Below are 72,089 nucleotides of genomic sequence, written 5' to 3' on the forward strand. Positions count from 1 at the left end.
GTAAACTGTGGCTGAAAATATATTGCCTTGTGCGTTATTGTAGTCGTAAACTGTGGCTGAAAATATATTGGCTTGTGAGTTATTGTAGTCGTAAACTGTGGCTTAAAATATATTGGCTTGTGAGTTATTGTAGTCGTAAACTGTGGCTAAAAATAACTTGACTTGTGAATTATTGTAATCGTAAACTGTGGCTGAAAATATATTGGCTTGTGAGTTATTGTAATCGTAAACTGTGGCTGAAAATATATTGCCTTGTGAGTTATTGTAGTCGTAAACTGTGGCTGAAAATATATTGGCTTGTGAGTTATTGTAGTCGTAAACTGTGGCTGAAAATATATTGGCTTGTGAGTTATTGTAGTCGTAAACTGTGGCTGAAAATATATTGGCTTGTGAGTTATTGTAGTCGTAAACTGTGGCTGAAAATATATTGGCTTGTGAGTTATTGTAGTCGTAAACTGTGGCTGAAAATATATTGCCTTGTGCGTTATTGTAGTCGTAAACTGTGGCTGAAAATATATTGGCTTGTGAGTTATTGTAGTCGTAAACTGTGGCTTAAAATATATTGGCTTGTGAGTTATTGTAATCGTAAACTGTGGCTTAAAATATATTGGCTTGTGAGTTATTGTAGTCGTAAACTGTGGCTGAAAATATATTGGCTTGTGAGTTATTGTAGTCGTAAACTGTGGCTGAAAATATATTGGCTTATGCGTTATTGTAGTCGTAAACTGTAGCTGAAAATGTATTGGCTTGTGAGTTATATTAGTCGTAAACTGTGGCTGAAAATATATTGGCTTGTGAGTTATATTAGTCGTAAACTGTGGCTAAATATATATTGGCTTGTGAGTTATTGTAGTCGTAAACTGTGGCTGAAAATATATTGGCTTGTGAGTTATTGTAGTCGTAAACTGTGGCTGAAAATATATTGGCTTGTGCGTTATTGTAGTCGTAAACTGTGGCTGAAAATATATTGCCTTGTGCGTTATTGTAGTCGTAAACTGTGGCTGAAAATATATTGCCTTGTGCGTTATTGTAGTCGTAAACTGTGGCTGAAAATATATTGGCTTGTGCGTCATTGTAGTCGTAAACTGTGGCTGAAAATATATTGGCTTGTGAGTTATTGTAGTCGTAAACTGTGGCTGAAAATATATTGGCTTGTGAGTTATTGTAGTCGTAAACTGTGGCTGAAAATATATTGCCTTGTGCGTTATTGTAGTCGTAAACTGTGGCTAAAAATATATTGGCTTGTGAGTTATTGTAGTCGTAAACTGTGACTGAAAATATATTGCCTTGTGCGTTATTGTAGTCGTAAACTGTGGCTAAAAATATATTGGCTTGTGAGTCATTGTAGTCGTAAACTGTGGCTGAAAATATATTGCCTTGTGCGTTATTGTAGTCGTAAACTGTGGCTGAAAATATATTGCCTTGTGCGTTATTGTAGTCGTAAACTGTGGCTGAAAATATATTGCCTTGTGCGTTATTGTAGTCGTAAACTGTGGCTGAAAATATATTGCCTTGTGCGTTATTGTAGTCGTAAACTGTGGCTACTAACATATTGCCTTGTCCATTATAAGAAAAGCTGGTAAGAAATAGTTTCATTTGTGCTTCATTTTTTATATACGATAAGCTTATGCAAGAAATTTATTGCTTGATAAACAGAGTGCAAGAGTTTCGATTGACGACCTTAGCCTGCGCTATGTCTACAAAATAATTCGCAAGCTACTTTGCAAGCATTAAATATTTGATGAAAACCAGTCGTAAAAAAATGAAAAGGTCAATTATTCTGGTAATCAAGCAATAGATTTTTTTGCATAATCATGACTGAGATGTGACGTCACAAACCACGTGGTTTGTCCACACTGTAAAATGCTGACATAAATTGTCCTTTATTCGACGAGAAACAAACACCAGACTAAGGCGCTAACTAGACTCACGGCTTATAAATTTATAAATTGATTTCAAAAGAAAACATTTTGTCATTTTCCATTTGTTCACACTGACAGAAGCCCCTTGTGTTGCATTGTTTTTATTGGAGACAGATTCTCCTCATAGGAGAAATTCAGATATGGAAGGAAAAAGCAGTTAGATACTTGGGGCTGCAGAAGAAGAGATAGCATTCAAAGAGACACTGCTGTTGAGGACTGAGCTGAACGGAACACTAGCAATGGTCAGTGAAACTTTGCTTATTGATTTTAAGGGCTTTAAAAGTGAATTGTTGGAAGTAATGTCAAAGTTATCAGTTGGAAAAAGATCAATTAAATCAATTACACGCTTGATTATTATAAGTATATTATAAGTATTTTAAAGATGCATTCTTACTCCCAAATAAGCAGTACCAAAATTAATGAAATTGTTTTGATTTATCGAAAAGGATGAATAAATACCAAAAACAATGTTCTTATGAAGGATATCGTGAATAATGTGAAAGAAAGGTGCAGACAACATGGTATTTCTTGTTTATGAGACAAAAGTTGATCACTGTAAATATTTAAGGACCCACCATACATTTAAAAATTGTTCAGCTATTAAATACACGGTTACACTCTTGTTAGCAGTATATAATATTTTCCATAAATGCATTATTTATAAAGGAGTTAAAGGCTTATCACTCAAAAAATATATTTGTTATACATGTGTATGTATTGATTTTAAATACGTGTATTACTTTAATCATGTGCTATAAGTACGAAATTCATCGAAAGAAGTATAAAGAATTAATCATTAAAAGTAGAATACAATTGCAGTTCAAATATCATTAAATTATTCAATGAAATTATCAAACACTTCAGTGAAAATTATAGCTGTGTATACATTTAGTTAAGAAAAACATGACTGAATTTTTGTTTCTAACTATCTACACTAGTTTCTTTTTTATTTTATTTTCTAGACGAACAATTTTAGTGTTTTTTTTTATTTTCAATGAAACAGTTCAAAGTGTTTTATTTCAAAGTTTCAACAGAACAGACCATTTATTAACTAGAAATTTATAACAGTTTGGCCGAATATTGTACAAAATGGAGACAAAATTCAAACATATTTATAATGCGAAATTACAAACAAAATATACAAAATAAAGAAGTACATATTTCAAGTTACCCGAAAGTTTTTTATGTCAGATATTAAAGTATGTCGATATGTTTCTGTGTATGCAGTTTTAACAACCACCATACTAGCAAGCCTGAATCGTAAATTTTAAGTCACGAATACGTTGTGTTTTTTAATCAAAACAGTTTAAATCCTGTAGAATGTTCACTAACATAGCGTGTAGTTGCGTACGGTATAATAGATGGTCTGATACAGTGATTTACACTTAATTCTGTTTATTACCTTTAGTTACTTCAAATTTACCTAGGTACGGCTGTTATCTTTTATATCAAATTCATAAGTAATACATCTGATTTGATTTTTTTGCACATAATAATTCCTTAATTTATCATTGATTTTAAAAGACAGTGATTAAATTTTTCTTCATAAACAACGCGATTTGGTAAATGACGTTTCATGTGTAAAACAGGATCAAATCGTCGAGATGTGTGTATACCACGTGGTAAATTACGTCATATTTGCTATTTCGGAAGGCAACATTTTGCTTAAATTGAAGTCTTAAATCAAAGATAACTTTTCTTTTACAACATCATTTTAACTGGAACAAAGGGCAGTCTTTGCCGCTTAAGGAGCCTCGCATTTGTTTTTTTTACCGTAGTTTGATAAGTTGATTAGTTTCATCAAACACTTCGAGAAACCTGTTTCCAAAATAATGTTTTGACAGTGCTCCGTCAGACGGCCGTATTGCGAAAAGATTTGTCGAAGTGTTTAAAGAAACTAAACTCTCAATCAAAATCTGGTAAACGATCGAAGGCAGGGCTCCGTAAGCTGCGTAAACTGCGCTATGTTTCATTTAAAATGGTAAAGAAATAGTGAAGATAACTTTGTTTAAAGTCTTTTTTCAAATGAAAATATTGCCTTCCGACGTAGTATTTATGACGCAATTTATCACGTTGTATGCACACACTGATCAATGGACGGTTGATAAGTTGGCACTGTACTTTGTCATTGCCTGGAGCGGCAGATTGACATGAATCCTTTCACTACAGGACTGGGTAATACCCACACAGCTACATGGCTGGTTTAATACAATATCAAACTAAACGTTTGAACTGCCACACATTTCGAAAAATATGTATACCACTGAAGACTTTTTGGCGTTTTCAAAACCAATTTTGATAAGATAACATTTTAACACGATAATGGCTTATCACTACTGTATTCTGACGAAAAACTAGTCTAAGAATAGATGATCATTTAAGCGTTTCAGGCGTTTCACAAAAACTCTCCGAATAAATATTCCATAAAGTGTTTATCGTCCTAAAGATCATTAGATATATATTACTTATGGAAATAAGACTCAGCTATTGAAATCTCAAAAATCGACCATGTTATCAGACGTTTCAATGTCAGTGGGGGACTTTTGTTAAAGCCCCATTTCATCATACATTTGATATATGCTGTATATTTATATGTCGTATTTAATTTATCATTGAAAAAGAAAATAAAGAAACAAGTCCTGGCCCCAATTTCTCGAAACTTCTTAAGCTTAACAGGCTTAAGTCGCTTATTTCAATTAGCCAAAACACATACTGAAAATGGATTTTGAAAAACGAAAAATGGTTTATTCTGATAATTATACAGATTATTCCAACAAATGTTCTAAAAATTCTTGAAGAAGTAAATATAACACATTTTATAGAACAACAAAAATGGTGAGGTTAGCCTAATCCTGTTATAAGGGACTTAAGAAGTTTCGAGAAATTGTGTCCAGGTTACAAATATATAAACAGGCGTCAAGCTTATTTTCTACCATGTCTCTCATATAATAATATAATATTTTTGTATGTAATATTTGTGTGCAGGTTTTGTGGAATTCGTGAAATATGGTAACGTCAGGTTAAAGGAGGTTGTTTTAACATCGCGTGTCACGTCATAATAAATAACTTTTAATTAGATTAAATTTAACTGCTCGGTTTGTGTCGTATTTAAGCCCGTTATTTGTTGTTGATGAGTAGAGTCACGAAATGTGGCTTGATTTTAAAGACTTTATTTCTCCCTGTTGGAGCAGACTTCGTATGGTACGATAGTGTAATGAAGAGTTTATAGAAATGTATCAGATTGAAATAGAAAAAAGAACTTATCTGTCGAGCAACTTCCAAGTCATCAACGTGACGTTTGGCATGACTGGAAATAAAGTACTGCCCGAACTAATGAAACTAAATATACGTTTTCCCATGGGTGACAAAAGCAACTTGAATATTGCCTTAAATAATAAGTTTTATGCGACGTTATGATCCCTGACGAACTGACGAAGACGGCAGAGTTAGTATGATGGAAACTGTTCATTAGCCAGTAATGGTTATATTCTATAGGGCATACCCAAGGATTGCAAAAGATCAGTATACAGATAATTGCACCGAGCATGAACTTCGGAACCGCACGCTAGAGGTGCATAGTAAAACGGAGTGTTTTACTGAAAGAGGGATTGTTTGAATGATAAAAAAGAATATCAACAGATTGAAACGAGCATGGTTTGATGGAAACTGTTCATTTTCAGTTACGATACGTGCAACACTGTCCACAAGCCACTGGCTGAAATGGTGGACATGGTTTCCGTTCTCGTTAATTAGGCATGTACAATGTCCCAGAAGGACTTGAAATAGAACAATACTTATTGTTCTTCTATGCTTTCAGAGAACCCAACTGATTGTCTTGGTAATAGTCGTCATTATGACGCCGGCACGAGCCTTCAAACTGTCTGGTAACACCCTGTATGAGATGGGCTGCATGAAGCAGTGTGGCTCATATTTCAGGTGAGTGCAGGTATTAGAGTGAATGTATGAAGCAGTGTGGCTCATATTTCAGGTGAGTGCAGGTATAAGAGTGAATGTATGAAGCAGTGTGGCTCATATTTCAGGTGAGTGCAGGTATTAGAGTTGAATGTATGAAGCAGCGTGGCTCATATTTCGGGTGAGTGCAGGTATTAGAGTGAATGTATGAAGCAGCGTGGCTCATATTTTAGGTAGGTGCAGGTATAAGAGTGAATGCATGAAGCAGCGTGGCTCATATTTTAGGTGGGTGCAGGTATAAGAGTGAATGCATGAAGCAGTGTGGCTCATATTTTAGGTAGGTGCGGGTATTAGAGTGAATATATGAAGCAGAGTGGCTCATATTTTAAGTGAGTGCAGGTATAAGAGTGAATATATGAAGCGGCTTGGCTCATATTTTAGGTAAGTGCAGATATAAGAATGAATGCATGAAGCAGTTGGCTCATATTTTAGGTGAGTGCAGGTATTAGAGTGAATGTATGAAGCAGTGTGGCTCATATTTCAGGTGAGTGCAGGTATAAGAGTGAATGTATGAAGCAGTGTGGCTCATATTTTAGGTAGGTGCAGGTATAAGAGTGAATATATGAAGCAGTGTGGCTCATATTTCAGGTGAGTGCAGGTATTAGAGTGAATGCATGAAGCAGTGTGGCTCATATTTCAGGTAAGTGCAGATATAAGAGTGAATATATGAAGCAGAGTGGCTCATATTTTAGGTAAGTGCAGGTATTAGAGTGAATGCATGAAGCAGCATGGCTCATATTTCAGGTAAGTGCAGATATAAGAGTGAATATATGAAGCAGCGTGGCTCATATTTCAGGTAAGTGCAAGTATAAGAGTGAATATATGAAGCAGCGTGGCTCATATTTTAGGTAAGTGCAGGTATTAGAGTGAATGCATGAAGCAGCGTGGCTCATATTTTAGGTAAGTGCAGGTATAAGAGTGAATATATGAAGCAGCGTGGCTCATATTTCAGGTAAGTGCAGGTATTAGAGTGAATGCATGAAGCAGCGTGGCTCATATTTCAGGTAAGTGCAGGTATTAGAGTGAATGCATGAAGCAGCGTGGCTCATATTTCAGGTAAGTGCAGGTATTAGAGTGAATATATGAAGCAGCGTGGCTCATATTTTAGGTAGGTGCAGGTATAAGAGTGAATGTATGAAGCAGTGTGGCTCATATTTCAGGTGAGTGCAGGTATTAGAGTGAATGTATGAAGCAGCGTGGCTCATATTTCAGGTGAGTGCAGGTATTAGAGTGAATGCATGAAGCAGCGTGGCTCATATTTCAGGTGAGTGCAGGTATTAGAGTGAATGCATGAAGCAGCGTGGCTCATATTTTAGGTGAGTGCAGGTATTAGAGTGAATGCATGAAGCAGCGTGGCTCATATTTTAGGTGAGTGCAGGTATTAGAGTGAATGCATGAAGCAGCGTGGCTCATATTTTAGGTAAGTGCAGGTATAAGAAAGAATATATGAAGCAGCGTGGCTCATATTTCAGGTAAGTGAAGGTATTAGAGTGAATGCATGAAGCAGCGTGGCTCATATTTTAGGTAAGTGCAGGTATTAGAGTGAATGCATGAAACAGCGTGGCTCATATTTCAGGTGAGTGCAGGTATTAGAGTGAATGCATGAAGCAGTGTGGCTCATATTTTAGGTGAGTGCAGGTATTAGAGTGAATGTATGAAGCAGTGTGGCTCATATTTTAGGTGGGTGCAGGTATAAGAGTGAATGTATGAAGCAGCGTGGCTCATATTTTAGGTAGGTGCAGATATAAGAGTGAATGCATGAAGCAGCGTGGCTCATATTTCAGGTGAGTGCAGGTATTAGAGTGAATGCATGAAGCAGCGTGGCTCATATTTTAGGTAGGTGTAGGTATTAGAGTGAATGCATGAAGCAGCGTGGCTCATATTTTAGATGAGTGCAGGTATTAGAGTGAATGTATGAAGCAGTGTGGCTCATATTTCAGGTGAGTGCAGGTATTAGAGTGAATGTATGAAGCAGCGTGGCTCATATTTTAGGTGAGTGCAGGTATTAGAGTGAATGTATGAAGCAGTGTGGCTCATATTTTAGGTAGGTGCAGGTATAAGAGTGAATGTATGAAGCAGCGTGGCTCATATTTTAGGTGGGTGCGGGTATTAGAGTGAATATATGAAGCAGCGTGGCTCATATTTTAGGTGAGTGCAGGTATTAGAGTGAATGTATGAAGCAGTGTGGCTCATATTTTAGGTGAGTGCAGGTATTAGAGTGAATGTATGAAGCAGTGTGGCTCATATTTTAGGTGAGTGCAGGTATTAGAGTGAATGTATGAAGCAGTGTGGCTCATATTTTAGGTGAGTGCAGGTATTAGAGTGAATGTATGAAGCAGTGTGGCTCATATTTAGGTGAGTGCAGGTATTAGAGTGAATGTATGAAGCAGCGTGGCTCATATTTTAGGTGAGTGCAGGTATTAGAGTGAATGCATGAAGCAGCGTGGCTCATATTTTAGGTGAGTGCAGGTATTAGAGTGAATGTATGAAGCAGTGTGGCTCATATTTTAGGTGAGTGCAGGTATAAGAGTGAATGTATGAAGCAGTGTGGCTCATATTTTAGGTGAGTGCAGGTATTAGAGTGAATGCATGAAGCAGCGTGGCTCATATTTTAGGTGGGTGCAGGTATAAGAGTGAATGTATGAAGCAGTGTGGCTCATATTTTAGGTGAGTGCAGGTATTAGAGTGAATGTATGAAGCAGTGTGGCTCATATTTTAGGTGAGTGCAGGTATTAGAGTGAATGTATGAAGCAGTGTGGCTCATATTTTAGGTGAGTGCAGGTATTAGAGTGAATGTATGAAGCAGTGTGGCTCATATTTTAGGTGAGTGCAGGTATTAGAGTGAATGTATGAAGCAGTGTGGCTCATATTTCAGGTGAGTGCAGGTATTAGAGTGAATGTATGAAGCAGCGTGGCTCATATTTCAGGTGAGTGCAGGTATTAGAGTGAATGCATGAAGCAGCGTGGCTCATATTTTAGGTAAAAGCAGGTATTAGAGTGAATGCATGAAGCAGCGTGGCTCATATTTTAGGTAAGTGCAGGTATTAGAGTGAATGTATGAAGCAGTGTGGCTCATATTTCGGGTGAGTGCAGGTATTAGAGTGAATGCATGAAGCAGCGTGGCTCATATTTTAGGTGAGTGCAGGTATTAGAGTGAATGTATGAAGCAGTGTGGCTCATATTTTAGGTAGGTGCAGATATAAGAGTGAATGCATGAAGCAGTGTGGCTCATATTTCAGGTGAGTGCAGGTATTAGAGTGAATATATGAAGCAGTGTGGCTCATATTTTAGGTGAGTGCAGGTATTAGAGTGAATATATGAAGCAGCGTGGCTCATATTTTAGGTGAATGCGGGTATTAGAGTGAATATATGAAGCAGCGTGGCTCATATTTTAGGTGAGTGCAGGTATTAGAGTGAATGCATGAAGCAGCGTGGCTCATATTTTAGGTGGGTGCAGGTATAAGTGTGAATGCATGAAGCAGTGTGGCTCATATTTTAGGTAGGTGCGGGTATTAGAGTGAATATATGAAGCAGCGTGGCTCATATTTTAAGTGAGTGTAGGTATAAGAGTGAATATATGAAGTGGCTTGGCTCATATTTTAGGTAAGTGCAGATATAAGAATGAATGCATGAAGCAGTTGGCTCATATTTCAGGTAAGTGCAGGTATTAGAGTTGAATGTATGAAGCAGCGTGGCTCATATTTCAGGTGAGTGCAGGTATTAGAGTGAATGCATGAAGCAGTGTGGCTCATATTTCAGGTGAGTGCAGGTATTAGAGTTGAATGTATGAAGCAGCGTGGCTCATATTTCAGGTGAGTGCAGGTATTAGAGTGAATGTATGAAGCAGTGTGGCTCATATTTCGGGTGAGTGCAGGTATAAGAGTGAATGTATGAAGCAGTGTGGCTCATATTTTAGGTAGGTGCAGATATAAGAGTGAATATATGAAGCAGCGTGGCTCATATTTCAGGTGAGTGCAGGTATTATAGTGAATGCATGAAGCAGTGTGGCTCATATTTCAGGTAAGTGCAGATATAAGAGTGAATATATGAAGCAGCGTGGCTCATATTTTAGGTAAGTGCAGGTATTAGAGTGAATGCATGAAGCAGTGTGGCTCATATTTCAGGTAAGTGCAGGTATAAGAGTGAATATATGAAGCAGCGTGGCTCATATTTCAGGTAAGTGCAGGTATAAGAGTGAATATATGAAGCAGCGTGGCTCATATTTTAGGTAAGTGCAGGTATTAGAGTGAATGCATGAAGCAGCGTGGCTCATATTTTAGGTAAGTGCAGGTATAAGAGTGAATATATGAAGCAGCGTGGCTCATATTTCAGGTAAGTGCAGGTATTAGAGTGAATGCATGAAGCAGCGTGGCTCATATTTTAGGTAAGTGCAGGTATTAGAGTGAATGCATGAAGCAGCGTGGCTCATATTTCAGGTAAGTGCAGGTATTAGAGTGAATATATGAAGCAGTGTGGCTCATATTTCAGGTGAGTGCAGGTATAAGAGTGAATGTATGAAGCAGTGTGGCTCATATTTCAGGTGAGTGCAGGTATTAGAGTGAATGTATGAAGCAGCGTGGCTCATATTTCAGGTGAGTGCAGGTATTAGAGTGAATGCATGAAGCAGCGTGGCTCATATTTCAGGTAAGTGCAGGTATTAGAGTGAATGCATGAAGCAGCGTGGCTCATATTTTAGGTAAGTGCAGGTATAAGAGTTGAATGTATGAAGCAGTGTGGCTCATATTTCAGGAAAGTGCAGGTATTAGAGTGAATGCATGAAGCAGTGTGGCTCATATTTCAGGTGAGTGCAGGTATTAGAGTTGAATGTATGAAGCAGCGTGGCTCATATTTTAGGTAAGTGCAGGTATTAGAGTTGAATGTATGAAGCAGCGTGGCTCATATTTCAGGTGAGTGCAGGTATTAGAGTGAATGCATGAAGCAGTGTGGCTCATATTTCAGGTGAGTGCAGGTATTAGAGTTGAATGTATGAAGCAGTGTGGCTCATATTAGGTGAGTGCAGGTATTAGAGTGAATGTATGAAGCAGTGTGGCTCATATTTCAGGTGAGTGCAGGTATAAGAGTGAATGTATGAAGCAGTGTGGCTCATATTTTAGGTAGGTGCAGGTATAAGAGTGAATATATGAAGCAGTGTGGCTCATATTTCAGGTGAGTGCAGGTATTAGAGTGAATGCATGAAGCAGTGTGGCTCATATTTCAGGTAAGTGCATATATAAGAGTGAATATATGAAGCAGCGTGGCTCATATTTTAGGTAAGTGCAGGTATTAGAGTGAATGCATGAAGCAGTGTGGCTCATATTTCAGGTAAGTGCAGGTATAAGAGTGAATATATGAAGCAGCGTGGCTCATATTTTAGATAAGTGCAGATATAAGAGTGAATATATGAAGCAGCGTGGCTCATATTTCAGGTAAGTGCAGGTATTAGAGTGAATGCATGAAGCAGCGTGGCTCATATTTTAGGTAAGTGCAGGTATTAGAGTGAATGCATGAAGCAGCGTGGCTCATATTTCAGGTAAGTGCAGGTATTAGAGTGAATATATGAAGCAGCGTGGCTCATATTTTAGGTAAGTGCAGGTATAAGAGTGAATGCATGAAGCAGCGTGGCTCATATTTTAGGTAAGTGCAGGTATTAAAGTGAATATATGAAGCAGCGTGGCTCATATTTTAGGTAAGTGCAGGTATAAGAGTGAATGCATGAAGCAGCGTGGCTCATATTTTAGGTAAGTGCAGGTATAAGAGTGAATATATGAAGCAGCGTGGCTCATATTTTAGGTGAGTGCAGGTATAAGAGTGAATATATGAAGCATCGTGGCTCATATTTTAGGCAAGTGCAGGTATTAGAGTGAATATATGAAGCAGCGTGGCTCATATTTTAGGTAAGTGCAGGTATTAGAGTGAATATATGAAGCAGCGTGGCTCATATTTTAGGTAAGTGCAGGTATAAGAGTGAATGCATGAAGCAGCGTGGCTCATATTTTAGGTAAGTGCAGGTATAAGAGTGAATATATGAAGCAGCGTGGCTCATATTTTAGGTAGGTACAGGTATAAGAGTGAATATATTAAGCAGCGTGGCTCATATTTTAGGTAGGTACAGGTATAAGAGTGAATATATGAAGCAGCGGGCTCATATTGTAGGTGAGTGCAGGTATTAGAGTGAATGTATGAAGCAGTGTGGCTCATATTTTAGGTGAGTGCGGGTATTAGAGTGAATGCATGAAGCAGTGTGGCTCATATTTTAGGTGAGTGCAGGTATTAGAGTGAATGTATGAAGCAGTGTGGCTCATATTTCAGGTGAGTGCGGGTATTAGAGTGAATGTATGAAGCAGTGTGGCTCATATTTTAGGTGAGTGCGGGTATTAGAGTGAATGCATGAAGCAGCGTGGCTCATATTTTAGATGAGTGCGGGTATTAGAGTGAATGCATGAAGCAGCGTGGCTCATATTTTAGGTGGGTGCGGGTATAAGAGTGAATGTATGAAGCAGTGTGGCTCATATTTTAGGTGAATGCGGGTATTAGAGTGAATATATGAAGCAGCGTGGCTCATATTTTAGGTGAATGCGGGTATTAGAGTGAATATATGAAGCAGCGTTGCTCATATTTTAGGTGGGTGCAGGTATTAGAGTGAATACATGAAGCAGCGTGGCTCATATTTTAGGTGAGTGCAGGTATTAGAGTGAATATATGAAGCAGCGTGGCTCATATTTTAGGTGAATGCGGGTATTAGAGTGAATACATGAAGCAGCGTGGCTCATATTTTAGGTGAATGCGGGTATTAGAGTGAATACATGAAGAAGCGTGGCTCATATTTTAGATGAGTGCAGGTATAAGAGTGAATATATGAAGCAGCGTGGCTCATATTTTAGGTGAGTGCAGGTATTAGAGTGAATATATGAAGCAGCGTGGCTCATATTTTAGGTGAATGCGGGTATTAGAGTGAATATATGAAGCAGCGTTGCTCATATTTTAGATGAGTGCAGGTATTAGAGTGAATACATGAAGCAGCGTGGCTCATATTTTAGGTGAGTGCGGGTATTAGAGTGAATATATGAAGCAGCGTGGCTCATATTTTAGGTGAATGCGGGTATAAGAGTGAATACATGAAGCTGCGTGGCTCATATTTTAGGTGAATGCGGGTATTAGAGTGAATACATGAAGCAGCGTGGCTCATATTTTAGGTGAATGCGGGTATTAGAGTGAATATATGAAGCAGCGTGGCTCATATTTTAGGTGGGTGCAGGTATTAGAGTGAATATATGAAGCAGCGTGGCTCATATTTTAGGTGCGTGCAGGTATTAGAGTGAATATATGAAGCAGCGTTGCTCATATTTTAGGTGGGTGCAGGTATGAGAGTGAATATATGAAGCAGCGTTGCTCATATTTTAGGTAGGTGCAGGTATAAGAGTTGAATGCATGAAGCAGCGTGGCTCATATTTTAGGTAAGTGCAGGTATTAGAGTGAATGCATGAAGCAGCGTGGCTCATATTTTAGGTGAGTGCAGGTATAAGAGTGAATGCATGAAGCAGTGTGGCTCATATTTTAGGTAAGTGCAGGTATTAGAGTGAATGCATGAAGCAGTGTGGCTCATATTTTAGGTAAGTGCAGGTATAAGAGTGAATGTATGAAGCAGCGTGGCTCATATTTCAGGTGAGTGCAGGTATTAGAGTGAATGCATGAAGCAGTGTGGCACATATTTTAGGTGAATGCGGGTATAAGAGTGAATATATGAAGCAGTGTGGCTCATATTTTAGGTGAATGCGGGTATTAGAGTGAATGCATGAAGCAGCGTGGCTCATATTTTAGGTGAGTGCAGGTATAAGAGTGAATGTATGAAGCAGTGTGGCTCATATTTTAGATGAGTGCGGGTATTAGAGTGAATGCATGAAGCAGCGTGGCTCATATTTTAGGTGAATGCGGGTATTAGAGTGAATATATGAAGCAGAGTGGCTCATATTTTAGGTGAATGCGGGTATTAGAGTGAATATATGAAGCAGAGTGGCTCATATTTTAGGTGAATGCGGGTATTAGAGTGAATATATGAAGCAGCGTGGCTCATATTTTAGGTAAATGCGGGTATTAGAGTGAATATATGAAGCAGCGTGGCTCATAGTTTAGGTGAATGCGGGTATTAGAGTGAATATATGAAGCAGCGTGGCTCATATTTTAGGTGAATGCGGGTATTAGAGTGAATATATGAAGCAGCGTGGCTCATATTTTAGGTGAGTGCAGGTATTAGAGTGAATATATGAAGCAGCGTTGCTCATATTTTAGGTGAATGCGGGTATTAGAGTGAATATATGAAGCAGCGTGGCTCATATTTTAGGTGAATGCGGGTATTAGAGTGAATATATGAAGCAGTGTGGCTCATATTTTAGGTGGGTGCAGGTATTAGAGTTAATATATGAAGCAGCGTGGCTCATATTTTAGGTGAATGCGGGTATTAGAGTGAATATATGAAGCAGCGTGGCTCATATTTTAGGTGAGTGCAGGTATTAGAGTTGAATGTATGAAGCAGTGTGGCTCATATTTTAGGTGAGTGCAGGTATTAGAGTTGAATGTATGAAGCAGTGTGGCTCATATTTTAGGTGAGTGCAGGTATTAGAGTGAATGTATGAAGCAGTGTGGCTCATATTTTAGGTGAGTGCAGGTATAAGAGTGAATGTATGAAGCAGTGTGGCTCATATTTTAGGTGAGTGCAGGTATAAGAGTGAATGTATGAAGCAGTGTGGCTCATATTTTAGGTGAGTGCAGGTATTAGAGTGAATGTATGAAGCAGTGTGGCTCATATTTTAGGTGAGTGCGGGTATAAGAGTGAATATATGAAGCAGCGTGGCTCATATTTTAGGTAAGTGCAGGTATAAGAGTGAATGTATGAAGCAGTGTGGCTCATATTTTAGGTGAGTGCGGGTATTAGAGTGAATGTATGAAGCAGTGTGGCTCATATTTTAGGTGGGTGCAGGTATTAGAGTGAATATATGAAGCAGTGTGGCATATTAGGTGAGTGCGGGTATTAGAGTGAATATATGTAGCAGCGTGGCTCATATTTTAGGTTAGTGCGGGTATAAGAGTGAATGTATGAAGCAGTGTGGCATATTAGGTGAGTGCGGGTATTAGAGTGAATGCATGAAGCAGCGTGGCTCATATTTTAGGTGGGTGCGGGTATAAGAGTGAATATATGAAGCAGCGTGGCTCATATTTTAGGTGGGTGCAGGTATAAGAGTGAATATATGAAGCAGCGTGGCTCATATTTTAGGTGAATGCGGGTATTAGAGTGAATATATGAAGCAGCGTGGCTCATATTTTAGGTGAGTGCAGGTATTAGAGTGAATATATGAAGCAGCGTAGCTCATGTTTAAGGTAAGTGCAGGTATTAGAGTTGAATGCATGAAACAGCGTGGCTTATATTTCAGGTGAGTGCAGGTATTAGAGTTGAATGTATGACGCAGTGTGGCTCATATTTCGGGTGAGTGCAGGTATTAGAGTGAATGTATGAAGCAGTGTGGCTCATATTTCAGGTGAGTGCAGGTATTAGAGTGAATGTATGACGCAGTGTGGCTCATATTTCAGGTGAGTGCAGGTATTAGAGTGAATGTATGAAGCAGTGTAGCACATATTTCAGGTGAGTGCAGGTATTCGAGTGAATGCGTGAAACAGTGATGATATTACTTTAGGCGTGAGTAGGTATAATTAGAACAAAATGTTTGAAGCAGCCTTGTTCTTATTTCAGGTGAGTATTGATATACGAGCAGTATGGCTCTAACTTCAGTGTGGGTAGCTATGTGATGTGATTGTAGTAAGTGAGTGGTTTCTAACTCAAGTTGAGTATAGGTATTACAGTGATTACAGGATGTTATGGAGATCTTACTTTAATTGAGTGAAAATATTACAGTGATTGCACGATATTGTGAAGATCTTACTTTAATTGAGTGAAGATATTACAGTGATTGCACGAATCAGTAGGAATCTTACTTTTATTGAGTGTACGTATTACAGTGATTGCACGAATCAGTAGGAATCTTACTTTTATTGAGTGTACGTATTACAGTGATTGCACGAATCAGCAGGAAACGATGTTGTGGAGAGCTTACTTTAATTGAGTGTACGTGTTACAGTGATGACACGAATCAGTGGTACCCTTACTTGAATTGAGTGTACGTATTACGGTGATTGCATGAATCAGTTGTGCCTTTACTTTAATTGAGTGTATGTATTACAGTGGTTGCACGAATCAGTAGGGATCTTAATTTAATAGAGTGTACGTACTACACTGATTGCACGAATCAGAGGTGCCTTAATTTAATTGAGTGTACGTATTACAGTGATTGCACGAATCAGTAGGGATCTTACTTAAATTGAGTGTAGGTATTACACTGATTACACGAATCAGAAGTAATCTAACTTTAATTGAGTGTATGTATAACAGTGGTTGTGCGAATCAGAGGTGCCCTTACTTTAACTGAGTGTAGGTATTATAGTTATTACACGAATCAGTAGGAATCTTACTTTAATTGGGTGTAGGTATTACAGTGATTGGACAAATTAGTAGGAATTACAATAATTACACGAAACAGGGGGGATCTTGCTTTAATTGAGTGTAGGTATTACATTAATTACACGAATCAGTAGGAATCTTACTTTAATTGAGTGTAGGTATTACAGTTATTACACAAATCAGTAGGAATCTTACTTTAATTGAGTGTAGGTATTACAGTGATTACACGAATCAGTAGGAATCTTACTTTAATTGAGTGTAGGTATTACATTAATTACACGAAACAGGAGGGATCTTACTTTAATTGAGTGTAGGTATTAAATTAATTACACGAATCAGTAGGAATCTTACTTTAATTGAGTGTAGGTATTACAGTGATTTCACAAATCAGTAGGAATCTTACTTTAATTTAGTGTAGGTATTACAGTTATTACACAAATCAGTAGGAATCTTACTTTAATTTAGTGTAGGTATTACAGTTATTACACGAATCAGAATGGATCCTACTTAAATTGAGTGTAGGTATTACAATAATTACACGAAACAGGAGGGATCTTGCTTTAATTGAGTGTAGGTATTACATTAATTACACGAATCAGTAGGAATCTTACTTTAATTGAGTGTAGGTATTACATTAATTACACGAAACAGTAGGAATCTTACTTTAATTGAGTGTAGGTATTACATTAATTACACGAAACAGTAGGAATCTTACTTTAATTGAGTGTAGGTATTACAGTGATTTCATGATGTTGTGGAGATCTTACTTTAATTGAGTGTAGGTATTACATTAATTAGACGAAACAGGAGGGATCTTACTTTAATTGAGTGTAGGTATTACAGTGATTACACGAATCAGTAGGAATCTTACTTTAATTGAGTGTAGGTATAACAGTGATTGCACGAATCAGTAGGGATCTTACTTTAATTGAGTGTAGGTATTACAGTGATTTCACAAATCAGTAGGAATCTTACTTTAATTGAGTGTAGGTATTACATTAATTACACGAAACAGGAGGGATCTTACTTTAATTGAGTGTAGGTATTACATTAATTAGACGAAACAGGAGGGATCTTACTTTAATTGAGTGTAGGTATTACAGTGATTTCACAAATCAGTAGGAATCTTACTTTAATTGAGTGTAGGTATTACATTAATTACACGAAACAGGAGGGATCTTACTTTAATTGAGTGTAGGTATTACAGTGATTTCACAAATCAGTAGGAATCTTACTTTAATTGAGTGTAGGTATTACATTAATTACACGAAACAGGAGGGATCTTACTTTAATTGAGTGTAGGTATAACATTAATTACACGAATCAGGAGGGATCTTACTTTAATTGAGTGTAGGTATTACAGTGATTACACAAATCAGTAGGAATCTTACTTTAATTTAGTGTACGTATTACAGTGATTACACAAATCAGTAGGAATCTTACTTTAATTTAGTGTACGTATTACAGTTATTACACAAATCAGTAGGAATCTTACTTTAATTTAGTGTACGTATTACAGTGATTACACGATGTTGTTGAGTTCTTACTTTAATTGAGTGTAGGTATTACAGTGATTACACGAATCAGTAGGGATCTTAATTTAGTTAAGTGTAGGTATTACAGTGATTACACGAATCAGTAGGGATCTTAATTTAGTTAAGTGTAGGTATTACAGTGATTACACGAATCAGTAGGGATCTTAATTTAGTTAAGTGTAGGTATTACAGTGATTACACGAATCAGTAGGGATCTTAATTTAGTTAAGTGTAGGTATTACAGTGATTACACGAATCAGTAGGGATCTTAATTTAGTTAAGTGTAGGTATTACAGTGATCGCACGAATCAATGATCTTACGTAGGAACGAAGGAACAATTTATGCAAACATAGGAGGTACTCGTTTATGTTGCGGTTGACGGAAATTTATTGTTTTAGTGAAATGAAACAATGAAATGATCTTACGTAGGAACGAAGGAACAATTTATGCAAACATAGGAGGTACTCGTTAATGTTGCGGTTGACAGAAATTCATTGTTTTAGTGAAATGAAACAATGAAATGATTATACCTCACGTTATTAATTTTCCTTGTGGAAAAATATTTATATTCATAAAAAGTAATAAAAAAATCTCTCTAATACACATTCATGGTGGATGTGGCTGTTCGTTTCGTATTTATTACCTAAAATTAGTAAAAGATATGATACACTTTTATAATAATTTGCATTTAAGTTACATTTACCACAATTGTTTTATATAAAAAAATAACGAAATGTTTGTTCATAGTTAAACATGGTGTGAAAACGGTCTAGTGATGTAAATGTCTGTCTCCCATCAAGGAGCACATCTTGGCCTCTCAAAATGGACAGCGTATGGTAATTAGTTTCTTTGGCGAGGAAGAGGACTCCAGAGTAATTAGTTTGTCTTCATAATATACCTAAATGAATTTGAATGTATAAACTAACATACATGTACATTTGCGTGTGTTTCAGCAAGTGCTACAAGTACTGCTATACGAGTGAGGAGGAGAGGGCCGCGGAGGGCGACCTGTTTTTGGAGAAGAGAAACCAGGCTTGTCTGGACGAATGTATTGTCAAACTGGCCACCTGTCACCACTACTGTGCCAGAAAATAATTAAACAAATATGCATTGGGGACATAACGACATCAACAACAACAACAACAACAACACGGAAATATAAATATACAAGAGTTTTGAGCAGAAAACTGTGTGTTTGTTGAATTCAAAATGAGATTACGTGGAAATGAAACACGCGAGACAGCGTGTTAAAAGATGGGCAAAACATATTTTTTATTCAACACCATACGATAAAAGTATGGCGTACTCAAGCTGGCCATATTATAAAGTAAACAAATATTTATATTATTCATTGTATTTAAATGTTCGTTCCTATTGAAGGCAGCATCAAACAATACAATAAAATATAGAACTTTCGTTGATTTTCCGTTCGATTTTGATTATATATTTAACCAAGCATTTATCACTGGACATTTGCTGTATATAATGGCTGTGTTGGTGAGCTATGCGAGGGGCAGACAATTACACGAACGAATGACATTGCCATTTTCTCCTCTTTTCTCGCCTTGAAAAAAGGAAAAACTAAGACACAAAGCTTTTTTATTTAACCTTCCGATTGACATCCCAGACGCGGACATTTGTTTTTGGCACAGAGCTATCCAATAAAGCTATGCCCATCGGAGGTAGACCTTTCGTAGAAATGTAACGAACGCCAAAGTAAAATTGAATTATTAATGAGATATTTTCTTACAAAGATGAATGATTTCTGCCAACTCGTTCTCAGGGCGCCAACATGTCAGACCGACACATACTGTGACTATCTTATTTATAATAATAATAAAATATTAATAATAATAATAAAAATAATAATAATATTATTAACAACAACAACAGCAACTACTACTACTACTACCACCACCACCACCACCACCACCACTACCACTACCACTACTACTACTACTACTACTACTACTACTACTACTACCACTACTACTTCTACTACTACTACTACCACTACTACTACTACTACTACTACTACTACTACTACTACTACTACTACTACCACTACCACTACTACTACTACTACTACTACTACTACTACTACTACTACTACTACTAAAATCGCTTGAATTGATTTCAATGTTTGAAATTTTAGGCTGTTCTCATGTCCAAATCAAACATCAGCACGCGCAGGGCCGGGACATAATTTCAAAAACGTCATTTCAGAAATGACGTTACGTTCGCATACAATTTGGTACGCTTTTCAGTAAAACAACAATTAAATGTCATTTTATGTTCATTTTAGGATTATGATATTTATTTATCTCTTTGGAATATAATACAACTGTTTACGCTCACTCGGGAAAATATATTGTGATCTTGCACGAACAATTATCCTCTATTTCTCTAAAGATGAATTTTAGAGTTTATTTTCTGAATGACATAGTCAATCTTAGAACGTCGCTTGAGTATTTAAGTGATATAGATCCCAAGATACGAAATAAATGATAGGGAGAGAGACAGGGGAAATAATATGACTGTGTGCATGTGCTAACAGGAAACATATTTTTTCGTGTTTTCAACATGTCGGCACCGACGGAAAAAACGTGAAAACGAACATTTATGTGTCAAGACGAAAATAAATTTTTGTCGTGAATTTGTGAAATTGTCTGTCGATCATTTTTATCTGGCGCTAAAAGACGACAAGTTGTCACTGTCATTAGTTCAAAATTGCAGATATTCCAAACCATGTAAGTATTTAAAGGAAAGAATTTTTAATGAGACACTTTTCGGACACTACTAAATGCACTTGACCAAAAAAGAAAAGAAATGTCCATCTTGTAAATAATTGGCATTTTATTTATATCGCTTAAAGTACCTGTTAATACAAGAAATATACAGCAATTACTAGCCATAAACCACATGAGTTTCACATTTCCCGGAAATGGAACTTTCAAGTGAACAACCCGTAATGCATCATTAAAAAAGTAGCTGTAGTTGAGATAATTTCCTTTACATACGCTCGACAAAATTTCTTTTTTAACAACTATCAACTTCAATATCTGCAACACTGTTTAACTTGATAAAATAGTAATATACCGAACGGTCATAAGGTTACGGTCCCAGTCTTATAGATTAAGCGCATTGATATGTAAGGAAAGTTTGTTTTAATATTATTTTGAAACCTACGTAGCCTATTTAGTAGTAGTATGTTGCCTCATTTAAAAACTTCTGTTTTAACTACTATTATTTTGCATAACTGTCCCCCTCCTTGGTTGCAAGCATTAACGATGGTACTGGCGAGCCTTTGTTCACTATACTCCTTGATTGCAAGCATAAGCGATGGAACTGGCGAGCCTTTGTTCACTATACTCCTTGATTGCAAGCATTGGCGATAGTTCTGGCGAGCCTTTGTTCACTATACTCATTGATTGCAAGCATTAGCGATGAAACTGGCGAGTCTTTGTTCACTATACTCCTTGATTGCAAGCATTAGCGATGAAACTGGCGAGCCCTTGTTCACTGTATTCCTTGGTTGCAAGCATTAGCGATGGTACTGGCGAGCCTTTGTTCACTATACTCATTGATTGCAAGCATAAGCGATGAAACTGGCGAGACTTTGTTCACTGTATTCCTTGGTTGCAAGCATTCGCGATGGTAATGGTGAGCGTTTGTTAACTGTATTCCTTTGTTTGCAAGTATTAGCAATGGTACTGGTGAGTCTTTTTTCACTTTATTCCTTGGTTGCAAGCTTGGTACTGGTGTGATTTTGTTCACTGTACTTCTTGATTACAAGCATTTGCGATGGTACATGTGAGCTTATTCAGAAAATTATCATTCTCTACCATTAGCATCTGAATCAAATGGACTTACAACGACAGGCCACTCTTAAAGAACTCTCCTCCTTATATAGTTTTTATGGCTCCGAACTATTAAAGAAACACAGTCATTTAAAGCCACGCATGGCACATTATTTCGATCGCCAATAAACTATTCAATAAATGATTTACATAAATTACATTTAGGCATTACATACTGTCAATATATATACAGTAATATATGCATTACATGCTGATATTTTAAATTTATAAAATATTCTGTACCGCTTGCTGATAATTGAAATTTATAAAATATACTCTATACACTTAAAATATACTTCAGTAATGTATATTTAATCAAATTTACTGATTGCGACGTACTTAAAGAGGCATTCTAGATTTTAGTTTTCTTTTAATAAAAGTAATGTGCATAAGACATGTGTTTTTTAACATCCTTTCTCGCAGTATATGTCCATGCAGACACAGTGTTCATTCTGCTGACAATACAAGGAAGACATGATCATTAACTCTGTGATGATTTGGCTCGCACAAGTCGCATTTATTTTACAGCCTGCACCAGCGATGTTCGTCAATACACATACAATATACGAGACGCTAGTTTTGCATTGATAATTTTATATTTTGTTATTATCAATACGATATTTCCCTTAAAGACAACTGTTGTCTGAAACAAACTGTATGTTTATGTTGACATGGTCCCAATTAGAGAAAAAGGTAAGAAGCCGAGAATAATACCATAACTGGTTTGCCTATCAAAGGAACAAAGGCAGATCAATTGTTCCATATTGATGATGTTAAGTACATCAGTAACGACGCATATCACAGACGTAAATAATTGAAGCAACAAGAACTCGAATTACAAAGTACGTACTATAATTACTTCAAAAGCAATGACCCGTCTCGTTATTTTCAGTGTTTGACACCGCACTTCACCCTATGTTGGCAGTGAACAGATTTGCCAAAGCCTCACTAGTTTAAAATGTTAATATATATTTTGTAAAATTGATAGGAAATCCTAACAGAGGTAGCACAATGCAAAAGTTTGCCAAGCTCGGTATGAACAAGACATAAACATTAAATGAAATATGAATGAAGTCACCGTAAAGCATTCAACACTAAAATAAGTTTGCTGTGTACGGTTCACTCCAGCCGCATGCAGTGGACCGTGTTTCCGCCGTCTATGGGAATGGTGGAGCCGTTGATCATTCTGGCCCGGTCACTTAGCAGGAACACAACCAGGTCCACCACCTCCTCAATCTCTGCGGGAGGAACCAAACATTGTAATGAGGAGAAAAATGACACCTATTCAGAAATGCTTGTTTAAACAAATGTTTTGGCAATGTCGCAATGACCTTGTACCTTCGAAAATAGTATTTAAACACAATATTTTTAACTGCATGTTTAAAGAGTTGCAAATTACACTTTACTAGGTTGACATACTGTGCACAACGTTTGTTTGTGGATTTTATTTGTTTTATTAAAGTATGCTTTGTTTCAACGAAAAACAAAAAAACAAAAACCCGTCCACTATGAACTGCTATTTTACACAAATGAGATGTATTACCGACGAGACGTTTTGCTGGAATGGATGCCAGAAAGTCATCTCTCAAGCCCGGGTATTTGTTCATATAGTCCATACCGGCTTCTGTCTTCACCACTGTTGGACTAACACTGTTCACTCGAATCTAAGTTAACGAAAACAAGTAACGTTAGTCCAAAAATAAACTTAATAAATAAATAATAAATAACGCTGTATTTATAATTCTAAAACAATGGTGTTAATTATTATTTCATTACACTTTTCTGACGCTCTTGATTACATCGACCTAGGTGAGTAAAGACTTATACGATGGAACCGTGCAGCATTATCATTATTATTACTCTCTTTAATTACACCTGAGAGTTATTCATAACATGTTGAACACATACTCAAATTAACATAACCAATAACTACATTTTAACATACACACTGTATGAAATCCCCATATCTATTATTATCACTTGAATTAGTGACGGTACGTGTACCGTATTCTGGTGTACTCTGTGTACGGATTTTACACCGTAACCGCTGTGCATTCTGGGAAACGGAAAAGAGAGAGAAAGTAAACTGTAAAGTTTTGATTTATTTTATTAAATTTTTCATGTAAATATAGTTATGTATTTAACTCGACACAAGAAACCTACTAACAATGATTCAGTTTTTTGTCAACTTTTAACGTAAAGGCTTCCGCCTACGGAGCGGGAGATCGGGGGTTCGATCCCTGGCCGCGTCATACCAAAATACGTTAAAAGTTGATACAAGTAGCTCCCTTGCCTGGCGCTTGGTATTTAAAGGGGAGTGCTTGGAAAAGTGGTGTACTCAGTACTGGTTTAACCCAGGAAAGTTGTACCCCGTGTATCGGTGCTTTACACATAGCACGTAAAAGAACCAATCAGTATCTACGTAAAAGAGCTAGATTATTGCATCCGGACTTCCTTGTATCCCACCACTGTCTCTTCCGCGTGCTGTACCTTCAGCAAAAAACAACATAGGACGCCATTGGAAATAAGTGCTTGCCCTTTCATGAGTTATCCTTGACCGCAAGGTCTAAAGAAATACATACACAATGCACATATTCAACGTTCAATCAGCTGGTTGACCAGGTTAAAATATCATGGCACAAACAATGTTACATGTCCTTTTCAACTGAAGTGCTTGAGGGTAGAATGTTCACACGTGACTTTTCCCCTTCATATGCAAACCTGATGCAGCCTTTAAATCAACATCTTAAATAAAAAGGAAATTACATGTCCTTTTCATATATGTTATGTACATTCAGAGTTAAATTAACATTCTGTTCGCATTTGCCAAGAAAACATCAAGGACATTGTTCTTTAGAACCATCTGAAAGTGGTGAAATAAACTCAATGCAGCTCCCTATCGAAGTCGACAGTTTACATGAAGAATTAGAAGCCGGTAATCACAGATAAAAACGTTGCAGTTAATATTTCGTAATTTCATTTAGAAGATACTGTAGAAACTAAGACACAGTTTTAGAATTGTTCATTGTTCTTTTTTAAATTGAAAGGAAAATACCTCATTCCAGCATTAACAATTCAGATGATTATTTCTGAACTCAACGAGTGCCACTCGGCTAGTCAGCAAGTCAAAGCCTGTTGATCAGTAGAGAATGTTCAAAACTGTCCCTGTTGGATGTCTCCATAGAGATTAACAAGTGAAATTGAAAATGTTAACAAATGTTGCAACCGCAACCAGGGGCTCATTAAAACTTCCGCAAAAGCCAGTCTTTATTTCGAAAGCACATCATAGAACAGATCATTTATTTACCAGAGGACCATAGACCCATGTGGCCGAATATCATACAAAAATGGCAACAATTAGAAACACATGTGTAAATATTCATCAATATATATGCACTTTCGTGCACTACAGACAACATATAACATACTAAAACATACAATAATCAAAATTTTAACAATACAATGAATGGTATATAGGTGATTATATTTTATATGCATATACATATACATAAACATAGACACATACATCAACACATATAAACACACACACACATACTTGTGTTGGATATAATGCAACATTTCTAAGTTCGAAAGCCTTCTATATAAACATACTCAGATTATTATTTTTTAAATAGTTTCATTTTCTGTATTGATCGACGCAATTAATTTATACATACTAGGATGTTGTCTATAATACCTAGATATAAATATCATTCTTAGTTCATTAAATAATGTGCACTCTAGAAGAAAATGGTTTTCATCTTCTAATTAGGAACAAACAGTGCATTTTAGGTTCATTTAGGGACGTTGATTGCGGTCTCTTCCATCGTCCCGTTTCAAAGCTTAGTCTATGTGAAGATAACCGCAATTTGGACACCGACATTTTAAATTTAGTCATATTTATTATGTTAAGATATGGTTGAAATCTAAATTCTGACACATTTTTGTGTCTAATCTACTTGGCCAATCTTGAATAAAACTATCTGTTAACCTTTGTTTAACAAGACACACAAATATTTTAACATTTCCAATTTCTTGATAAATCTAGGCATCATATAAGCCTAAACTACAAAGTCGGTTTTTTGTGAGTGAACACCAATAAGGTTTGTTAGGATGTTGTTCCATGTCTGTTTTCAGCATGTTATAAACCTTTCTATAATATTTACTTTCATTACTATGCAATATTTTCACACAGTATTTGATATTATACTCATGTATCTTATTGTCCTAAAACTAAGCCTCCCTAACTCTCCATAAATGAAGTCATTTTGTGTCGTCTTTTTTACACCTAGAAGACATTTACAGAAGTGTAAATAAACTCGTTCAACTTGATTGTCTTGAGCAAATCCCCAGTAACAGAGCAAATTTGATTTGTTTACAGATCAAACGATGAGATCAGTTCTTGCCTCGTAATGTTACATGTGGAAGTGTTTCAAAAAAATATTTTGTTTTTTTTCAAAAGAGAGTACATTCGCTATCATTTTGTATCAGATGGAATTTGAAGTGGCCAAATTATTAGGTTCTGCAAAAATGAACCACAAACGTCACACTTGGTGTTTTATCACTATGGATTACGCAGGATACGGAGTATATAGGTGGTCGTGTCAGGGCTTAAATTGTCTTTTAATATAAGGACACAGGGTATATATGTGGTCGTGTCCGGACTGAAACCATCTCATGTATGGACAAATTTACGCTAGTAAATGAATTAACTGTTACTACCGTATGTATTAAAACTAATATGGTGATAGTCCCGGCAGCTGGTTGCCAGCCATCGACCGTAGCAGTGAATGGGACATTTCAACAATTGGAACTCGATGTATACGTAACGGTTTATATAGGAAAGACTGACATACAAGTTCTATAAATGAGATAAGGTATACCTCTATGACAAAAATGCATGTTTTTGTTTGTTTTAGTCAGTAGTCAGTACATGATTTTACCATCCGAGTTAGAAACAAAAACAAATAAATATAAGTGTATTTTTCGACTGCGCCATAAACGTATTCGTCAAAAGTAAACAAAATCACAAATACATACGAGCGCAGAAAAATATGTGTAATCGAACAGTTATTAAACATAGAAAAAGAAAAAAAAACTATTAAGTATTAGAAATGACGGAAGCTTGCCTTTTTACAGCCTAGCTCGAGAGCAAAGCTCTTCGTCATCATGTCCAGTGCTGCTTTTGACGTGCAATACAGTCCCATATTCATGAACGCTCTCATTCCGGCAATACTGGACAAGTTTACGACAGAACCTTCGATTCCGTTTGCAACCATGTCGGCGGTCACCACCTACATTCGAAATTGGTAATAAAATAATCAGCAGATCACTAAAGCGGGGAACTGGAATTGATCCGTTTAGATTCTAAACTTAAGAAGCATATACTTGGAGATTTGCAACTCTTCACTTATGCTGTATACGTACAAGGACATTAAAATTGTAATGCATTTTTACCTGCATTGAACTTCAAGATTATCTTGCCTGTGTGATATTGAAAGGTGCCTTAACGTTCGTCTCCATTATACTGCAAATAAAAAAAGGAATATTAGTCCTGTATATATTCACTATAAAACACATGTTTTATTTAGATCATTATTTCTCCCACCTCAGATAAGTAGATCCAATAATTTAACCATGCTAGATATTCTTTTCTAGCACACCGGATAGGCATTTCCGGTGACGTCAGCCGTGCTGGAAAATTCCATCTGGCACCCCCCCCCCCCATGCCAGATGAGTCACGCGCTGTGACGTAATACTTTTTATTTATTTTATTATATACTTTATATAACCATAATTATGAGATTTCAATAGATGAGTTCCATAAACATTAACTTTGCAAAACTATATCTTCATAACAAAACAAAATGACCTTAAAAGACGTGATATCGAAGGAACTTATTTACGTATGCAGTGAATACAAATTACTGCGCGTCATGACGTCAGTAAACGTCATCGCACGCTTTTTGGTGAAATGTACAAAAATGCGCCTTTTTATGTATTTTCTTCACAAATTATGTAATGTTAGGTATGCTAGAAAAAATATATATCATGTGTGTCCGTTCCAGATAGAAAAATCCGACCCTCGGGCACGCTGCGTAGCCGGTAACTCGGTAAGCCTCGTTACCTGGCAACGCAGGTGCCCTCGGGTCGGATTTTTCTATCCGGAACGGGAACACATGACAGATATTATTATTCATCTTGCCCACGGGCGAAGATAAAATGCCCGTATGGAACTCCTTTTACCACATTGTAATTACCTCCCTTGTTGAAGACTGTCTTATGGTAGTATTTAGAACGCTAATTATTTATTTCTCACTTCAAATGTCACCATAAAACAGTTTTCAGGCACCATTCAAGAAATAATGCTTCAGTCTCCTTAGAACTATTTAAAAAGACCGATTTGACTATTAACATTAACTGGATCACTGCGCGTATATCCATGACAACCACGTGCTATCGCATATCCATACGCAATTATTTTCACTAAGCAAAAATGAGTTCCAGCAAAAAATACATTTTTACTTAATTTTGTTGAACTGAGGTGGGAGAAAAAGCATCTACCATAGCCGCTCGTATAAGATAGGTTCATCACGACCCTCGTGCAGGGTGTTTTGCGGAAACTCGGTAAACCTCGTTTCCGCAAAACACCCTATGGTCGGGTCGGAATGAACCTATCTTACACTCTCGGCCATGGAAGATACTTATAATCCAATGAATTATATACCAAAGAAATATAGTCAACTTCCTCACCTATCAAAGTGTTCTTCCGTAAAGTCGAGCACGGCTGACTGCACATTGCTGAAGGCGTTGTTGACGAGCATGTCCACTGGGCCTATTTCCTTCAGTAATGCACGCATAGTGTCCCAGTCTCGGATGTCCTGGCAGTACGTCTTTATCTCGGTGGTCTTGGACAACGCAATAATACATGTATGAAACGTATGGCAGCTCACATTTATAATGTTACGTGTCTGCATTACGTTCGCCTCTCATGAGACAGAATAGAACATTTATCGACCAGAAGATCATAGAGATCCATATAACCGAATAGTGTACAAAATGGCGACAAATACAACACATAACGAAGAGAAGGAGAGGAAATGGAGAAGGCGTCGTAAGACATCTAAAATTTGTTATTTTTAAAGACAATCATTCAAATTCAGGCTGTCAAATAAGTTGGGCTAATTCGATTTGTTGTGATCGGCTTACAGAATTTCAATACATTTACACGGTTCGTATTTGATTTAGAACCCTTCTGTGCATTTGGCACATATCTTTTCGCCATTGTAAGCCTAGCAGACCTATATTCAAATATCATATCGATCAATATAATACTCGATTTGACAAAGTCTACCGTTATCACTGCCGTATTAAAATACTAGTCATACGTAAGCATATTAAGACATCACAACTTACAAGCGGCTCTAAGACTTTGTACAAATGAATTCCAATATAAACGTTTTTCATCGGTTTTTATCAATTCATACGATTGTCTATAGCAATAAAAGGGGCTCCATATAAGCATTTGGCTTTCTACTTAATCCTTAACTTTTATGCGTTTGCTGTACATACAATATGTGTTACAAAATTAATATTGTTTAAACGAAGACAATCAATGTTTTAAGTTTGGTATCGTGCACTTGTCTTGATCAGATGTGATTGCTTTATACTCCTATATACCTCATCCCTTAATGTGGCGAGAGCCGGCTCCGTCTTCGATATCGCGATCACGTGGGCCCCATATTTGGACAAGGTCAACGACAATTGACGGCCTATACCTGCAATTACCAAGTAATTATCATGGACCATCGGCGGTCTATACTTAACTCACTATGTAATTGCTAAGTTAATTGGCGGCCTATAATGCAATCATCAAGTAATGGTCAGGGACGATTAAGGCTTACACATGCAATCATAAATGGTCGTAATGGTCACAAGGACGATTTTCAGCATTTAAACGCAATCACAAAGTATTGGTCAGTTTTCGGTCTATACCGGCACACACCGATAATTGGCTTCTTGTACTTGCACTCACCAAGTGATGGTCAATCGCCGAGTCCTGCAAGCACCAAGTAATGGTCAAGGACGATTGCTGCCGATACCTGCAATCACCAATTAATGGTCAAGGAAGATTGGCCGCCTATACCTACAAGTACGAAGTAATGGTCAAGGGAAATTGTTGCAGATAATTGCAATCATCAAGGATTGGTCCAGGGCAATTGATGCCTATACCTGCAAATACCAAGTAATGGTCAAGGACAATTGCTGCCTATACTTGCAATCATCAAGTAATGGTCAAGGACAATTGCTGCCTATACCTGCAATCACCACGAATGATCAAGGACAATTGCTGCCTATACCTGCAAGGACCAAGTAATGGTAAATCACCGAATTATTGCCTTTAACTGCAATCACCAAGTAATGGTCAATGACAGTTGGCGGCATATACCAGCAATCCCAAGTAATGGCCAATATGGCCATTGGTGACCTGTACCTGCAATTATTAGAATGATGGTCAATCACCATAGACAAATGCCTGAAACTCTGTTATTTATTTATACGAATCATTCTTCAGTGTCTGTAGGACGGCTTATCTGCAAATGCTGCAGATAAATATTACTTAGCCAATAAAATAACTGCAATACCAATCAAAAACGTTATACATGTATTCATGTATCCATTAATATAACACTTACTTAAGACGAACTCGTGGCCCAAAAAGATAAAAATGTCAATCCATATATATATCAACCGGAGTTTGTTTCTCGATCTATAAAGATACCAGAAAATGCACTATTACATACCTCTGCCGGCTCCTGTCACTATAACTCGTTTGTTGGTGAAGAAACTGGAATAATCCGACGACATTTTTCAAACTTCATGTATAAGTAGTTGAACACTCTGCAGTTTATGAGATAACAAACGAATTTATCAACACTGTATCTGTTCAGGAGGTCATGTTATCTAATAGTACTTGTTGAGGAGGTCATGTTATATAGTAACACTAGTATTATCGTGCAGTTATCATAAGTTATTGAGGCGGGTAGTACATGTGCACGCTGTCCGTCCGCTAAAACCAAACAAAATTAAGTTATGATGGGTTTATTCCATACGCCCTCATCCGTATGCGTATCCAGTCCGTGCCCGAGTGAATGATTTTTTTTTGCCTCGGACGCAGCTCAGACACGGTTTGGCTTGAAAAAAACATATACAGTCAAATGAATAAATAGAAAGAAACTTTAAAAATTATTCATGGAAATGAAGCATTTTGGTGCAGCATAGTTTTGACTGAATCAAGCATGTGGAAATGTTATAAACAATTGCCACTATTTAGATAAAATGAATGTTTAATTATTAGTTATCATTTACTTGGCACTCGGAATATAGTAACCGTTTTATAATGCGGATGCGGACGACGGATGTGGAATAGGTAAATATGGAATGGAACTCAAATGTTGGTGAAAATTACAAACTTTATCAATTGTTTTTAGGCTGTAGGCCGCTGGGCCTGCAGACTTTTATAACCTTATCTCGGAAATCGCATCGGCAGATCAACATAACATTTTTAACTTTCAGCGAATTAATGCGCGCACGGGCGTATCGACCCCAGCGCGGTTAGAACTGCGTGGGTCAACGACCTAATTTACATTAACATTTACATCGAAAATACCTAGTAAGTAATCTGCTCTAATTGCTAAGGACTGCGTTCTGCATATTGATCAGCTTGCTAAAAGTAGCGCCGTAATGAGTCTTCAGCCTATTTTATGCGGTTAATATAGTTTGAAAACGCTGCGTTTTTCGTCGTATAACGCACTTGACATATATTTTGATATCGGCGAGTTACAGAACGCAATATAGAAAAGCAGAATCCGCAAATAGTTGCAAAATTAACGCGTACTGAATCCAATAAATACATGTATTGTATACCTGTGTTTAGATTTTGCTTCGGCCGGGGACCGATAATATCTATATGTACAATGTAGTGAAGTATAGAATGTGGGTCATCGCATTCAAACAGGTTTATTCCCCGGAAATAACCTCTGAAAAGTCGTTAAAAACGGAAAAATAGGGATCGTATTATGATGCCACAAATGCTAATTAGGCGTAAGATATCAAACCATAATGTTTTAAAATGAAATTATGATAATTCATTTTATCCTACAATCAGTTTTTTTTTTCAAGTATAATTTCTTTGTTTTAAATTGCCTAAATCGGCTTGACATTTTTATTGAGATTGTTACTTTTAAAAACTGATTAACATAAACCTAACTAATGTCCAATGCATTTTGTTGGTATGCATTTGGTAAAGGTTGCATACCCTGTTAGTAAATTAAATACTTTTTTCGATCTTTAGATGTTTATGTTGATACGTATGTTTTACAATTACATGACTTTACTCCCAAAACGTTGCAGGCCGAAAGCCATTCAACGCTTTAAGCGCTTTGATTATACTTTTTACCGGTAAAATTTAGTACAATCGGACCGATCCGGCATATCATTTCTGCCTGATCCTATTCGGATTAATGTTTGTTTTAAATCGGGTGAACAATAAATAAAGGTTTGAACTTTCATTTTACATCTTTTAATTGAAATTAAGGTAATATATTTTAAATTTGGCAAATATACTTTTTTGTTTAAATCATGTAAATTAAGCATTGAACTTTCATTTATATTACTTAATATATTCTCTAATTGTTATTTATTAGAACAATGTGTTTAAACATCGTTTTATAGAAAGTGAATATTACTTAAAAACGAACTCGTATGACCGATGACTAGCCAATGTAGAAAAAAACAACAGCGGATATTTTTTTTTTTTTAAATCTCTCGTTTTAACCGCTGTGCTAATTCATGTTAGATGCCGTTTTGGGAAGTTAAATAAACATGATCCTGAACACAATTTTAAGTTTCATTAACTGAGAGTTGTTTTCGTTAAGAGCTCATTTTACATATATAACTATAATTTATCCATAAACACTTACACATTGAACATTGCAAACATGTTACCCTATAGATCCCACCGAAGAATTCATTGTTGATGAGCCAAAAGTTCAAGATCCAATTTTAAAAATACTCAAGTTATAACGAATATGAGTAAAAAAGTTGTTATGTATAAAATTTGCTATAGGGATATCAAAATGGGTATTTTATTGATGAATATAAGCGCGAAACAACTTGGTTCAGCAACCCCATACTTATAGCTTTAATAGGACACAGTTTAAGTATTTCATTGATAGAAAGACAATACCTCTGGTAATACTGATCCAATATAAGCAAAACTTGTATGAACCATTACATTTTTTTATTCACACTTCAATTAAGCTTCATATTGTCTTTTATTTACATCGAATTTCACTCCATGGAAGATACTTCGAATCTAATTATTATGCGTAATTAAAGCAATATGTGTAAAGTTGTTGTTTTTTACAGTGAAATAAAGCATATTTTATGAAATAATACTATACGTAAACTTTGACCTTTTGGTCTACATACTTTAGTACCGAAAATTGAAAGCAGGTCTCGTCAGAACTTCTTTTGATATGACATGTTTAAAGAACTAATGCGCCGGGATAACACTGTAGCACGTATGACATTATGCGGTTTAAAGTTAGTAGATGTATATTAAAAAGCGAATAAAAAACAAGAACAAATAATTTTGGATTCGATTTTTATTGTCTGTGAACAAATTTGTAAAAGCAAATCACGTTTGTCTCACCTACAGCCTTCCAACGCTTTCAGCGCTTTCATTTATATATTAAGGTGATCCTATGGTAGGATGCTCGATAAGACCGTCTCATATAGTCGCAACTCTATCGACTTAGGGAACATGTAATGTACGGTCAAGGAAACACGCTGTGTTGATGCGGCGTCCGAGTCCAAGACAACGTGACATTGTGCTAACAAAGCCTTTTAGTTGTTTGAGTAAAATCTATAGTTTCAATTTTTGACGAGGCAATTACTCTTTTTAAGAGTCTTATACTGGTCGACAGTAGGCCAAGTTCAACCCTTCATACAACGTCATAGCGTATGATTATAAAAAAGCTTTATTTGTTTAAAATGAACTTCAATTTATGAAAATGGTAACAATTCATAAGTAAAGAACGATATATTTTCTGTTTTTGTGTGTGATTGGATTGAATATAAAAAATCATTGCATTGAAAGCATGTGAATTTTTTATATTTATTGTTATGAATATGCGTATAACTACCAGAAAAAGAAAAAAAGGGCGATGTGTAGTTTTGCGTTAGTGAGAAACTTGAGTGTAGATATTATACAGTGTTGCATTGACCTTGAAAAGATTTATCCGGTATTTAGTCAAAACGACTCAGTGACATCATTTTTTGTGGTAAATTTTGAAATCACGTTTTTTATCGCATAAGAAACTTCCACAAAGTATTCTATGTTTTTTACATACACGAGATTGTAGAAATGCATCTAAAATGGACTTAAACATGGCCACCTTTCAAACTAATTTTATTGGAAACGCTATTTAGTAAAGAACACTAGCGAATCAAGCCTCGGCGTCGAAGATTACTTTATATATCAATTTGTGTGATTGGACTGAATATAAAAAAGTGAGGAATAAAGTATCAAATATGACTAAACATTCAAAGGAACTATTTTTAGTAATCTTGAGGACAAAATAATTGAGTTTAATTCATCCAGTCCTCGGCTTTATTGGAATACTGTTCGAATTCTTGTGCAACAAGAGCAATGCAATACATCCATTGCAAAATTTTGATAATTCTTACTCCTTCACTAATACCGAGAAGGCGACTTTCCTGAATGATTGTTTCGTTTCATTTTCGAGTATCTACGATGATAACGTGCCTTTACCAAACTTAAACATGTAAACAAATAGTGAACTAAGCCATATTAACATTATTGAAATATTTATGAGAAAAACTACAGAAACAAGCTCAGTAGCAAAAAGGTTAAACATAAACCCGGTTTAATGGCACTGGGTAAACGTCAAAGACATAGAACATAAAAACAAAAAATCCAAACAAGAAACATAGAAAAACACAAAACTCCACAAACAGCACATTGCATACATACTACATGTATATATATATAAAAACTAGGTATGTTTATCAAGGATTTTTAGGTACCGCCTTGGAACGAAGTAAAAGACATCCTTGATAATCATGATACTAATAAAGCTAGTGGACCTGACGAAATTAGTCATAGAATGCTAAAGAATAACTCATCTTCCGTTTGTATTCCACTCTGTATTTTTTAATAGATCGATGCGATAATGTATATATCCTACAAAATGGAAACTCGCAAATGTTATGCCACTGCATAAAATGGGTGATCGGACATCTTTGTCCAACTATAGACCGATATCTTTGATAAGTTGTGTAGGAAAGGTAGTGGAACGCATTCTTTTCAAATTTCAAACACATTTACAATTATATGCCTCAAAACAATCTTATTTATAAGCACCAGTCGGATTTTATCCCCGGGCACTCAACGGTTCATCAACTATTCAGTAGATAATGAGACATCCATCTTACAACACAGCCTGAAATTCTACATTCTTTGAGTTTAAAAATTAGGCCTCTGTGCTTCGTAATTATCGGCACATATTCCACAAACAGTCAGTGATTCTAATCCTTATAATCTGAGAAATAATGAAAATTTTAATACAATAAATAGAAGCCTAGAAATATATAATCGTTAAACGATGCCGTCATCTTTTACATTGTGGAATTCACTAGATAGAGAAACAAAACTCTCACCAACTCTCTCTATTTTTAAGCGTCAATTAAAAGATCAATTTAACCGAACCTCCGTCACATCTTATACTTGTGGAGAACGTCGCTTTTCGTATATCATGCGCGACTTGGAAACTTTTGCAGTGACCTAAATTCCGACTTGTTTAACAACCATTTTCGAGACTCTCCACTATGTATTAATTGCCATGTAGAAGAAGATGCTAAACACTTATTTCGGTGTTCACTATTCACCGACCTCTTCAGAAAGACTCGAAAATTCCATCCACTCAGTACAGATGAACTGCTATTTGATTTTAACAACCTTTCCGAAGAAGACAACGTTCTGATCAAAGTTTTATTAAGACTTTCCAACGGTTTAGCTAAGTTAACATTCGGTATCAGGAGCTCATCATCTCTCGGTCTCTCTTTTTCTCACACGTATTTCTCTACAAATTCTACAGTAGTGTCATGTTTTTTTCCACTTAAACAAGGCAATATACATTAGATATTACTCGTATTGTTGTTGTTTTTTGCTTATAAAACCTTTGCTTGGTATAGAATGTGACGTTTCGGGAGAGGGCCGTAACTGAAGTTGACAAAACTTGTGGCCCAATCCCTTTGCATGCATGATTTTATAATGTCGATTTAAATATTGTGTTGATATTTGCATTGATATTCTCATTGTCAAATGTGTTCTCATGCAATTAAAAATTATTACATCAAATATATCAATTTCGGAGATGAAAAAGTAATGATATAAGCTCAAAATTCACAATTTCGGACTACACATTGTTAAAATCCATTCCCCAAAACAGCTGCAAACATTTTAAACCATTTTTAGACTATCTGCGCGTGCGCGCAGGTAGTCTTAAGACCGCAAAATCCGAAGAACTACTTCTTTTCATGCGCTGTATTTCTGTATCCCGACGTTTTATCTATAGCAGAAAACAACTATTTTTAGATCGCTATATTTATCAGATTGATGTAGGTCAAAATAATGGAGGCTGTGGTAGGAAGGTAACATAATGATATTCACTCTGAATTTAGCCCAAGATGTTCTAGAAATTATTACTGACCTCAAGTGTCCAATCGCCTGCAAGGTTTGTTATTATGACCTGGCGTGACCCTGAAGCACGCTTATTTGTAATGGTGTTTTTTTTATATTACTTTTAAGAGATAAGAAACAAAAATGATTGTCTAAATGTCGAAATAGTTGCATCTAAGGTTTCGTGTTGCTAGTGCTTCAAATACTATATGATCTGCTATACAATAACAACAAAAAATCATTCTATGACTTTTAGGCGTATACTTTTCTAATAAGATGTTCTTTTTTTTTTTGCATAAAATCTTCGTTCCGGTGTATTCTTGGCATAGTTTCAGACATTAGGCTTTCAATTTATATAAGAGCACATGCCCTGATATGACAGTGATCGAGTTATGCATACTTTTGGTCAAGCAGAGTAGTTCGGATTAAACCTGTAAAACATCCAAAGAGTGCGAATCATTCATAACTGCACTAGTACTATTTCTACAAAGATACTTACATAAAACACAAATAACATTAATTTATCAATAAAACTTGAAAAAGCAAAATCGTATTCTCGTTCTTAGAACAGACAATTTCCGATAATCTAAAAATAGTTTCTACATACATTAACTGACCTATAATCTAAAAATATTTTCTACATACATTAACTGACCACATGTTTCCTGTACGAAATTAACCGCCTGGTTGTGAGCAGGAAACCAGGCGTCAAAATCGGACTAAAACCAGTTGGTTTTAAAAAATTTAAATCTAGCACTCATATGGATAACCAAGCGTCAAATTTAAAACCAAGCGTCAACCAAGCGGAAAAGAGGCGTCTATATGCGAACATTATGCAAATGAGCTGGTTTTAAATTCCAGCTGGTTTTTAAAAAACCAGGCGTCAAATAAACCAAGCGTCGAAAAACCAAGCGTCAATAAACCAGGCGTCAAAAAAACAGGCGTCAAAAAAAAAAACAGGCGTCAAAAAAATAACAGACGTCAAAAATTGGCATTACTTGAACACAACCAGTTTGAGTTAAGAACAATTTATAGTTCGGAAAACAGGACAATAAAACATTGTTTAATATATTTTCTTAATTAAGGCACAGCTGAAAATGTTATTTTTTTACACATTTTTACTATCACTTATTGTTTTAAGAGTTCATATTCTGTGTTTAATATGTTTTCGACAGAATGAACCTTGTTCTGTTATCGCCCCATTTAGTTGTGCTGCTGTTGGTGATTCTGCTTCATTCTTTCTGCACTATCTGGGAACGTAATCTGTTAAAATTAATTTAAATGTATTTATTCAAATGATGATTTCCGGATATATAGCTATAATTACAAGAGGGATGTAATTGTTAGAAGATATTCATAGTTTTAATTACCTCATGCCTACATGGATTTATATTTGAAATTATAAAAAGAATAAAGTTTCAAAGGTGAAACTAAATGAAATAACAGTCAGCAACCCACCATTTTCAGCATGTTCTTTAATTAGCTTTCCAACTTTCCCCATCAAATCTTGTTTGGTCACAGGATCCTCATCTTTGTCACAGACACAATATTGGTCATCTATGGTAATTAAATAGGATCATTAGGCACACACATACACACCCACATGATTATCAATAAATAAGTGAAGATCATGCTCAGGCTTAACACTGTATAAAGAAGAGTATATATAAAGTTAAATGCAGCTTATACTTATACGTGCATATATCCATATGCTTAAACACATTGTATTTGTAACAATCACCAGGTTTCAAAACATCCCATTGGGACATTGTGTTAATGGAGGTTCAGGGAGCAATATACAGAATGATTAAATGCTGCCAGATAAATAATTGCAAAAACATTATACTTAATAACAAACCATTTTGTATTTATGTTCTTTTTACTGTGTAATAGTATTAAAGATACATGTTGAAACTGTTCTTACCTTTCAAATGATAAGGAAAAAAGGTTTATCCACACAAAATATGAGCTTCAGAAACCGCCATATGTTTACATGATTCTTCTCCATACATTTGAATTTCCTACACAGATGAATGTTTTCTTGATGCTGATTGGCTTAGATAAAACCCTTCAGGAAGCTTTATTGCCTGACTTTTGAATGGACTGATAAGCCCAGGACTGATAAGCCCAGGCTGTTATATACCTGGACTCATGGAGGGAAAAATTTGGAAGCACTACCAGTATTAAACTTTTAAGCAGTATAATGCTTACTGTTCTTCTAAATATAAATGTTTATTGCTATGAATTTATTATTTGCTACTTTTAACATAACAAAATAAATCTATAAATTTAGAAACATTACAACAAAAAATATATATTATTATAAATAAATATTAATAATGATTTTTTTGTATGCGATCATTTATTCAAGCTTCATCATAGTAATTTGTCAAAGATAAGTTCTGAAATTAAGCAGAAATTAAAAATCATTCTCAATTTAAGTCAAATTAAAAAGAGTTTGAAATGTAGAATGTGGTTTTAATGTGAATGTTTACTTTGAAATGAATAATTTTCAAAAGAAATTCTAATGCATAATGCTTATATACAGTAGAGAACAGTATTTTTTCAATGATTTTCCAGTTTCATTTTTTATTCCCTTGTAATTTTATCACATTGGGAAACAATTATTATACTTTAGTCACCTTGAGTGGCAATTTCTTTCTGTATTCCCGTGGAAAATTATAAAAAAAATGAAACTTTAATGTACCATTAAAGATAATTCCATAGTTTTTTAAGTTTCTTGGAGGCTTTAATTTTTCCTAAGTTCCTTTTGACGCTTGGTTTGAAATTGACGCTTCAATACTTAGAGGCTGAAAAATTGTTACAGTTCCTTTTGACGCTTGGTTTGTAAATGACGCCTCCTTTACTGAGAAAAATGACGCCTGGTTTGGCAAGAATTTGACGTGTCCTGCTCTTGTCCAGTTGGTTTTAAACACGTCGAGGCAAAAACCAGTTGGTTGACGCCTCTTTGACGCCCATCAACCAGCTGGTTGACGCCTGATCATTTCGTACGGGTTGTTCTCACCACGGGAAAACGACCATCTGATACGCTCTGCATTTTGAAAGGAATGATTGCTAAAGTTGTTCGTAAAATAAAATTATTTTCCTTTAACAATTAAAACGTGCATGTTCATAAAACTTGCCTATCATATGATATCTAACCTAAGCACCGAAAAAAAACCCATTAGAAGCGATTAAAAGGGGCATGCATTATAACCTTAGATACATGGGGATGGGGGTTCGTCGACTTAAGTGATAAGCTGTGCATTTTGAAAGGACTTATTGCCTGAAGTTGTGCATTTTGAAAGGAATTATTGCTGAAGTTGTTTGTAAAAAAATGATTTTCCTTAAACAAAACGTGTATGTTCATAAAAGGAAATGATATATATTATGTATTATATTTTCCTATCGTATGATATCTAATCAAATCAACGAAAAACCTTTAGAAACAACTGAAAGGGGCATGCATTGTAACCTCAAATACATGCGGATTAGGGACTACAATGTACGACGATTGAAGTGACTTTTACATAAACAAAATGACACCAGACGCCATAAAATAGATGTAGATATGTTTGTTTCCTCGCACAATGTGTACACACGCGGTCTTGGCCCTCGACACAGTTTTACCTTTTATCTATGTGCCATTCACCCATCCCCCTTGTTCAAATAAAATTTGCGACTCTCATATTTTTGCCCGCAGATAGTCTTTCAGCGCATTCGCGCTTTCATTTTATCAGTTCTGATGGACGGACGAATATCAAACGCTTGTTTCCCTTAGTCACTTCCCGTGTTACGTCAAGTCCTGGATCCACCCCTAAGTGTAACCTTTACCTAATAAAATGGACGGCACTTAGTGACCCCGTTGAAAGAAGCTGGACATTAAAAGTAAATTGGAGGCCTTCCTTAAGGATATAATAAGCGTACATGTTGAATGGCAAAGTCCGATTCGGGAGAAAAGATCCTGGCACCACAGTTCGCACAATATTGAATCTAAATCGTACCCAACCTGCAATAAAAGTGTTTTGACACGTTACTATACTCTCCGATTTTGAAAATATTTTCGTTTAATAAAATTAAAAATAGTAACAAATGAAAAACAAATCATTCTCAAGTGTACAGAAAAAACTACAAGGCACAGCTGCACCACGGAGATTTCGACAGCTCATTTTCTTTGCACCACCGGTATGAGGTGGAGCTCGTGTTTAATGGTCGTGTTATTGTGTATTGGTAATGCAGTTGTGTTTCCAAAATAGTGTAATATTATTTTGCTTTTTAGAAGACTCTTTTTTACAAGTAATATATTAATGCATATCCAGCCAAACTAAGTTAACATTATTTTTCTTTTACTGGAAAATCATATTAACTTAACGGTGCAACTTTTATTTACAAAGAGACGGAAACCGTTAGTATGCTTGTAGCTCTGTTGTATGTGAAATGACTTTTATATTGAATACTTCTACAATCCTGAACGGGTAATTTTGTCTAATGAGGCTGCCACAGACGTGACATAATGAACAGTGTCATTTAGAGAGTACACTTTTATGTGCAACATTTGTTAATGCCTAATTCCATATTGTTTTGGAAAGGAAAGACATGCCGTAGGAATAGAATTGTTGATAAATATGACAAATTAGATATAATATGACAGATCCAATATAAAGTGTTTAGATTTGTGTGGTATATCGTCATATGAGCTATCACAGACACGTGACAAATGCCCCCGATTTGGCCTGCTCGGAGTGGAAGCCATTTGTATTATTTATTAATATGAATGGAATAGATAGATATAATTGACATATGAACCTGAAGTGAGATGGATTCTCATTTATCAAAATATATCTTCGGATAAAGTATCAGCTGAGACACGAATTATAACTATGAAGTCCTCATCCATCAATTCTATGGATTTACTTGATGGTTTAGATCATTGTTCATATGACCCCTATTCGAACTTGATCTTGATTTCCGGAAAACAATTATTTTGAGCAAGTGTATACTGGTCAATGAAAATAACACTCTCCCACTAATTTCTTTAATTTGACCAGCTTGATGTAAACATTCTGTGAAGCCATTAATTCTGAGCTGGTTTTACTGATGTTCTCATGAAAATAAGCTTTTTTTGAGAGTTTACAATATATATTTTATGGTTGACTAATTGACCTAGTTTTGTCATTCGGAACTCCTCGTCCATTTTTATCGAAAACAACCTCGGATGTATTTGGACGGTTTACATACTAAAAAAGTGGTACGTTTAAGTCCGCTGCAAGTAGATCGCGTAGTAATTTTATTTAGCAGTTAAACTTTATGACTTGACTCTTGGGAATCTTAATCATGTTTGCAATAATACACTTCACTGGCAATCAATTTAAACTTTTATCAATAAATACAACTCCTTAACACTACACTTAATTAATGATATAATTCAAAATCTACGAACTACTTAAACTGAAACCGGCATACATCCGAGGTTGATTTCGATAAAAATGGCCGAGGAGCTCCGAATGCTAGATTTGTATCCGGCATGGCTCCTATTAATGATACAATTGATAATAACAGTCTTTAATAGACTTGAACGTGACATTTTAATATAGTAACACAAACCTGTCAGATAAAAAAGTGTATTGGATAGTTGTAAGCGGTATTCTATTGTAACTACATTTACTATAAAACAACAAGCTAGTAGTTAAAAGTAAGTTGCATACTTACGTCATGTCCATTCCCCCCCTTTTTAATATATAATCTTTTCTGATAATCGAACAGCGTTAAAACAAGATCAATCACTGTATGATGGAAATGGGGTTATGCCGGGCAGCCACATGTTACATGCAGTTTTAAATCATAACAACAATACAAGTAGTGCTATAGAAAAAAGTTTTATCCTAGATTGCTATCTATGTATGGATATATCTTGTTTATCTTCCTATACTATGTATATGGTGTACTTGTGTCTGAATTAAAAAAATAAAAGAATCCGCCGATGACCGCCGATGTGACGGAAATGAGCGAAAAGTACGAACAAATCGGGAAGTAAACAAAAAAATCGAGTTGATTTGAACCGTTTAAATAGAAGGTCATCCATATACATTTGTTTTGTGTAAATATACATTCTGTCTAAATATGAAAAGGATTATATAAAATGATGTTATACACCATATGGTCAAACATATTTTTTCTAAATATAAATCAGGTTAGGTGAATAAATATTAGAGCTAAAATTTAAGCAATTTTAAAATAGCAGTTTTGATCAATCCAGGACAATTACTCTTGGACTACATGACTAACTGGACTCATATTCAAGGTTGGTCGAGATTTATTGTCACACATTACCATTTTAAAATATGATTAGTTTATGTGGAAACGTGAGGATGCTAATGTCTAAACATAGTTAAATGTGACATTTTTTTATAAATCAAGGGCATATAACTCTTCTTGTTAGATATGGATCATGATCGAACCTGTCAATAGACTTGTGATCATACATTTCCATTTGTAGTATGATTATGATTGGTGAACTCTCGAAGATTTGTGATAAGCAAGGTCACACTATCTTGAACTGCTGGACATATTTTGCCTTTAATCAAATTTGACCCAGATCTTATGGGCATACACATTCCTTCTTTATATGATTGTGATTGATGAATAAATGAAGGTGCTAAAGTACAAGATACAAGATATAAGAATCTTTAGTCGGATCTATGATAACAAGAATCATTAGCTAAATAAGATATTTTCCGACATGAAAAACAAACATACATAACATAACAATGAACTGTCTGGTGACTTTGAAATAAAACTTGTTTTCTATATTTCATAAAGATCGGTGAATAAAGAAGATGCTAAAAATGAACTGTCTGGTGACTTTGAAATAAAATTTGTTTTCTATATCTAATAAAGATCGGCGAATAAAGATGCTAAAATACAAACAAAGTGAACTATGACCTTTCTTTTACAATCTTGAACTACTGGTCAGTAGTAACCAGATAAGAACGTTTCTCTATACCGCTTTTGTGGCTCCTGTACGTTGAATATCTATTATCGACGCTGGCGTCTAAGGAGAGTCATACTCGATTAAAAATTATGTTGACGTTGATAGGCATTAAAGATAATTCACATTCTTCAACGGCTGAGAAAATCCCAGTAGATGCTCTAAAAACGTTGTCGGCGCTGATGGACTTTCAAATATAACTTAGCCTCGTTGACGTCTGAGAAGGTCACCGGGGAATATGGTTTAAATCATTGTTGACGTTGATGGACGTCCTGATACTGTATTTTAAGATGTTAAAAATATTTAAGATAGAAGAGAGTGCGTTATCTTAAATGATGTTTCCCCACGCAAACGATGTAGCGGAGATGGAACTTTTGTATTGGTGACCTCACCGTTGACATTTCTGCGAATGATATGGTGCCGTTGACGTCTACCCGTAGAAAGTTTCTATTCTTCAACCAAGTTCCGTGTTGTTGGTTGTTTTCTCTTTGTTCGGGGTAGTGCGACGTAGTATGCATTAATGTATGTTTTTCTCCCTCTTGTTTTACTAGTTTAAAAAACAACAACTTAATTTTCCGCTCTTATTTATTCCATAAACTCTAGCGTGTCTATTTCGATGAATTGTCAAATACATCTTAAACTTGGCTGATCTCATGTTCACTATTTGCCATTTTTCTTTCATTATTATTGTCGCCAATTTCCAGTTAAACTATTTGTTTGAAATAAGAAGTCAAAATGAGCTTTGACATGAACACGACTATGTTGAAGTGGTACACGAGTGCGTATATGCAAAACGTCTTACGAAACCCCACAATTTGAGAGTTCAATATTTAATTTGAAAATGTCACCAAGGATACAATTCACAGGTGATTCTTTATTTATCATTATTGTTGCGATATCGGTGAAAATGTGTTTTAAGGCAAGACTTATTATGCTGATGGAACATTCACACTAAGGACAGAATATCATCGCAATTGTCAATAAGGGATTAAAAGCGAAAACAATCATTCTTTTATAATGTTTTTCTGATTAACAATCTTTGAAATGTGTAAAAAAATACCGTTTTCATCTCAATTAGTTTTCACTGATCAAATTCACATGACCTTTGCATGCACTTGAAATTGCTTGTTCTTTGCAACACCAATAAATATTAAACTTTTATTTTATAACACATGTTTAATTGACACATAAAATAAGGATTAACAGTCATTACATGTATTTATTATCTAATATACAAGAGTTATTATGCAGAACAAATATGCGTCTTTTCGTTATGACAAGTTGTATGTAAATGATTCTATTTAACACTTGACAAGATTTTAATTACTATTCATTATTCATTGCTTGCAGTGTAACAAAGTAATAACACCTAAATTTTAACTCTTAACATTATATTTTGAAGCTGCACTCTCACAGATTGAACGTTTTGACAACTTTTTATTTTTTGTCTTGGAACGAGCCAATTTTTGCGAAAATCCATGGAAACCAGTTATATAAGACTGCTGACAAAAAATAAGATCGCAGATTTCTATATTTGAGTTCAAACAATGATGCATTTTTCTTAAACCGTTAGTAACAGTTTAAGTCATAAAACATTAATTTTCGAACGGAAATATGGGGAAATATGAAAATCTACGATCTGATTTTTTGTCAGCAATCTTATATCATTGCAGATATTTACGCCAAAATTTGCTCTTTCCAAGACAAAAAGTAAAAAAGTTGTAAAAATGGTAAATCTGTGACAGTGCAGCTTTAATACCACGACAAATATTTCAAAATAATCCAAAATATTCTCTTAAAGCCATGCAGTAGATAATAAAACTAAAAAATCCTTAGGAGGTATTTTGTCTCATTCGTTTGAATGAGAATGCATGCATAGTTACTCTGGTTAAAACAGATTGTGGGCTGTAAAGCGTTCATAATTAGCAATATAAATTGTGTTAAACCATTGCATTGGGTATTCCAAGTAATTGCATACACGGTTATTTGTGTTATTAAATCTACATTCAGTGCTACACATTAAACAAAAATATGATTTAAAGTTTTAAACATATTTAGAATGCAATATGCAAACTACACAATGAACATTTTTATTGTCAATCAATTTTCAATCACCTAATGCTCATAAGTATTGGATAAAGACTTACACACTGTTATAAACATGTTTGAAAATTCTACAGAATAAATTTGAAAACTCCTTATGACTCTACTACACTGCTTCAAATTGTCATTTATTGTTTCAAATAAAAGGCATGGTATAATGTCTTGTCACAGCTCTAACATTGGCTCTAACTCAATATCAATTATAACAATTCAGATATACTCAGCTTACGGAGACATATTCAGGGGTGTACATGTAGTAAGGCTCATGTTTCCTTAATTGTTGTGGGATTACGCTGTTTGATTGTTTGCAAAAACTTTTACTTTCACCATACCTCACAAGTAGTACAATTTTGTTCAAGGTATGGAATGATCTTAAATATGTTCATTGATCAAAAGATTCCTGGCTTTTTTCATTGATACAAAGACAGCTATTTATTGGTACAGGGAAATCCAGGACATTTGATTGGTCCAAGGTCGACCTAGTATCGAGGTGAAGTCAAATGTGAGTTTCATTGGTGGAGAGAGATCCTGGATATTTGATTGGTGGAAAGAGCTCTAGCTGGTCAAGATAGTGCCTGGACATTCATGCGTGGAGGGAGAGCCTAGTATCGAGGTGTAGTCAGGCAAGGGCCTCCCCCTCCAGTTTCTTCCTCCTAAGCTGTGTGAGTCTTTGCACCCAGCGCTCCATACGCTCCTCGGGGTCACTGTACAACTGTAATGGGATGGAAACAATACTGGTAATTCATTCAGAACTTCTATGGCTTAGGGGCAAGCATACAAGTTTGGCTACTCAGTATTACATGGTATCATCATACTGCTCTTTTATTAAAGTTGAACTTATTTACAAAACATGTCAACTTTTAAAATGTACTTATTTTAAGACTGTTAAAGATATGGAACAAAATAAAAAAGTTAAGTTTAATTTTAAGGTATAAATCTACCGTAAAACCTCAAAAACTCTTGTCATTACAGCCATCTCTTTTATAAATCATGAAACATATTATTTCAAAATTATTTGTGTCTTAAATAATTAAAATGACAAGATCCTGTATAAGTACACTTGGATGAGCCAGATCCTCCTTGTCAATGTCCAGTATGACTGGCTTCCTATGGCTGTCCAATCTTAGTTCCCCTGCGGTACCAAATACGAACTCATCTCGGTCTGTGCTCCCATCTTTGTGGTCCTTAAATGGGGAGTTTAACATGCAAACACACTCAAATAGAATGAGATTGTCACTTAATGTGTTTACTATAATGAAATATATGCAAGGATCTATGAACCTATCTACATATACAGTCTACATATCAACAAGAGCATAGCAAGCTTATACCAGCACTACTAAAAGTTCTTTGTTTTTCTTGCGCACCAGTGAATATGACCATGTGGATATCTACCAACTGGCACCCCCATGCCAGATGAGTCCTAAAATAACATTGCATCATGACTTCAGTAAACAGTGTTGCTCAGCAATTTGGTGAAATGTACAACAATGCATTTTCGACATCAATTCTTACACAAATTGTGTTACACAATGTTTTGACAGTGCTCCATCAGGCAGCAGTTTTGTGAAAAGGTTTGTCAAACTCTGGTAAAAGATTGAAGATGGGGCTTTGTAAGCGGTGTAGACTACATTATGTTTCATTTAAAATGGTGAAGAAATAGTAAAGTTATCTTTGTTTAAAGTCTTCATTCAAAGCAAAACATTGCCTTTTCAACGTAGCAATTATGACACAATTTATAATGTGGTATACACACTGATGTCCTAGGGATGGAATATTTATCATTATTTTCGACTGACCAAGAAAGCCCCCCCACAATTCAACAAAACAGAAATCCTGATAATGATTATCTTGAATGAGACACAATTAATCAAGAATGTAACAAAATATATATAAATCCTACCCCTCTACTTGACTTGAACGTAGCAGCAGAGAACCCGGTGCTTTCAATATCCTGGATTGCCTGAGAAAAGGCCATGGAATCCTGCAGGCTAGTGGCACTGCTGATCCGCTGGGTATCTCCCTTGATTTTCTCATCTGCTGCAGCTGATGTGGTAATATAATATAAAACAATTGAAATTATTAATCAAAAAGTATTACTACCCTGCTATTGTCTAGTTTTCCATTGTTCTTTATGCACTATCAGTACCTTTCATATGTTTCCAGTACGGATAGAAGAATCCAACCCCAGGGGTCTCGCAGAAGCTGGTAAAGAGTTTTTTTAGTCAGCCCAAGGGTGTGACTTTTTCTCTCCGTAACAGGAACACATGAATGATAATTTTTATTTTAAATTTTATAATTTCTACGTTTGAAACCCAGTTTTTAACATTTGACTAAAACTTACGAGTACATCACCATTCACATGATCCTCAGTAATTTTAAAATCGCAGCTGATGTCAAATAGTTCAAAAGACGGTTTGAATAATTTTGAAATATTGGACAATAAAACCCCATACCTGCTGCTTTCAGGGCCATGTTCATTCGTATCTTTGCTTGTTCGGATGGAGCCTGTGTGTAAAAAGATCGAAATAAATTTTCCCATACAATAACAACACATTACTTGTTTTTATTAAAGAATTGAAAATCAAGAATGCTTACTTTAAAGGAAAAATTAGCATCAGTATATTAAAATCAGATCTACAGACAAAATAATAATGAACATTTATAGCAGGTTTGTCAAGATGCGCTGTATCCAAAGTCTTACAGTTGAAAGGCAAAATCATTTATTTCAATTTACTCAATTTTCCAGTGATATTCACCATCCACTTAAACATTAAGTTGTTTATTTCTAGCCTTTAGTTCAATGTTAGTAGATTGAATGCGTGTATTAATGAATAAATCCCTTTAATGGGGTACACATTAGATGATACAATTGCAAGAAAAAAAGAAAATTGTCAAAAACTCGGATAAAATTGACATTGTTGTGTACAACAAATTGAATATTACTTTCTGTATGTATCACATCGCTTACAACACAAGGATCTTTCAAAGTTTTTGCGCATTTATCCAATTCTAAATTTACCAGGGTTGTCTATCATGTAAATCCCAGTAAGATTAAAACAGCATTATATATTTATCTGTACTCATAAACAGATATTATTTAAACATTATGCGCTATTTCAAACAGGGAAACACAGATGAGACAGCAACATGATTGTTGTGTTTATTATTTAACCCTTAAGCTGCTGATGGCGATTTTAAAGGTTTTGCAAACAGCTTGGAACCAGACCAGACGCCGAGAAACTCGGCGCCTGGTCAGGTTCCAAGCTGTTTGCCACTCAATCAATATATCCCCAAAGTTTCAAGTAAATTGAAAGAAATTTAGAATAAACCAGACAACATTTTTGAGCAGACAACAATTTACCCAGCATGCAAAGGGTTAAACCATGTAACGTGATGTATTATCAGCCTCCTACTAGCTTGTAATGACAATTCTAGGCTTATTGAGGAAATACTGTATTTGCCAATTTTTGGACCATCTTGTGGGTAGCCCCTTAAAAACTAATATCTGGATGAAAAATCAACAGTAAACCTACAAATAAAATTCCAAGTTAGTGAATAGCAGGCTTTTAATTTAAATATTAGGGAGACACAAATGTTTCATTTAAATTAAAAAAAAAAATCCGAAATGTCTGTTTTTATTCAAGAATATTCATTCTGAGAAATGATATATGTTATGCTTTCAATAAAAAAAGACAAATTCAATAATTTTACAAAAAATTGGTTTATATGTCTTTCAGAATTAAAACCCAGGAAATTGAATTCAGCACAAAGCAATGGTTTGTTCATTTGAAAAACAAATGGGTAGGATTGTGAAAAATAAGTCCTATTCTTGCACCAGCATTATAATCAACAGTTTTTACTAATGATGCTACTTGTCCTCTATCATGTCTATGTTTTAACATGCATCTGCTCTTTAATAATATGGGCACTTATGCTACGTTAACTGCTTATGAAATTACAGAATTCATATTTTTACCAGTTTAAATACAAAATAGAATGTTTTTCTTCTCAAGTTCACAAGGGAATCACTTTTCTACAATGAACAGATATGAGAACTGAAATACATTTAACTCCCACTGAATTCTTTAAAGCCTTCACCAGTAATAATTCTTGTCCCATGGTAGAAATTTAATCAAGCGGTGCCATTAGTGAGTGTCTAAAACCAATGATGATTTAGGAGAAGAAGTGCCTAATGTGTTTTAATGACACTCGTGTGTAAACAGAGAAGAAGAAACTATTTTCAATTAGAGTTAATGGAAATAAATAAGATTGTCAAGCACCATTAAAGCAGATTACAGTCAACATGACACGTGGCGGTAAACTATTTCTCTGTCAAACATTTGTGGGTTGTAACAGAGTTGACCTGTATTTAATGGTGTTAATTATGTTTACCAATATTTTTCAAATCCACTGTACCTGTCTACAGCTATCTACAGTTTTTGTCCAGACAATGTATTTAGATTCTTTGTTTATGAGTTTTTGTCTGAACACTGTATTTTTTGACGAGTTCTAAGTTGAAAGGGGCAATAACGCCATCAAAAACTAGGGTCATGCTTAACCTGTTTTCATAGTTTTTAACATGTTACCAAAAAATCTCTAAAATAACAGCTACGTGAGTAATTGTCCTGAAACTGTTTTTTTTTTAAAATGTAATTTATAAGTAGCCAAAACTCGGCCAAAAATATTTATTTGAGACCAAAGTGGACCTTACCTGTATTTTATAGTTTTGAACAAGTGACCAAATATTATTTATATCTGATGATCCTTTCATGAGTAACCGTCCAGACAAGAATGATTGATTGATAGACAAGGTCACTCTTGTATACAACCCCAAACTTTGTTGTTTTTTTGGGTAAAATTAGTTATTTTTATGAAGAGATGTGTAATTTCTAAAATAGGTGCATAAATGTTGCATTTATTTCACTCACCATTTCTGCAAATCCGGGTATATTCAAGCAAGGGTCTCTGGAAACAGCATTTTCATAGTTTACTAATCATATTTTACAGAAAACATCATGATAATAATTGTAAAATACAGACATAAAACAGTGAATACATTAGCTTGTAAATCTAAATGGCAGCATTTATGAACATTTACAGGACTAAGACTTATTGCATGACCTTAAAAATAACCGGGTTTTTTTGTTTGTTTTTTAAATATCACCTCACCATTGAATTTTGCTTTTTGGGAATTATTTCAGTAAGAACTTATTAAAATGTCAACCACAATGAAAATCTCACTCTCTTTCTGTTGAATCCCTGTCTCTCTTTGACCTTCTGTTTCCCAAACTGCGTGACCTTGACCTCCGTGCTGACCTTGAATGGGAGTCATATGACCTCGACCTGAATAGAGCGAAACACATTGACACAATAACAGGAAAAAGTACATCATCATCATCATCATCATCATCATCATCATTATCATCATTATCATCATTATCATCATTGTCATCATCATCAGCAGCAGCAGCAGCAGCAGTGGCATCACAACCACCACCATCACCACCACCACCACCACCATTATCATCATCATCATCATCAACATCATTCAATGTACATACAACTTCAGCAACATTGCCAAAAACTCATTTCAATGAAATATTTGAGAATTAAAAAATATTTGTCATTATGCAATATGACAAGCAAAATTATTCCATTGAATGTTTTAAATTACTTAAGACTTTTCAACACCATGTTGCTATAAAAAGTAATATCAGGGGAGAAATATTAATTTTGGAAATTAGTATTAAGAAGTAGAATGTCTAACCAACTTAGACAGTTTTATTTTAACAGAAATAAAACTTAAATTCTGCAGAATTGGATTTGTCACATGTTTGAAGCACCCATCAAAGTTAAACAAATTATATTATCAATCTTACTGTTTAAAAAAAGAAGAAAACAAGAACTGTCACAGTATGTGACGAATGCCCCCGAATGTGACATTGACCTATGAACAAGGTCAGTACATGAAAAGTTGATCATGCCTTTACGTGTCAAATACATATGGCAAGTTATTTTAAATTGCCACTGAAAATAAAAAATACTACCCATACTTGACAACCTACACTCGTATGTCCCTATATTCAGCATTCCATTGTGAATAAACACTAAGTGTATCTTTCACCTTAGAGGTAGGGACATGGGTCTTGCACCCGACAAGTCATCTTGGTATGTCGAACACATGTGGTATTTTATTTTAAAATCTGTCAATACAAGAAAAAGTTACAGCCCGGACAACCTATACTCTATGTCCTTATATGCAGCATTCCATTGTGAATAAACACCTAAGTGTGACCTTGACATTAGAGGTAGGGACACAGGTCTTGCACTCAACACGTCGTCTTGGTATGTCAAACACATGTGGCAAGTCATTTTAAAATCTGTCCATACAAGAGAAAGTTACAGCCGAACACGACAACCTATACTCTATGTCCTTATATGCAGCACTCCATTGTGAATAAACACTAAGTGTGACCATGACCTTTAAGGTAGGGACATGAGTCTTGCACGCCACACGTCGTCTTGGTATGTGGAACACATGTGGCAAGTTATTTTAAAATCTGTCCATACAAGAGAAAGTTACAGCCGAACACGACAACCTATACTCGATGTACTTATATGCAGCACTCCATTGTGAATAAACACTAAAGTGTGACCATGACCTTTATTAAGGTAGGGACACGAGTCTTGCACGCCACACGTCGTCTTGGTATGTGGAACACATGTGGCAAGTTATTTTAAAATCTGTCCATACAAGGGAAAGTTACAGCCTTGACACGACAACCTATACTCGATGTACTTATATGCAGCATTCCATTGTGAATAAACACTAAGTGTGACCATGACCTTTAAGGTAGGGACACGAGTCTTGCACGCCACACGTCATCTTGGTATGTGGAACACATGTGGCAAGTTATTTTAAAATCTGTCCATACAAGGGAAAGTTACAGCCTTGACACGACAACCTATACTCGATGTGCGACCTTGCCCTTAGAGGTAGGGACACAGGTCTTGCACACGACACGTGCAATTTTAATATGCCCACCTTCGGGGGCATAAAAATGTCATAATTAAGGAAACTGCATTTTAATATGAAAGGAGCATTACTCTTGTGTAACTTGAGCAATTTATCTATCAAGTCTTTATGAATATAAAGTTTAATCCTGAGTGGATATTCATTATTAGAGTTAATGTCTGTGGAGTTTCTGAGGTGATTTATCCCACATTGAACTTGGCTTAGACATTATGCCCACTAACACTATCATCAAGTTTCATCAAGTTTTATCAAGTTATTGTTTGCAAAAGATTTATTATTAAAGATAATCCAGCATAACGGTGCAAATACAAGAGGCATTTTAGAACCTCCATAAACACAAGACTTTTACCTCCTTCTCCTCCTGTCTCTGCTTCGTGACCTTGAGTAACGACCTCGGCTAACTGACCTTGACCTCTTTCTGTAACGCTCTCTGCTCCTAGTATTATAATCAAAATAATATCTCAGACTGAAAATGTTATAGGATACAAATAAAGAAGATTTGTCATTTTTCCAATCTTTGCAGACAGATTTCCAAACAATATTGCACTATGTGTTTACCTGTTGGCATGTGCTTGATATCAACAGAAAACATTCAGTCTTAGTTAATGCAAAGTTAAAATAAATCAGAAAACACATTGTTATCCTATTGCAGACTTTGATAATGATCATAAAAAATTGAATCAATTGCACCATTTGAAACTGTGGCTGGCATATTTAAGTTTTTATTCTTTAAATAAGTAAAAACACTTCAGCACTATAACAACCTTGACCTCCGTCGGTCATACGACCTTGACCTTCTACGCTCAGGTGATCGGCTGTGTGACCTTGACCTTCGCTTCTTCTTTTTTTTGGATTTCTTCTGTTTAGAAGAATGTCTACTGTCTATGCTCTCTAAACTTTTTGATCTGAAAATTTAATATCATTTGAATTTAAGAGTCTGACTGTTGACTGTTCTAGTTTGGGTGATATTTCACTACAAAATTGCAATTGAGCTTGCTTTGTTCCAAGTTGCTCATTCCTAGATATTTTTTTTTAAAAAGTTGTCAAAACGTTCAATCTGTGAGAGTGCAGCTTTAAACTGTTTGACAAGCATGTTCCACTTACTATAGTTTATCAACACAGTAGTAATATTTTCCAACAGAGATAAGTTTTAGATATAGCAATCAAAAGTATTAGCAATCCTAGCTACTAAGATGATGTAAAACTGGGTCTCTTTACACATGTCTGACAAATATCTATCAGAAAACAACTCTGATTTAACAGGGCTACAATTTCACATATATGTTGATCAAATAATTGTACTCCAAAACGTATGTGTGCACAAGAGATGCTGTATTCTTTAAGAAACAAGCTTGATCACATTCCTATCTAAGCACTCTTGCTTATTTCTAGACCAAATTTGGATTCCCAACTTTTATCAATATGACACATTGTTCAAAATCAGAAACGCCCCGTCCCTGAAGGCTGATCCCAAAATGGTGGAATTAAAACATTAAACTCAGAAACAATTAACTTACCGAGATCGTGAACGCCTTTTCTTCTTCTTCTTTCTCTTTTTCTTTTCATCGTCACTGTCTGATGAATATCGACCCATTGCGCAGCCTTCTTAGAAACTATGTATACAAATAATAGAAAATTGATATTATCACAAGTATTCTGTGAATAATTGCAATGTTCTAAAGCCATTGGTCCATATTGCCATCTGGTTAGCTATTCAGATTCTGGATCAAATGGGTATGAAGTTTGATCCCAGCACTTGGCTTTGCTGATGATAAAAACTTTATATCACCCAATAATATGTAAGTAAGCCACAGGTTTTGATGAGGGATTAGGTGAAAGGGAATTCTATCCCCACAATTTTCTGTGAATGATTTTAAATGAGTTTAAAGCAGGAAATAAAAAATAAGATTAACAGACATTGCTGACCTTTCATGTCTGAGAAAATGTGATAATCCTAAACAGTGACTTTCCCAAACAGTAAGGCCTGTTCAAATACAACTTATATAGCCAGAATTATTGGTGTTCAGGGAAACACTTTATGTTACATTTGGATATTTTTATAGGTTCCTATAAACAATACAACAAAACCATGCCATATCGATAAATAAACAATCTCTACATGTATGTCTATAGCAGATGCTCACTGCCTGGTGTGACATCATAAGATAAGCTTGATGAGGAAAGACTTTAAAAAGACTTTAGATTGATTTAGATTTTAAGTTTATCGTAAAACAATAAATTATATGTTCAAACACATGCATTGTTCTTTTTGTGATATTTTGCAGGACACTCTGTGGTTCCCTTACCCTGGTAATATACTTTGTATCACCTTCTTGGACATGTGTTGTTGGATGTTCAATTGAAAAAAAAAATATTCATTGAAATATAGCCAGATAGGTGCCCATGCAGACTGTCTTAGGGTCAACAAAAAATGTAAATTTCTACTTAATAAATTTACTGATACTGTAAAATTAAGATTACAGCAGTTTTTATAAATGCTATTAAAGCCTCATTAAGTAAGAAATTCATGTAGAGGGGTATGGACTTCAAAAGTCTGCTCTAACAAGACCAAAACTCATAACCTGATAAAAACTCCTGGTGAAGTGGTGTCAATTTAAGTATAATATTGACTAAAAGTTTCTGCTGCTTATTTAATGAAAAAATCTTAATGAAACAAACATCTATCAAAAAATAAGTCGATGAATAAATATCTGATGAGTTACATGTTGTGATTAACAACTACTTGAACATGACAAGATTTTGCCCGTGTCTAAAATGTGCCGCGAAAACATGTGACATATCAATAAGTTCACCTATAACCATTATGTTTCTCACAAGAGTATCGATTGATTGTTTTTCCTTAAGTCTGCTTGAAGTTAAAAAGAATCATAATTCCATAAAACTTTCTTAAACATAATTTCTGGAAATATTTTACCGTGATGTTATTTATTCGTACCGTGGAATATTTTGAACTAAGGGAAGCAACTTCAGAGAAGAATTTAAGGGTTAAAATAAACTATTACATCTTAACTCTGTCACCATGTCCTTGACCAATAGCGGTTTAGAGGGGGAGGGCGCACTCGTCGCCACCTCCCCCAAATTGTTGAAGTTTATTTTTTATGTCAATATCGGAGAGAGAAAAAAGTAATAATATACGCTCAAAATGTACCATTTCGGACTAGAAATTGTTAATTTTTCGTGGGGAAATAACCACAAAGCCTGCAAACATTAATATGACCATTTCAACATCAGTTCAGAGAATCGATTCTCGGTTATGTCAAAAGTTGTTTTTTTCCATTAGAAACGCCCCATCTAACGGAAAGTCCTGGGTCCGTCCCTGATCATCGGAATATATACAATCCACGGAGTACACGGAAATGCCTTGACTCTGACGACCCTAGGGCAGAACGATCGACCGTTATTATTATTTCCGTTATTACAGTATAATGTATACGTATTCATTATTTTTGAGGAAATGTGTATTTTTGAATAGAGCAATCAAAGGACTGAGAGGCAAAGCATCGAGCAAAGTATTTAGAAATATAGCAAAATACAGAATTGAAGATCATTAAAGAAATACATTCCTTATATGTTATAACGCAAATGTATTTCCTCTACATGATACCAAAAAATCCCAGCCTTAACACACATTCATTCTCCAAATCAAGAAATAAACCATCGCCATTAGGCTCCTGCTTTTCATTTCCGTGCCGAGTATAATCAAATTAATCTGTACTCAATACATACATGGTATTCTATTTATCCTATAATTCCGCGTTTTCGTTTGCATTAAGCAATTTATGTAACTTTCAGCTCTTTAATCTTACGAAACCTTTAAAAAGTCACCTTTAGGTGGGGTAGAACGCTCGTGTCTGGAATAGCCCCCCAGTTGAAATATAAAGTTACTGTAAGCACAAATTTAACGAGAGCTGTCGTTGGACAGCTGGCTGGACTACACCGCTTTGTCTTAGAAATGGATACAATAATGATGTAATATATTCCAGTCAAAAGCAATAAAAAGGTCAAAATAAAGTAAACAGGAAACGACGCGATGAGACAAAACCATGTTTAATGATTGACAGAACTTCAGCCATTAATGTGAGATTCAGTTTCAACTGCTTATTTTTATTTTAGTAACAGTGACCTTGACTTTGACCCTAAGGGCCCCAAATACAACCCCATGGAAGTCCTCCATGAACTCTTCCTACATATCAAAATTGGTCACAATAGGTCAACCGTAACTAGTTTAAGTTATTCGGTACCAAACAGTTACCTTAAGTAACAGTGAATTGACCCTAAAGGGCCCCAAACGCAATACCATGAAAGGTCTCCATAAACTCTCCTTAGATACAATGTACCAAGTTTGGCCACAATATGATAACCCTTACTTAAGTATTTCAGTACTTATCATTTTTCCTATTTTTACCGACAGTGACCTTGACTCTGGGCGCCATGGATGTGAAGCTAGCAGTCTAGCAGTATGGCAGTACAGCAGTGGGAAAATATTACGCTGTGGAAATGTGTACTCTGATATAAAACTCAAAATGAAAACTAATTCTTTAGTCCCAAACATATATTAACGTAAGCAGTTCATGTATCTATCTTGTACATGAAATTATTTTTCTGTCCCATAAACAGATTAAAAAGACGGTTAAACCTTGTTTTATTACTTCCCTTGATTATAGTGTTTAACTGCCTTATATAAGAACACTCTACACAATGATACAAAACGGACATCAGTCCTTGCCACGCAGTATACCGGATGAATTTCAACCAATACAATTATTTTGTTTAGGCCTAAAAAATAAATTGTGTGGTTCGGGTCACCCGACCCTACCTGGAAAATATCGCCGACCCTACTGTTTTTTTGGGTGCGACTTGCGAAAAAATACACTCCAGAACGTCGGGATTTTAAGCTCATTAACCCAAGATGAGTTTCGAAGATGTAGAGATAATGTTTTTTGTTCGAGCCGGAATCTGTATCCGAGATTGACATGTCAACATCCGACAAGGGGCCATGGACCCGTTTGTATGGAGAACAGCTGTACGATATTCCTGTCGTACAATTTATGGGGAAATTCTCCGACTTTCCGCTCTTTTCGGGTAAGGTATATACAATGGAACAAAATGTCTCTGGATAATAGTATAAGTTTTCCCAAACATAAGATTGAATGCCGTCTAAATTCAATATACCCCACCCACCACTTCAGGACAAGGCATAACCCTTTTCACTTGTCATGTTGTCAGATGCAATCATAAAAAATAGTTTAAATAAAATAGCAGCAGGGCAAACATACTACTAGTATAGAAAGGAAATATTAAATACTGGGAGTTTTGACATAGGCTGGTGCCTGACAACATGCGACTTTCTTTGAAACTGGGACTGAAACCTGGGACTGTTGCCATTTGTACAGTATATAAACTAATCCTAACTTTACTTCTTGGAGAATGGCAGAGAAATGTTTTTGAGATGCTGAAGCAGGTCAGTATTGTCACATTTAATTATCAATATGTTTTGCTTTCGGAAGGTGTGTGACGAATGACAACAAAACTGGCAATGACACACCACTTAACTGCAGCGATGCTCAGCAATGTCCTTATATAACTGAAATTCTGTTGAAAAAGGAAACAAACATGTACCAAACTAAAAAAAAAAAAAAAAAAAAAATCCCTACCTACCCTACCTTTTCTTAGGGGCCATGTTACCCGAACCACACAATTGATTTTTTAGGCCTTACAAAAAGTGTCATTTTTACACTGTCTTAATTGCACTGTACAAATTGCAATTGCCAAAATATTCATTTTCATTTTTAAAAATATCTTTCGCCGTATGTTCGTGAACGTAATGACAATACACTTTATTAACCTTACAAGTTGATTAAGGAGCAATCCTCGGATACTGGATAAAGACTTTCAGTTAACTGGATAATAATGTCCTTAAGACGTTGTTTTTTCTATACAGCGTCGATATATAACAGTTATTATAAGTTTATGCCTGACTGCGAATATTTTTGGATGTGATGTGAAAACCTGATCAAGTCTTCCAACTAGCATTGTTTTTTATTGCCCCCTTTTAATAAATTATCTGTTATGTCGTGTATGAACGTGTAGTTTCATTTCAAAATTCTACGCGACCGTAAGCGATGATTCGCGTTAATTTCTGAAAATTCGTATACAAATGAAACTGTACAATTATGTCCATAGAGTATCAGCAGAGATCTGCAGAGATAAGGATCTAGGCTTAGAAAAGCATTGAATAAAGCTTGTGGCATACATTTCACTAACAAAATCGTAGGCCCGGGGGAGGGGGGTGTGGGGTATGCCCTCTCTGAAAACTTTGAAAACCCTGGTGCAATCTGGTGCATTCTGAGGTGCTTTTTTATTTAGTTATGGAAAATGGTTTTAGTGGCTGGTTCGGGTGATGTCGTTTTCCAAGTAAATGCATTCGCATTAAATACATTTGAGAACGCTATGTATTATAGCGTAATCTGCGATATTTCACCGTGGATATGAACTGGTTTGCCAATGACAACAGAACACGTCTGGGTTGGATCTTGTAACTCCGTGTTGGAAAGGGTTGCCTAGGAATAAAATTCCCGGAAATTCTCCGAGCCATAAAAAGGCGTCATGGCATGTGCAGCAGATCCAAACCTTAAATCCGTTAATTCTACTTAAAATTCGTCTGTAATAAACGAATTGTTTTACTACAAGAAATGCCGGTAATGGCAGTTATACATACCATAAAAAGAATCCCAACACGAATTAGTTATACTGTTTAATAATGTTTTTATTGACTATTACAAAAACTGGTCTACATAAGCTGCTGATAAGCGTCGATTTGAAGTTCTGGCTTCGGTAGCTGCGACCGTATCTCTTAAGGAGTTTGCAGGAGTTGAAATGGACCGTTTTAGTTTCAAGTAGTCAAATAGTTTTTTTTTTTCAGAATCATGTGGTCTCAGCCGTGTACTCGCGTATAGGCAGAACATATGTAGAGCATTTTTAAATATATTTTTTCAGTTTCGGGTTTAAGGGAGGGGCTTATGTCAAAAGGTTATACCATTAAGTAACACGCCCTTTAACGTCAATTCTTTGATATTTATGCAAAAAGCTACAGAAACAAGCTCAGTAGCAAAGAATTTAAACATAGACCCGGTTTAGTGGCAGTGGGTAAACGCCAAAGACATAGAACTCAAAATCACAACAAGAAACATAGAAGAACAGTACAAAACTCCACAAACAGCACAGTGCATACATACTATATATATAAAAAATAGGTATGTTTATCAAGAATTTGAGTCGCATCTGATACGTACCTTGCATGCTACTATAGGGGTCAGTTTTGGGATCTAAGTTTGATGTAGCCAATCGGTAATGGTTGAATGAAAAACATATCCAATTAATATTTCAAGCAAGTATGACCATGCGATTGATTAAATTTGATATGGAACATAACCCCTTAATCAACTTTCAACGAGGGTCATTTGTCACACAATGAAGGGTAATTAGTTAACGTTTGAGCTGGTGGAATGGGTTGGTTTTGAACGTTAAAAATTGAACCATCATCCGTTTAACAGATAATATTCAACGGGGTCAAAAATGAATGTTACACCGGCGATAACATTAAGCATTGCGTATTGTGTATGATAATTCTGTTTTTATGTTTGCATACACGTGTGTACGTTTGCGTGTGTGAGCTATAACAGCCCTTAACCAAATGAAATCATAGAAACTACTGAATGTGTTAATTTATAATCAGTCCAAATCTGATTGAATAATGTATACTATTCGGACTTTAACAAAAAAAGAATGTTGAATTATTATTTGAACATATTTAATAAACAATATTATTTTTTGCTATAAAATATAAATAATTACGAATTATACGAAACTAAACTCCTTAAGTTTCTAGTCCGGCCATCTTATTAACATAAACAAACGTTTTAATACAATAAGTATTGAATAAGAAAAAACATATAGGGGGTAGATTAATTGATATTGCGCCAAAAACGCAGTCGGTATGGTCCAATTTTCTTGATATCAGGCGATTTGTAATGGAAATTCGAATAAATATATTAGACAAAAATCCAAAATTAAATGAATAGTTTTTATCAAAAAAATAGAGAAAGGCGCACTTTTTCAGCCAATACGACGCCGTTTTCCCCGCGAAAATTGACGTTTTAGGAGCTTTAAAAATAAAATACGTGAACAAGAGAAAGGAAAATATATGGCCTTGAATGTTGTCACAAGACGCACTTGATGGAGAAATTTCATAACGGTAAACGAAGAATTGTGAAAATATCAGCTATTAGGCTGCTTGAACGCAAAAAGACTCGTAGTTTGAAAATTATTTCAAATATTGAAAATGTAAAAAAGTCCCTTAATGGGCATAAACTGTTTTATTTGTATACCAATTTTCAGACATTAAGTTAAAAATTCGCACAGGATCGCGTTCCACCTTAAGACGATCTTTTTGTACAGCACGACGACAGTGCGATACATGTGGTTCAACTTTAAAGCTGCTTTGTTAAGTTTTTATGTTTTACGACCACTATCGTTCTTTAAATTTGGTGATTTTCAATCGCATTACCAAAGCTTACTATAGCTTGACCTTTGACTAAACTACATATAACGTTTTATTGATATTTAAATTGAGGTTACCGACCCATTATTTTTTGGTATCATTTGAAAAGGATTTATGTAAATACTGCATTTCATATTCAATATAAATTACCGACTACATCAACCTTGTCAGTAGTAGATAAAATCTTTTTTTTTTACATACAAGCAATACTCTTTTGACTTAGTATAAGGAAATTTAGAGGAAAATGTTTTCATTCAACTTTTATTTTGGTCAAATAAAACATTTCCGTTGTTGTTTGCCTAAAATAAATGCAAAGAAAACTACGGTGAAATAGAGGTGACATGTGTGCAATGACTCGTTCCGACGAGTTACTTACTCTTTCCCGCGACTTAATATCTCGTTGTCACGACTTAATTATATCGTGGCCACGACTTTATCAACCAATCAGAAAATAGGCGAAACATCATATCTTTTCTTGATTCCTGTTTGCTGATGTTGTCAAGGTTTGAAGAAAAGTTTTCAAAAACAGAACAGGTAATTCGCTCATAACAGTAAATGATAAGTCTACTTGCCACATGAGCTATAACAATATCATGTTCGTCTTAAAGCATCGTGAAAATAATTTACAATGTTTAGTATTGTCTTTTCATGTAACAATTCACATTCACATATACATGTTCTCTGATATGTTAACTGTTAAATACCATTCCGTCGATACATAATTGGTAAAGTTCAGAATCATAGCAAATGGCTGAGCGATATTCAACTTCATCACAAAATGCTTCTATGTATTCCGTTGTCACTGAACAACTAGGGTGGGGTCTGTTTTGGCTACATGGTCACTCATTGAATAAATTTAATAGAGGACTTGCCGTGCAGCCGGGTAAACTTGTTGGTATAATCACTGTTCAGTAAGCTCTAATCCTTTTTTTCCTATTTGTATTTGTGCATGCTTCAGTGTGTGTTCATTTTAACATATGTACTTCCAGGTCACAAGCTCATTAATTGTTACTGTTATTTGATATGTTATGTATGGTTGTTATTCATGTCGGAAAATAAATATCTCATTGAGCTAATGTTTCCTGTTAACACATACCCGACTTTAAATAAATATTCTTGTATCTTGGATCACTAGCCAATGTTTCTGCCCTTGAGTTCGTTTTAATGAAAAGTAAACGGACGGACGGACGGACGGACGGGGGCATGCATGCGCATATGACGGACAAATCAGTGGCGGTTCCAGGTTTCTCAGTTAGGGGGGGGGGGCGTAACTTCTGAAACTGACTTCTGTTGGCCGCTAAGGCCCCCATGTGTTTTCATGGTAATTCAGGGGGTCGGAGGCCTTCGCGACGGCCTCAAGCTCTTAAAATATTGCATGTGTTTACTATGGAACGCTGGGACTCAATGCTTCTTGCGAAATGCGTTATGCAAATGCTATAAATAGAACAATAGTTTCACTTTCGACCAATCGAATGGCCGGGTACGGAATTACGGAAGCTCGTGCTATGTGAAATCTAAATATAGTAACACCTCCTGAATAACGGATTTCCTTCGCATCTCGCATGAAGCATTTTAAAAGCATTTAGCATCTCGCATTTTGCACAAAAATCATTTCCCAAAAAGCATTTCGCATATTGCATAACAGAATCAAATTGAATCGGACGAAATATTGTGCACGTTCCGTACTGCTCCCGGCAGTGAAGGGGATGTAAGACATAGGCTACTGATACTGCTACAGAAATATTATTATACGGTGGAAGAAACGATACTCTTTCTAACCTAACGCGTTTACAGCAATATACAGAGTTGCACATCTTGCTATTCCCAATCTAACTGACTTTCTGGCATATTTTCTCTAGGACACCTCTTTACTTTATCGTTTCTGAATATTATATTGTATTGGTGTGTTTATATATGTTATTCTAATGAATAGACACAACAAACGTATTATTTTCACCTCTATTACATGCAGATAAAAGTAGTTTTCAAATTAATTTGTTCCTTTTTTCATTTCATACAAAATGATTCTGCTCAATTTATGCTAACAACGGTAAAAAATATTGAATCGAAGCTTTTCGCATTTCGCAAAAAGAATTTCGCATTAAGCAATTCGCAAAAAGCATTTCGCATAAAGCATTAAGCGTTTTGCAAAACACATTAAGCATTTACTGCCATTCATTTCTAGTTTATTGTTTTAAGTCGCTTTATACTGACTTCTGCGAATATATTCAGAGAAGGTGAAATATTAACTCCTTTCCGGCTGATGATATAATTAATATGGAAACAGCTTGGATCCATATAAGATGACAAACTACTCGGCGTCTGATATGATTCAAAGCTGTTTGACACTCCCGCCATATCAATCTTTCGAACAGATTTGTTTAGCATAAGACAGTCGCTTATAGTAATAAACTTTAAAATACTTCCAAAGTCATAGAAATGTGAAGACAAAAAAAAAAATGTTTGCACAGAACGTAGTCTGCTGGGTGCTATTCTGTACATTGTATTTAGTCATTATGACGAACGATCCGAAAAGTGAAACAGACGAGCAAATAGATGTTCGATACAACCACGGTAAATCGAGATCTATTTTTTGTGTGGAGCAAATCATAACCTTAAAAGCTATCTACAATGATGGAACGATATTAATAATTTATACATATACTTGGAAAATTTTAGGGGGGGGGGCGCCGGGTCCCCCCCCCCTGGATCCGCCTATGCAAATGAAGATGACATAAGCTTTATGACCTTTGTTCAGCAGAGTCTGATGTTACATGTAGTACATTTATCAACATGATAAGAACAATAATGAAATCTTGAACACCTTAAAATAACGTTAATTTCAATTTTTTAAAATTAACGTTACGCCTTTATCAATAACAGATAAATTGGAAGTTTACTAGTAGTTATAAATAATATAACGTTGTGTTAACAGACAAACATAACAATACAATATTTTGCTCATGGGATCAAGATGCAGACCATGCAGAGATTTCAAACCTAGCTTTTAGGCTTTTAAGCTGAAAAAGGTAAAATTCCATATAAACCCATTAATTGCAAATAATAACTTACTATCACGAGATTATTTTGACAACAAACAGAAATCTGACAACCGTTCACAAGTGTTTGTTCTCGTAACTTACATGCGAATATAACTACCTATAAGTTATTAAGCTATATCCTTATTTGTATACTTTTAAAATCAACATATTAAGATACATTTGCAATAAATTGTAAGTGCACAGAAAGTTTAACATAGGAAAAAGCAAGATATGTGCTTTGTTATTAATATGTGAGTGAAGTTAGCAGCAAAGTCTTATAGCGGCTAGCTACCAGCAGCATCAGCAGCTCGCAGCTATGCTGGTGGCTGCTAGCCGCTACATTATTTTACTATTATGTTACTATGAATGTTATAATCTATACTTACTTGATACTTCTATAGTTTATGATTGTAAGTTGTTTCCAGTTGTATAGAAATATATCAGTATGAGAAAAAATGATGTTTCAATGTTTTAGCCAATTCGGTAAAATTTAGATTTCAACAGGGTTTTTTTAAGCGGCCCACCAATCAACAAATCAAAACCTTTTTATGTGAAAGACCAATTTTTTCATCGTACAAAAAGGGGCAACGGGACCATACAGACTAAAGTAATCTATATTCATGGTATCGAAATGATGATGCCTCCAATTTGTCTGACAGATTACCATTATTAATATGTATGATAAATGTTTAAAATCCCTTTATCCTCGTATATCTTTATTTGATGAATACCCCCGAAGTGCCATAAAGGTCAATAGATTATGCTATTAAAATATGCATTTATTATGAAAGAGTAATCATTGAGCTCTATAGAATCACGATACAAGGTCATTATTGTTTAGAAAAAAAAGTGACACAATTTCTATAAAATATTGACTCCCCCTGTAAAACAAGAAATGTCGTAGGCCAACGCGCTGGACTATTCGCCGCTTTGTCTTAGATGTGATACAATAATAATGTATATGTGCTTGTCAAAGTAATAAACCTGTCAAATTGAAAAGTTAACTGAAGAGACGCCACACTGCGGCAAAACCAGGATTTATAATGATTGACAAAAGAAATTCAGCATTCATTGAAAAATTTCAACTGTATTTTCTTTCTATTTTTAATAATGTTCAGTGACCTCGGTCCGAAATGCAATTCCATGGAAGTCCTCAAATAAACTCTTCCGACATACTAACAGAGGCGGGAATCACGTGGTACATTGTTTTGATACCAAGCACTAAAAATGGCAGCGCCCAGTGAGATGGTATGTATTTTTGTTTATTTTCTCGTCATAATTAAACAATTAAATTTCCTAACATCGACCCTCGCAGTAATCGACCCCCGTTTTCGCTGTAATTTGGTACCTTCATTTTGCAAACAGTTCTGTAGTTTACTTGGAATACGTGTTACAAGTATTCAATCGAGGTGAAATGTGCGGCGGAAATCTTTGAACCAAGCACGAACTGTCCTTTTTTTCTTAATTTCGTGCTTAATATACACAATTCGTTAATAGAGCTATTTATAAACATGCATGTACACCTATTGATATGCTCTGAGTTATGTTTTCATATCAACGTACGCATGTTGCGTAAATAATGCTTCAACCGTTTTTTAGACCAAGCACTTACGAAATATTATTCGAACCAAGCACTACATAATTTTTATTTTGTTGCAGAATATGCTACGCCGACATTGTGGCAAATCATACAATACCAAAGGCGCATGAGGTTTACATTAAAGATGCACTATTACTCCCAAAAAAGATTTAACACAATTAATTCAATTGTTTTAATATAATACCAAAAACGGATGAACAAATGTCGAAAACAATGGTTCTTCTGAAGGATACCGAGTTTAATTTAAAAGAAATGTGCAAACAACATGGTATGCTACCTTATGAGACCATAGTAAATCGCAGTAAATCATGTTGCATTCACCAATCATTTAATAGTTTTGCGTTTTCAACTATTAAATCAACAGTTGTAATACTTTTAATAGTTATTTATACGTTCCATAAATGCATTATTGAGTTAGTAATTGAAGGTGTATCACTCAAAATTTATGTTTGCTTTACATGTGTATGTATTGATTTTGAACAAGAGTGTCACTTTAAAGAAAACATAGACGCTCAGCACCATACTGATGCTACGGGTTTATATTCTTTAGCCAAAGCCACTTGAAAAGCCACAGGTAAACTATCCGTTTCAGACTGCCGTATTTCGAACTCGTTGATTTTATGATAATGTAAGCATACGAAATAGTAAATTCAATGTAAAGAAATATTTTAAATGTTTCAATTTGCAAATACATGATAAGAATACTCTTCAAGTAGTTATTAAATCATTTTTCAGGGGATGTGCCCATATTGAGGGAATTCAGTGCAAGTGCACCGACTGTGATAAAGCGTTCGCCACTAACGGGGATTTGTTAAACCATTTGAGAATGGTACATACAGAAGCCCAGATCAATTGTGACATTTGTGGTGCTTAATACCACATTCGACGAGATCTGGCGATTCATGTGTCATCCCATCGAGAAGAGAAAGTGTATAAATGTAGCTGTGGTAGAGGATACGTTTCACGTTCCATTCTGAGCTATCATAGAAGGGCCCAGAAGCTCGCAAATAAGTGATTGCGTGAACTGTTATTTTCATATTAATGTGTTGTTTAATTACTTAAAACATTTGAGAAAGGCTAGGCTTGAAATGAAACACTTTTATCACAAAAAACGTAGTTCAATCGCAATTTACAGTACTCGCTTTTGACATGGTACAAATTTGCTTAGGCAAATATTTAAAACGTTACTTTAAATTTAACAAACTTGGTCATATAATTCTTTTTTCCGGAATCCTGAAGTCAACAAATACATTTTGCAACGATAAGCGATAGCTGAATATTTGACGTGTGGGCAAATGATTTCGAGAAAACCAATGTGGAGCTGAATGCTGGACGAGTGGGGAAATGATACTGAGACGATCATTGTAGAGCTGCATGCTGGACGAGTTTTATATATATAAACAAGTTCAAACTTCAATTTCCAAAATAGCACTTTTTGCGTGGCGTTAGTTTTAATAGTCATCCGTTAGATAATAATTTGGTCGCCTCTTTGAAATTATTTAAATTTTTGTATGCTGATGACACTGTCATTCTATCTGAAACAGCCGATGACCTACACAAGGCTATAATTAATCATTACGAACAATATCGTGACCAATGGAAACTCACTGTCAATACTACTAAAACAAAAATCTTTGTGATACAAAAAGGCAGAAGATGTAATTATCAATGTTCCTATAAAGGCAATCAATTGGAAACATTTGGTAGTTTTAAGTATCTAGGATTAGTTTTTAGTAATAGTTCTATATCGCCAAGGTTGAAATATCAAAACAAGCACTAAAGGCTATAAAAATGTAAGCATTTAGCTCTTCCGATTGATATGGAAATAGATATATTCATAAAAATGATTTAACCTATACTTTTGTATGGTTGCGAATGTTGGGGATTCGAAAATAATAAAATTTTGGAAAGAGTACAACTTATTTTTTTGAAACACATTGTACGTGTTAAATCAAGCACTGCTTCTTTTATAGTTTACGATGAAACAGGCGTGAAACCGTTATCAAAAGACATAGAGTCCCGACCTATTTTATATTTGGCGAAACTTGTGTCACCATTGTACCCGAAGTAAGCATCAGCTGTGTGCACTATTATGTTCAGTAACTATGTATCAGATGTAAACTTACGTAGAAATACCTTTCTTTGGATTTCATATATCAAACATATTTTTTATAAAATGTGGTCTTAACAATATATGGGATTTACATATGTTTCCCAATCACAAATGGCTGACCTGTAATGTAAAATAAAAACTCACAAACTTATTTTTGAATAATTGGTAATTGGTATAGCACTTTTGAAACTTCCAGCAAATGTAGTAACTATAGATTGTTTAAAAACGTTTTTGGACTTGAGAGTTATTTAATAGCTGCTCCTTACAAATTGTTAAAGTTTATGGTTAAGTTTCGAACTAGAAACCATCGACTTCCAATCGAAATCGGTAGCTGGACAGGACTTGATTTATTTTCAAGAAAGTGTCCGTTGTGTCAAACTACCAGTAGTATTTGAGTACCACTATCTACTTGAATGCAATGCACTGAACGATAGCAGAAAACGATTTAACGGTAAGAAATACTATGTCAATCCCAATGTAATCAAATATAAATCTTTAAGGTAACAATCAATTAAGCAAATATAGAAAGTTATGTCAATTTGTAAAAGAAATATTAAATACGTTTTAGGGCTGTCAATACATATATACTTACATGCAAACAGCATGAAAGTTACTTTAATCATATTGATATCACAAACGTTTGTTGAATGCATTGATAAACATATGTCTCTCCCATTAAATGTTGCTTTGTATTTGTGTACATTGCATGTTTTATTGGATTTTCTTCTCTTTTAAAATAGCCTCGTTTCTAATTATGTATTTCTTCGTCTCATAATCTCATGCTGTCATGTTATCATGAACTAGGTTCTTTGAATAAAGTTTGGAACTTTGTATTGATTTTTTTGTTTATTTCCTGTTATATATTTAATTTGTTACCTTGTTGGGCACCGAAAGTGAAATTATGTAATTAACACTCTCATTATTTAAATGATCTCTTTTATTATATTATATTTGTTTTGCTAAGGCCGGGAGCAGCTATTATCGTTTTCTTTGTAATTGTGTAACCTAGAAGAATTATTAGTAGTTGTATCATATTTTATATATATTGGGCTCAAACTGCATTTTTCCAATTTATTATATGTTCTGTGCATTGATAGAGGGTTTATTGTTGCAAAATGAGAGTCATTATTTGCTTTAGTTTTATTTCAAATTAAAAGTAATGATTACTTTTGTAAACTATCTACATTAAAGCCAATAAACATCATTAAAAAGTATTTATGATTTTGGTCAGTTAGGGGGCCAAATTGATAAAGTTTACAAATAAATGAAGATGTTCTTCATCTATATAAGGTGTTCAATTAAACACCAAATGTGCAATAAATTGCTAATCTTGTAAGTACATCTTGATTATCAGCTCGCCTATGTTTTTCAGTACTAGCGGAGAAATTGTAATAGCACTGGAGTCCTTATCGTCGTCGTTCAAAATATTCACAAGAAACCTTTAGTATTATATGTCGTGGGAGCGTGCATTTTTTTTTACATTTTTTAAACAGACTAGTGTTATCATCGGCTTGCGATGATCGGTTTTTAATCCAAGTGATTTTTATATTAATCTGTGATAATATTCAGTTTATGCCATTTGGAATTAATATGTTGATAATACAGTTCTCGATTTTTGTTGTGATATGTCCATGGTTGTACATATTTACAGAAGTCAAAGAATAATTCTACAATATTAATTACATGAATATTGCATGTTCATGTTTAACAATGTTTTATATAAAGTGTATACACATCCATTTTAAACACCCATACTGTTACGGTAGTTATGTGTGTTGTATTCACACTGCATGCTTTTCTCATAAAAATAATAAATATTTATTCGAAATGATTATTTTTTCCTCAGCCAGTTCCCGAAATTAATACTTTTAAAGTATAAATAATGTATAAGCTAACTGTTAAGTGATGTAGTTTTGATGCTATAAAATACAATATTCTAAAGTAGGCAGAACAACAAGAGACAATTCGACAGACGCATACAATGTTAAGAGCAAAAATGCATAGCAACATATATGCTCTTGGTTATTTTGAATGTTATAATATGCGAAACACATTGAATTAATACTACGGTAAATCGTTATGTATTTCTGTCGTTTTGTAGTAAGCATGTTCAAGTCATTTTAACAGGCTTTCTCCCTACGCACACCCAGATTGCCCTCCTGTCAGTTGAGACAGTCGCATTTTATGTCCAGCCTGGCAATCTTTCCGTGCTGATGAATCAATGCATGATACCTGTTAATTGCAAATACTTGTGTTAAGTTATGAGTTAAAATAAACGATCACACAAAATAGTACTTAGAAAATGAATTGTTGTGACGTATACAAAGAAATGGCCAATCTATTATGCGAGTTAAGGTAAAGACGAAATTAATATACCGCCAACATGGTATAGTTATTGCAGAAACATTTCTGATAGAATTTTATAGAACTTCAAATCCATATTTTCGATGAGTGTCTCAATAGTTCATGATTTTCAAATAACTTTGAGTGGAGAAATCGGGTTATATTGATTTTAAACAAGTTTTATTTACCATCAAAATAACGATGCTCGGACTGTTATATAAAATTATTTTTGAAATTAAATGGTATAATACATTTTAAGAATACATATACAACCCCTATAGTACTATTTTTACAGGAATAGTGTGCGTTTGTAGCTGTTGCACGGCTTGTTTATCAGCCTAAAAACGAAATACACTAAGCGTATACAAATATGTAGTGCTTGGGTCGAATACTATTTCGTAAATGCTTGGTTAAAAAAAAAAGGTTGTAGCATTATTTCTGCAACATGCGTACGTTGCTATGGAAACATTTCTTAGAGCATATCGATATGTGTACATGTAATGTTGATAAGTAGCTCTGTAAACGAAATGCGTTTATTCAGGACGAAATTTAGAAAATGGACAGTTCATGCTTAGTTGAAAGCCTTCCGCAGCACATTTAGCCTCGATTAAAAACTTGTGACCCGCATTACTAGTAACCTACAGAACTGTCTGACAAAATGAAGGTACCAAACTACAGAGAAAATTTGGCGCTGGAACAGGGTCGATGTTAGGAAATTTAATTGTTTAATTATGAAGAGAAAATAAACAAAAATACATACCATCTCACTGAGCGCTGCCATTTTAAATGTGCTTGGTATCAAAATAATGTACCACGTGATTACCGCCTTGACTAAGTTTGGTCACAATATATCAAACTTAACAAAAGCTATTCAATATGAAACTGTCATATTTTTGAAATTAAATAAAACAGTGAAAGTTTTGTGTCAATATGTCAACCCTAACTTAAGCTGTTTATTGACATTGTGTCCATATCATTGACATTGTGTCCATATCATTGACATTGTGTCCATTAACTCTTCATTTAAACCAAGTTTAGTCACTTTATATCAAACCTAACTGAGCTTATTCGATACCATAGCTGCGTTTTACGCCGCCCGCTCGAACAACGACGTATTTTAATAACCAGGGTTCACTTTGTGAAAAACTGGTTAAAATAAAAAGTGCCTGTTTAAAGCAATAACAAAGTAAAAATGTCAACCAAGGGCCATTATTTGTATATAGGGAAAATATGGAGATACCTAACCTAATTGTGTGATGGCTACTGTGTCAAGTATGAACGCCACTGAATGAACAGTATTTAAGGTCTGAGTTAAAACCCAAAGATTACCAAAAACATCAACCGAACTTTTTCAGCATATCAAGGGCCATTATATATATTAAGAGTACTATGGATATTTTAAGCTAAACATATTAAAGGGGTTGAGGGTACTCCAATAAGATTTGCTATTGCAGTCAGGGGCGGAGTCAGCAATCTTCCCCTGGAAGCCCAGAATACTATGAACAAGGGGAAATGAAGTTTTCGTCAAATGTCAGTCTTGAACTGTGCACTTTGGTGTGATATTTGCATATTCATGAAGACCTGAAAATCCACTTTTATGGCGCCACTTTGGTCACGTGAAGTCTTCCATGAATATGTACTCCTCGATTAAATTGTCGGTTGATTGTATACTTAAACAGTGCTTTTTGTAATATTTGATAATTATGTCTATCATAAG

At 35.2% G+C, this 72,089-nt stretch overlaps 2 protein-coding genes across 2 annotated transcripts; both read right to left on the bottom strand.

Annotated features, from left to right (window-relative positions):
- Positions 1–22,290: 22,290 nt before the first annotated feature.
- Positions 22,291–30,704, bottom strand: LOC128220645 (L-xylulose reductase-like). Its single transcript, XM_052929125.1, has 7 exons — positions 30,602–30,704; positions 29,478–29,575; positions 28,551–28,705; positions 27,282–27,324; positions 26,927–27,091; positions 23,341–23,461; positions 22,291–23,035 (listed from the first exon to the last, which is right to left on the bottom strand). Exons 1-7 carry the CDS (start codon positions 30,663–30,665, stop codon positions 22,917–22,919), a joined length of 765 nt encoding a protein of 254 aa, XP_052785085.1. The 5' UTR covers positions 30,666–30,704; the 3' UTR covers positions 22,291–22,916.
- A 13,992-nt stretch (positions 30,705–44,696) lies between these two features.
- Positions 44,697–55,677, bottom strand: LOC128218840 (serine/Arginine-related protein 53-like). Its single transcript, XM_052926565.1, has 10 exons — positions 55,630–55,677; positions 54,212–54,307; positions 53,459–53,599; positions 53,044–53,130; positions 50,900–51,001; positions 50,587–50,623; positions 48,112–48,163; positions 47,559–47,701; positions 46,714–46,839; positions 44,697–46,367 (listed from the first exon to the last, which is right to left on the bottom strand). The coding sequence occupies exons 2-10, from the start codon at positions 54,286–54,288 to the stop codon at positions 46,275–46,277; spliced, it is 858 nt and encodes a 285-aa protein (XP_052782525.1). The 5' UTR covers positions 54,289–54,307; positions 55,630–55,677; the 3' UTR covers positions 44,697–46,274.
- Between the last annotated feature and the right edge of the window lie 16,412 nt (positions 55,678–72,089).

The sequence above is a fragment of the Mya arenaria genome, chromosome 15 (genome assembly GCF_026914265.1).
Source record: "Mya arenaria isolate MELC-2E11 chromosome 15, ASM2691426v1".
In the NCBI taxonomy this organism is placed as follows: domain Eukaryota; kingdom Metazoa; phylum Mollusca; class Bivalvia; order Myida; family Myidae; genus Mya; species Mya arenaria.

Excerpts from the sequence above, each read along its gene's own strand:
- LOC128220645 (XM_052929125.1), bottom strand. The coding sequence starts at position 30,665 with ATGTCGTCGGATTATTCCAGTTTCTTCACCAACAAACGAGTTATAGTG. Across the intron at positions 29,576-30,601 it reads AGTGACAGGAGCCGGCAGAG|GTATAGGCCGTCAATTGTCG; the intron begins GTATGTAATAGT and ends TGGTAATTGCAG. Across the intron at positions 28,706-29,477 it reads TCGCCACATTAAGGGATGAG|ACCACCGAGATAAAGACGTA; the intron begins GTATATAGGAGT and ends GCGTTGTCCAAG.
- LOC128218840 (XM_052926565.1), bottom strand. The coding sequence starts at position 54,288 with ATGGGTCGATATTCATCAGACAGTGACGATGAAAAGAAAAAGAGAAAG. Across the intron at positions 53,131-53,458 it reads TATGACCGACGGAGGTCAAG|GAGCAGAGAGCGTTACAGAA; the intron begins GTTGTTATAGTG and ends TTATAATACTAG. Across the intron at positions 46,368-46,713 it reads AGGATCTGGCTCATCCAAGT|TTGTACAGTGACCCCGAGGA; the intron begins GTACTTATACAG and ends ATCCCATTACAG.